The following is a 68,704-nucleotide window of genomic DNA, read 5'->3' as shown; positions in this document are numbered from 1 at the left end:
GGTAGGAGCGGTGAGGATTTCAATGTAGGGTCCTCAACTGGCACGACATCTCTTGGCCCTTCGATGAGCAGATCTAGCGGCAATTGCGTACGAGCCGCGAGATTGGTTGACTGCTCTGAACTGCCGGTGTCCCGTTTCCGCAGCTGGTTTACGTGTCGGCGATGCATACGGCCGTCATCCGTCTTAACCTCATATATCACATTCCCTATCATGCGAACAACCTGCGCGGGAACCCATTTCCAAGAGTTGCGCGAATACCACTTCGCGTAAACGCAATCACCACTCTTGAAGCCCCGATCATGTTCCTCAGGCAGCGTTTGAGTGGTTTTTGTGCATAAACCTTTACCGTGGAAAACAGCTGGAAATTTCTTCTCCCATTTTGCAGAATCGCTCGCTATTCTGTTGCAAAATTGGTTCATCGGCATGGCTGCAAGCGAAAAAATAGCGATTACATCGGCTCCTAATAGCTGCAAATCTGACGGAATGACTCTTATTATCGCCGTTTCAGTCCTTCCGTTAATCGTGATATCCGCTTCAAATTCGCCATCCAGCTGAATATGTGCACCAGTTGCCGTTTTCGCGTGCACTTGCGCTGGAGATAGATTTGGCATGCCGAGCTGTTTCCAGGTCTTTCGTCCTATGATCGTAATGTCCGAGCCAGTGTCGAGCTGTAACCTGGCCGATTTCTGCCCAATGTGGACAGTCACGTATTTCCGGTTTTGTTGTACGCTAAAAATATTAACGGAAACTACCCTTGTCGCTACTGAAGAGCGCTTGTAGAAATTATTTTTTCTTTTCTTCCGCCCTGCAGTGTTACAATGCCCTTCGCGGTGCTCATACTTGCCACAATCCTCGCACTTATGCGACCGGTACGAACAATCTCGTATCCAATGATGATCGCCGCATAACCAGCATGGACCCGGTGGTTTCGCTGCTGGTGCGCTTCGGTCTGCTTGCTGAGGATGCTGCTGGTTGCTGAAGCTGCGTTGTGTCTGCTGCGCGTACCGCTGCTTGTAGTCACCGCGCATAGCGAAAACTCGCTCGTTTCCCTCGGTGGCTATCATCGCGCTGTCCACCTTCAAGCTTGTGATGCGCTGAGCTTCGGCAGAAAGCTGCTCCAGCGTAAGGTCTGCCTTGTCCTCGATGCGAGCAAGAAGCCGTGTGCGGATTTCAGCATCGCCTTCCTCTCTCAACCCACAAATAAGCATTAAGCATTTGAACTGCTCCTCGGTCATAGCGCTGAATTGGAAATCAACACAAGCGCGATTAACCCGACATGCGAATGTCATCAGGTCTTCGTTATGAGCTTTCACAATTTGCAAACACTTGTATCGCTTGCTAAGTAGGGACTCCGCGCTTCCAAATAGGGCCTTCAGTTTGCTAACTGTATCGTCGAACGTGAGGTCGCGGGGAACACGGGGAAGGATGAAGTTGCAGTACCGCGCGTGTTCCGCTGTGCCCAATTTGCGAATGAGCAGCCGCACTTTCGCTGAATCCTCTAGTCGGGAGGCGTCTTGCACGAACAAATCCTCGTAACGTGCATACCATGCAGGGAACGTCACGCCGGATTCTGCCTCGAACCGAAACTCGTTGATGCTTCCTGCCAAAGCATCCATAATCAACTCTGGATTCCTTGGTGCTGCGGGCTGCTGTGCGTACTGTTGAGCCTGCTGGGCTTGTTGTTGGGGTTGCGCTGTCGTGTGTGGTGTTTGTTGCATCATGTGTGCCATCATTTGTTGCTGCTGAGATAGCTGTTGCTGCTGCTGCTGCATTTGCTGCTGCATTTGCTGCTGCATAAGATTCAGCATTTGCAAAAACATTCCCGTTTCAGAACCGTTCATGGCCAGTCCTGCTTGTGCCGATGAAGCAACGGGATTTTGCGATGGCGGTTGTGCTGGTTGCATCGGTGCACTTTGCGTTGGCTGAACAAAGCCCGGGTTCAGAGCCCTTGCACCGTTCAGAGACAAACGTCGCTGCTCATCCATCTCGGCATCGCCTTCGGGATTAAACATTTTAATGCCGCTTCGATGGAATTGCCTCTCTTTTCCGGTAAAGGATGCACTTCACACGCGAACACTTTAACAATGCCTTTCGTACTAATTGCACTGCACTGTGAAAGTCTTATTTGTTTTTTATCCCATCCTCGTCGCCACTGTTATATTTTCGTTTTCTTTCGAAGAACGCTAAGAAACGTTAACGCGTTACTTCCTTCAAAACGATGGGATTAGAAAGTCTTTGTTTATTATTAATAACTCGTAAACAATTTTGCCACCACTTTGTTCCACGACCTTTCTCAAGCGCGCGCCATATCTTTCTCCTCGATCGGCACTCACGCATCGTGCCGAGCGCGCGTTCGCTGACCTCCCGATAGACCGCACACACACTTCGATCTACGCCCGATGAGTGTCCTCGGTAGCGATCTACGGGATCATCAGGTTGGCCCATAACAATCTGAATCTGAAAATATAGCTGGAAAAGGGTTAGTACTATCTAACTCATCGTCACCTTCAAGTAAATCGTTGTTAGTTGGATAGATGTTAGGCAAGTTGAAACCATCACCAGAAGTACTGCTACTATATACATTGTTTTCACCTGAAAAGGCAAGACAAAAACACAACGTAATTAGTTTTGTGTGATGTTTACAGTCCTGGAAATATTTAAGAACAACTATTATAATTCCCCCTTTTTCAGTAGTAAAAGAAAACATCACCAACATACTAAACAAAAACTGACTCTATTGAACCTACAGCTGATTTACCCATCTTTTACCTTTAACGAACTTGATGATTAACACGAAGAACAAATAAAGTATAATAAATGGTATTGCGGGCAATACAGCCTTTTTCAACCGTTCCTACTGAATAAAAAAAGCATACCCTAAGGTATTTGAGATAAACTATGCTCAGCATGTTCTTCTATAAATAATTCTCACCAATACAAAAAAATGTTTATTATCCATCTGATTCCAAATACAGCCCCCAAACAGTGAGTGGCCAAACAGCGGGTATATCAACTAACATAGCAAATAAATGGGCAAACGTAGCCCAAATTCATTTCGCTAGATACGAGGCAGTCTGCTCGTGCCGATCGCTTACTCGACAATGCATATGCTGTACTTGTTTGGCACGTGGCGAAGCCGCCAAGTGCATCACTTCATAACTCCAACGCTGCTGGCATCAAGAACGCGCACCTAAGCCAAGTTGGAGAAATCCGACAATCGGTCCGACCCAGACGCTGTCCGGCAGGCCCGGCATGATGCGAAAAGGGCTCTACACGGAAGTACGGCGTAGCAAACGGCCACCGTCGTTGTCATTATCACCGCGGACAGCGGTGAGACTATACGCGCAAGGATGGCGAGACTTCGGCAACGGCATCGCCAGAACCGTCAGGAAAAGCGGAAGAGATTGACGGAGCAGACACTGACAGCGGGGAGTCTGGGCATCCTTAGTTGGATATCCCTTCCCATATCGTGTACGGCGGTTTGTCCGTAGAAGAGGAAATGGCAGCTACACATGCAAATGCGGCCTCCCGCTAGTCAATTTTTTAAGGAGTCAAAAGGATACGATCCAACGGGCTCGAACAATTTTTCTCTCTAGACCCTTCGAGGGGCTTAGGAAAACGGACAGGAAGAGAATCAGGAAAAAATAAAAATTTGAAGTAACAAACAAGCTTTTTGTAAAACAAAGATACACCTGCCTTGACCTCACCGTTCACTACACCGTAAATCTCACACTTTGCTGGTGCTAGCCAAAAATCGTTAGATTTCCCAGCTCTATCAGATGCAATGGACTTAGCAGTAACAGTCCATCTACAATTTGTAAAATTCAATCCTTTCGGTGCCCCAGGAACGGATGGGATTTGGCTTATTACTACTAAAGCGACCCTTTTTGTTTCTTGTCGCTTTCAATGACATAATACGACCGACGACACGTGCTTCGCGTGCTGTCCAAACGCGAACCTAGAACCCGCAGCCAACTATATACGGTCAACATAGTTACTTCATAGAGTGGGGTTCAACGCACACCTAAAACCAGGCCGACCACCAATGACCGAACTGACAGAACGGCACCGACAGTGGAACGATCGGTCACTTGATGCCTTCCCCGCCGAATGATCCGCCCGAGCTTCGAACCCCCACCAACCCAATTTGCTGACGACGATGTACACCTCATGGCACAACCCGAACCAGAACCCGCCACACCCCCTCGTCCGTGTCACAAATAATTAGCACATAATAAAAGCGCGATCGAGAGTTCGATCGTGGCTATACTTCGCTTGAATTTCAGAGCTCACTTTCCTTCGAAGTTCCTGTGTTCGAAAGAATTCCCGCCCGCTACACTACGCTGAAGTGCTGCGGGATACATTTAGTGCTCGTAATTACCGAGGCATGCTGCGGTTGCGCTAAGGGTTTCGCGCTGCTATTGTATGGGCCACTTCTCATGCGGTCGAAACGTTCAACCACCGCCAGTATCTGGTTGAGTATGTCTGCCTGTGCCACAGGATCAGATCGACGCGGTGTATCAAAGCTGCTTTTAACATCGTTACGTAAGTCTTGCTGCTTAACAAGCTTTACGTGCTCGGACTATCCGGGCAGCTGTTGGCTTAGTTCCATTCCAATCTTGCCATATATGGTCGCGTTTAAATGAGATGCTTCTCTATACGCCGACGATGATAAGCTATTCCTTCCAATCCGCGACCAGACAGATCAACTCCGGCCACAGGTCTCACTAAGCGCTTGCCGTTCCTAATGCTTTTAGAATGGTCTTGAGAAGTGCGTCGAGAAGTGTGTTTTTGTTTCGTTTGCGAGAAAACGGTGCCTCTTAATGTATGACTACGCGTATGACTACATCAATACTCCTTCATGAAAAGTTTATCTTCTACAGCCAGCCACAGAACATTGACGCTAAACCAATTGATCGGCTTACCAAAACAAATAGCACACGAAATCGCGGACTGATTTCCTCCGCTCACACAATTTAATTTCATGTTTCCACAAAAATATTCCTCCCATGCTCCAAATATGAATATTTCATAACACAAGCACGCCAATGACATGCTTGCGCTAGAAGCTTGTACACTAACAACTCTTCCTAACGCCGATTCAAACGGCAGTATGTGGCCTCCAAGTTGTATCGTAGTATTAAGCACAACCTAAAATACATAACAAATACTATATTCGTTTAATTAACTTACCATTTGAGGTAGATGGCAATGGAATAATTTCGATCGATGTATAAGGTTTGGGTTGTGTCCATTCTGCCTCCGTTTGGCGCTCGTACTTCTCCAAATAACGCTTGCTTCTTCGCGAAATATTTGTATCCTGGCTCGAAGACATGATGAAAGTTGGAAGTTATATAAATTGCTCAAATTTAAAGACAGAACGTTAGAGATAATGCTGAAAATGCGAAAAAAGCACTGCACACAAAATCACTACACGACGCTGCACAATTTGACAATTGTTTACACAATTTTTTGTTCACCATCACACATTCACTTGACATGTCAAAAAATTGCAAGCCCCAAAGCGTGGATCAAAAAGGGGGGTCGGAGGGGAGAGAAGGTGATGAGATCGAAGGGGTACGAAATGACCGTTGCAAAACCGCACGTTCGGAACGCTAAGTCCCAGAAGAGGGAGATCGAGCTACGAATGTGACAGAGAGGGCATGAGAAAATGAGAGAATTTGAGTGCCATTGTCGGGAGGGTACTCTTAGGCCGCGGGGCCATGGGGGTTCTCAACGCTCATTTTCTCAAGCACTCATGAGTTCTTTTGAGAAAACCTCGTTCTCAGCGTTTGTCGAATCGGAACAAAATCGGTTTTGAGAATCTTTGAGAATCTTTGAGAAAGTTGACGATGCAGCGATCGGCTAACTGAAATATGGAGAATTGCGCTATTTGTTTATCGGAAATCACTTTGAAAAATGTATTCAATGTTTATAATTGAAAACGTCAAAAAATATGCGATTAAAACTGTTTTTCTATTTAAAACTCTAAATAAAGCTTGAGTGTCTATATCAGTTTCTCAGAGTGAGAAAAACTGACGACGGCCACGGGCTTGAGTCTGAGAACAAGTTTTGAGTGCTTGAGAAACTTAAATGAGTGCTTGAGAACGTTTTCTCAGCTTGAGAAAGCCCCGTGGCCCCGCGGCCTTAGAGGAATGAGTTACACCCTCGCGCGAGCCCTCCCCCTTCCCACCCGGAACGCACGGTGGGCTCTGCAGTTCTCAATGTGTGGCCGCGGGGCCATGGGGATTCTCAACGCTCATTTTCTCAAGCACTCATGAGTGCTTTTGAGAACCCGTCCGGCAAAATGAGTGCATTTTTGAGTGATTTGAGTACCGTCCCCCGTTAGCAGTTACTCTTAGAGGAATGAGTTACACCCTCGTGCGAGCCCTCCCCCTCCCCACCCGTAACGCATGGTGCGCTCTGCAGTTCTCAATGTGTTGTATTCTTTCCAATCATGCTACCAACACATCCAAAGATATTTGTTTCTTTCGTTTCTCGTTTTCTTTCATGCATTGCCACGATCGCAAATACGCACTTATTCTAACAAGAAACACAAACACGGTCATTTTTTATTTCATTAAAAACTTTATTGAAACATAAATTACACTTTCACAACACATTTAGAATCCTTCATACTCACGAATGGCGTCATACTGTAAAGTACCGGGTCGAGCCAGGCTGCGGGAAACTTGTCGACAATCTGCGTTGCCTCTGTTCAGCAAATTCTTACCTGTCGATGCACGCACTGCATGTGCGTCTGTACACACTGTTCACTTCACACTTTATCAAAACACACCGGCGCACGAGACTTATAACGAAATGCGCATCAACGCACAAACACTGCGCGCGGGACTTAGAACGAAACGCGCACAACCATCTCCGACAAAGCGTCGCGCTGTACTGGTGGTTTTGAACGTGTAGGAGGGGGGACATACGGAGCGATGGTTCCAAGGTTATTAGACTCTATACAGGTTGTGACAAAAGCCTGTTTTGGCCGATTTCCAATAAAAAAATGCATGAAAAAATTTTGACAGACAAATTGGAATGGTTTGTTTACAATTGGACTGGTTTGTTTACAATTCGACTGGTTGCAACTGGATTGCAATCGTGCAATAGTACGATGTTTTAGGTTGAATTGTTAAATTATTGTAAATCTAATTTTAATTATGTACTTTCTACTGGAATTGTGTCGAAAGTGGAAATTTGATTCATAGTATAGTGAAATGAAAAAGAAATAATTTTATTTTTTTATTTCTCATAGAGTTTCATCACACGAGTTTCCTTTCCGTCCAAGAACAGTCCTGTGATCTAGTGATGGGCGTTTCGGAGCGCACCAACCTGTTAGTCTGGAGCCGGCTCCGACTTTTTCCCGGAGCCGGCTTCGCACCAACGGCTCCGGAGCCGGCTCCGCTCCGACGGCTCCGGAGCCGGCTCCGCTCCAATGGCTCTACAGCCGGCTCCGGACTAACAGCTCTGCATTCACGGTTCCGTTCCAACGGCTGCAGAGCCGACTTGGGGCCCACTGTTCTGGAGCCGGCGACGAATCAACGGCTCTGGACCAACGCCTCCGGACTAACGGTTCAATAGACACAGCATTGTACGATAGCGTTATAAAAAAACGAATATATCTTCTCGTGGAAGCTAACACACGATGTGATTGCAGTATTGACATGTATGACGTTGTGTAGCATTCGTTGGTCTCGCCTTTCGTAACTATATTCAAAACTCTTCGATTTTTTTTTTTGATAAATTATTTTAAGCATGACCTTCTCCGTTATTTACGGATTTCCTCGATTGAAACTTTATTGAAAAAGTTTGTTTGGTCCCTTGTGTTAAATCCAGCTCCGGAGCCGTTGGAGCTGAACCGGCTCCGGAGCCGTTGGTGCAGAGCCGGCTCCGGAACCGGCTTTGGAGCCGTGGGTGCGAAGCCGGCTCCAGAATTATCTGGAGCCGGTCGGAGCCGGCTCCGACTTCGGAGCAAATTACCGTTCCTTCTTAAAAGCAACTGCTATTCGTGATGGTTGAGGAGCCGTTTTTTCTGGCTGTTACTCTGTGGCTGTTACGCCACCACGCGGAAAAGCATACCACGCGGAAAAGCGTCATATACCACATATACTAGTATCTCTTCCCTCCTAACAGTAAAGCATGATGTACCCAGAATATAAATAACCAGCAACAGCGACTCCCGGGTCCAACAGGTCTGACACGCAGACTGGATGCAAGTGACCACTTCATATTTCATCTCAGCCCACTACAGTATAAACTGTTACAACGAGTTTTTCGTATAACGAGCATATTCAAATGCTCTACAAGTACCCTTCTTCACGAGGAAAATCACGCATTACGATCCGAGGTGTGTCGTATGATAATATTTTTCATTTTTGATAGACGCAGATAAACCCTATCCACATTATTTCATTTTTCCTACAAATTATATGATAAAGAGTAGAAGAAAGAGATGAATATGAGGGTCACCGAGTAAAGCACTTGTGAAGGGAGAGTAGTGGTTGAGCCGGGAAGTAAATGTTGAACGGTCCTGTTGTAACAATTTTAATTAGGAAATAAACCATAAGTATATTTGTGCTTATGCATAGTGGTTATTTAAGTTATTGTCCGCGGTTCCATGTCGGTTCGTTGCAGTCGTCGTGTTCGAGACGATCGTCTATGCTGCCTGCTGCAACGAACCGACATGGAACCGCGGACAATAACTTAAATAACCACTATGCATAAGCACAAATATACTTATGGTTTATTTCCTAATTAAAATTGTTACAACAGGACCGTTCAACATTTACTTCCCGGCTCAACCACTACTCTCCCTTCACAAGTGCTTTACTCGGTGACCCTCATATTCATCTCTTTCTTCTACTCTTTATCATATAATTTGTAGGAAAAATGAAATAATGTGGATAGGGTTTATCTGCCTCTATCAAAAATGAAAAATATTATCATACGACACACCTCGGATCGTAATGCGTGATTTTCCTCATGAAGAAGGGTACTTGTAGAGCATTTGAATATGCTCGTTATACGAAAAACTCGTTGTAACAGTTTATACTGTAGTGGGCTGAGATGAAATATGAAGTGGTCACTTGCATCCAGTCTGCGTGTCAGACCTGTTGGACCCGGGAGCGGCTGTTGCTGGTTATTTATATTCTGGGTACATCATGCTTTACTGTTAGGAGGGAAGAGATACTAGTATATGTGGTATATGACGCTTTTCCGCGTGGTATGCTTTTCCGCGTGGTGGCGTAACAGCCACAGAGTAACAGCCAGAAAAAACGGCTCCTCAACCATCACGAATAGCAGTTGCTTTTAAGAAGGAACGGTAATTTGCTCCGAAGTCGGAGCCGGCTCCGACCGGCTCCAGATAATTCTGGAGCCGGCTTCGCACCCACGGCTCCAAAGCCGGTTCCGGAGCCGGCTCTGCACCAACGGCTCCGGAGCCGGTTCAGCTCCAACGGCTCCGGAGCTGGATTTAACACAAGGGACCAAACAAACTTTTTCAATAAAGTTTCAATCGAGGAAATCCGTAAATAGCGGAGAAGGTCATGCTTAAAATAATTTATCAAAAAAAAAAAAAAATCGAAGAGTTTTGAATATAGTTACGAAAGGCGAGACCAACGAATGCTACACAACGTCATACATGTCAATACTGCAATCACATCGTGTGTTAGCTTCCACGAGAAGATATATTCGTTTTTTTTATAACGCTATCGTACAATGCTGTGTCTATTGAACCGTTAGTCCGGAGGCGTTGGTCCAGAGCCGTTGATTCGTCGCCGGCTCCAGAACAGTGGGCCCCAAGTCGGCTCTGCAGCCGTTGGAACGGAACCGTGAATGCAGAGCTTATGTTGCACGGTTGTAGCAATCTATTTATTAGAGTAGTGTTTTAGACCTTCTTAGAACTGGCGCTCGCGTATTATCAATTTTCGCCGCACAGTTTAAAAATTGGTCTGTTTTCTCTCGCTTGACTTTTGCTACTAACTTCCTCGATGGCGCCTATTCTTCGTCAGCTGATCCGTCTTGACCCCGCTTGACCCTGTTTTGTGACCGCTGCCGAACTTGTTTCTAATTGGCCCTATTTTTGGATCAGCTTGTTGTCTCGCCTTAAGGGTTATCTTTTCATCCTTTTCTCCTTTCCTAGCGCCATCTGGTGTTATTTGCTATAGCTATTCGAGCTGTCAGCTGACAGCTCGTTGTTTTGATATTGTTTGGTGCATCTAATATGCACGAGTATGATATCGTGCCAACACTCCACCCCGTAAATCCTTGTAAAGGAAGGATTTGCTCAAAATCAGTACGATACATCCTACCTCCTACTGTGCATATTAGCCTTAATAACTCGCGATAGTGTTCATTTATATCGGGCTGTTTTGGATCAGCTTGTTGTCTCGCCTTAAGGGTTATCTTTTCATCCTTTTCTCCTTTCCTAGCGCCATCTGGTGTTATTTGCTATAGCTATTCGAGCTGTCAGCTGACAGCTCGTTGTTTTGATATTGTTTGGTGCATCTAATATGCACGAGGATGATATCGTGCCAACACTCCACCCCGTAAATCCTTGTAAAGGAAGGATTTGCTCAAAATCAGTACGATACATCCTACCTCCTACTGTGCATATTAGCCTTAATAACTCGCGATAGTGTTCATTTATATCGGGCCAGCTCGCTATCATGATCATTGCATAGGAACTGTCATGCGTGAATAGCCTACGTCCGCGCTGCAAGGGTTTTTGTGCTTTTCAAATTGCACACAGATACGACTTCGCCTACGTTTCCATACGATCAATCCTTCAATCAAAATTCTCTTATGTCCATACGGTGTTAGTTTTTGCCGTTTTTCTCTCCCGATTGTCTGTTGGATGCGAAACCACAGATACGCCCGGCCTCTATACCTGTCTTGCAACGCGCATGGTGTAAACATAACCCTACTTCTGTTTTTGTCGGTGAGTGTATGTGTGTGTTCACTAACTTGCGCATTTTTTTCTTTTAGCTTCGTTGTGCACATGAATTGTACGCTATTGGTGAAGCTCCATATCAGCTTCCGACGGAATGTGGCCCCAGCAGAGTTGCCAGAACTGTAGACCGACCATTTCGACCGGCTTCTATCGGTTGCCGGAATACCAGATCTGCCTATCTCGGGTGGTGCTGCCAGATCGGTGCGTAGTGTTCCGGTCATCAACTTCGACTCCCCTTTCAGGAACGGTGGAATCGACAGTCCCTGAAAGTGAGCAAAAGTTTTTGTTAATGAGGCGAAGAAAAGTCCTTGAGGCGGCAAACTTAGCATTATGTTGCTACGAGTGTTGGCAAACTCGTATTGCCTGCTGTCGCTTCCCGCCGCCTTCGCCGATCTAGTTTCCCTCATGCTCGAACCATCTCTCGTCACGCCTGCCATCCAGCTCGTCTCTGGTGATACTGGCTTACCGGCTACACTGGCGCTTTGTGCCAGTTCAGATGGCACCAGTGTTGTCGCTGGCCTGTCATCCAGGGTGCGTTGTGTGTCGATGCCTTGGTGTCCTCGTTGATTTGTGATAGACACCATGCGGAATGGTATCCTCAGTACCGTGGATCTCAACGCATACATCGACAACGGTTCTGCTCCTCCAGATTGGAACGCTTCACTAGGGAGCACGTTGTCTCGCGATTCGCAGTCTAGCTGCGCGTGTGCTTTGGCTACAGAACAGTTTTGTAGTTGGAGGGCCGGCTGCGCCGACGCATGTTGTCTGGTACAAACTATCGGTTCCACGGTTGCTAATGCCTCAGGATCTGCTGGTACCGTTCCGATGCACACTTTCTCATCAGCTTCACTAACGTTCACAGCTTCGTTACACTGCTGCTGCTCGCGTTCATCCTGCTCCAGATTCGAGGAGTTGTTTGCGTAAGATCGTTTCGATCTTTTCGCCTTCTCGATTTGAAGCATAATTATTTCCTGTTTATGCTTCAGGTTCGCCATTTTTTCATAGAGAGAAAGAGAGAGAGAGAATACAAGAAATTAGAAACTAGGTCACGGTCGAGAACAGGGGTCACCAAGGGTCATGCTATCTCGGTACGCAAAAAAAGGGCAGTACGCAAACGATCAGCTGAGAGACCGGACTATTTTTAAACCGCGCCTACACCCGAAAACCATTATTCGCTTGTGAAATCGCCGTTACAAAAACCCGGAATAAAATTAATTGTTTAGTGAATTCTAAAGCTTGTTTAGTGAATTCTAAAGCAACAAATTTTAAAAATAGTCAGCATTCAAAGAATATTCGTTCCGTTTGCAAATCTACATTGTGCAAGATGCCGAAAGCCGCGAAAGGACACGATTGCATTGCATGCGATCGCAAGAATAGTGCGTCGAATATGGTGCAGTGCGATAAGTGCAACGGATGGAGCCATTTCGACTGAGCAAATGTTTCGTGGAGCGTAAAAAACGAAAAGTGGTCATGTGAAAAGTGCAAAGCCGCGGAAAAGGTCGACGAGTATCATGCTGAAGGTGAAAGTAAAATGGTGCTCGGCAGTAAGCCTCAAGCTAGCTGCGATTTGGTTCATCAAGAAGAAACCAAAGCAGCCCATGGCGATGGCGATCAGGAGCCGACAAGGAAGCCAATCCACACCGAGCAGCAAGAAGCGACCGTGCGAGAATCCGAGCAACGAGCACCAGAACGTGGATCGCGCCACGCAGTTAGTGAAATGTCGAGAAGTTCATCGAAATGCACGTTGATGAAGCTTCTGACCGAGCAAAATGAAACGGTGAAGCGTCTCCTCGCGGAAAAGGAAAAGATGATGGCCGACCATTTGAAGCTGCAGATGGACTTGCAGCGTAGAATGGACGAACTCGAGAAACGGTCCAATCGGAGCGATGGAAAAAGTGCCTCTGAAATCTCATCGGTCGTTAGAGGTGAGATGAAGACCGCGAATTGGGTGCAAAAGCAAAATGCGTACTTACCACATGCCGCTAGCAGCTGGGAGCCCCAAGCAACTATGCAGGAACACCTTACACCTTCGACGAGTAACCAAGAAAGGTACAGTGATATGGTGAGAGACAAGTTGCACAGAGAGAGGACAGTGAACTGTCTGAGACCAACTGCAGATCAGATTGCAGCCAGACAAGCATGGCCACGAAAATTACCTGCGTTTAGCGGAACGCCCAGGGACTGGCCACGATTTTATAATAGCTACGTGGAGTCAACAGCAGCATGTGGATTTTCAAACGTGGAAAATCTAGCTAGACTGGAAGAGTGTTTGTTTGGCGCAGCACGGGATGTGGTTGAAGGCTGGTTGGATTCACCTTCATCCGTGCCGTTAGTAATTAAAACCCTCCAGCGTCTGTTTGGCAAACCATCCCTCGTGGTTACGGATATGGTGCAGAAAATCCGACAAGTGCATCCACCTAGACCCGAACGCTTGGACGACTTAATTACATTTGGGTTGGCTGTTCAACACTTATGCAGCCAGCTTAGTTCCGATGACCGAAAGCACTACTTAGCTAATCACGAGTTGCTGGAAGAGCTTGTCGATAAGCTACCAGCGTCAAGGCAGTTGGATTGGGCCACATACAAACGAGCAATCCAAGCCAAACGCCAAATAGAGCCTACGCTATATGAATTTGGCCTATTCATGGAAGACCTGGTAGAAAAGGCTAGCGATGTAACTAAGTACATTCCTCCTAAATCCAGCACGTCAAGGCCTGCAAGGAATCATGACCGTTCGCACGTCTTCCTACATGCACCAGCAACCAACAGCATCGAACAAGACAGGAATACCAGTCCTTCAAGCTTCACCTCAAGTGCTAGAAACCAACCACAAGGTCCAGAGAGAGTTTCCTATGGGACAGGTGAATGTCTAGTCTGCCACGATCCAGCACATCGCGTTAAACACTGCGATAGCTTTAAAAGCATGAGCCTTGAAGCACGACAAGCCTCCGTGAGGAAATTCAAACTGTGCTATGTCTGTTTGGGAATGCATGCGTCCAATCTATGCAGATCCAGATACGTCTGCCAAGTTTCGGGTTGTCGAGAACGACACCACACGCTACTTCACGAGGGTCCACCAGATTCCACACCCACGGTAGCTGACTGCAGAGTCTATCAGATGAAGTAGAAGCCGTCTGATACCTTATTCCGGATTGTGCCTGTTTCAGTATACAACGGCACAGTAACCGTCGAAACCTTGGCGTTCCTGGATGAAGGATCGTCTCTCACACTGGTGGAAGCAGCGTTAGCGGAACAACTTGGGCTGAAAGGGGATCCGGATCCGCTAGAGCTTCATTGGACTTCCGACGTCAAAAGGAATGAAGCTACTTCTCGTCGCGTCAGTCTGCAGATCTCGGCAAAAGGGGGTGAGCGGCGCTATTCAATAGCGGCCGCTCACACTATCAACAAGCTAAGTCTTCCACCACAAAACCCAAATTTAAAACATCTGATAAGAAACCTTTACTACTTGCAGGACATTCCACTTCTCACCGTCGACCACCCCGTTCCACAACTGCTCATCGGGTTAGCAGACGTAGAATTGCTAAAACCGCTGGAAACACGTTCGGGGCAGCCTGGAGAGCCGATCGCCGATCGCAGTGCGCTAGGGTGGGCCATTTATGGAACGATAAATGCAAGTAATAAGGAGAGATGTCAAAGCGCTCATTATCACAACACCCATCTGATTGAGGATAGCCACCGATCCTCCAGCAACAAAGAAAACAATGATCAAGAACTGAACGAGACCATGCGGCAGTACTTTGCGTTAGAGGAAAGTGCTGTGTGTTCCTTTAACAAGTTCCTGTCAGAACCTGAAGATGTGCGTAGAGCAAAAATAATATTGGAAACCACTACAACTAAGTGCAATGGCCGTTACACTACGGGCTTGTTGTGGAAAAGCGATGATTTCCGTTTTCCAGACAGTAAACCGATGGCGATGGCAAGGCTTCGATCCCTCGAGAGAAAGTTAGAAAAGGACCCAGACCTGAAAGAAAACGTACATAATCAGATACGATTGTATGTTGAAAGAAAACGTACATAATCAGATACGATTGTATGTTGAAAAGGGTTTCGCACATAGAGCGGAGGAGTCTGAGTTGAACTAGGTCGAACAAAAAAGGGTCTGGTACTTACCGCTCAATGTAGTTGGGCATCCCCGAAAACCAGATAAAAAGCGTTTAGTGTGGGATGCAGCAGCCAAAGTAAGAGGAGTATCGTTGAACTCGGAGCTGTTGAAAGGGCCCGACCTGTTAGTGCAGCTGCCCACCGTTCTTTGCAAATTCCGCCAACGCCTGGTGGCATTTGGGGGAGACATTGAGAAAATGTTCCACCAAATCCGTATAAGAGAAGAGGACAAGCACTCACAAAGATTCCTCTTTCGTTTCGATCCAAACCATGAACCACAAACCTACATCATGGATGTCGCAACATTTGGAGCTTCTTGTTCTCCATGCTCAGCCCAGTATATAATGCACCGAAATGCGGAAGAACATGCCAACATATATCCAGAAGCGGCAGCCGCTATCAAACAAAGCACATACATGGACGACTACTTCGATAGTTGCGACACGTTGGAAGAGGCAATTAATAGGGCAAAACAAGTACGGCACATTCATGCGCAGGCTGGATTCAATATGAGAAACTGGGTGAGCAACAACAATGCTGTCCTCGAAGGTCTGGAAGAATCAACGAGCGATCGTGATCTGTTTATAAACTTCGGTCAAGAGGGTAAGCACCCACGCGTGCTTGGAATAATATGGGACCCCGTATCAGACTCATTCAAATTTTCTGCAAACTGGCATGAAGAGCTGAAACCATACATTGATGGCACCAAGAAGCCTACTAAGCGCATAGTTCTGCGAATCATCATGAGTCTGTTTGACCCATTGGGACTTGTGGCGCCAGTGCTCATCCATGGCAGAATGATGATGCAAGATCTCTGGCGTGATAACCTAAAATGGGATGATGAACTAAATGAAACACAGTATAACAAGTTTAAACGATGGACGGCACTACTTCCCAGTATCCATTCCCTAAGAATCCCGCGATGCTACTTTGGAGTGAACGCGTCAAACACACATGCTCCCCTACAATTGCACATTTTTACCGACGCTAGTGAGTTGGGGTACGGCTGTGCGGCCTACTTCAGAAAAGAGACTCCTAGCGGTATACGTTGTGCGCTGGTTATGGCACGAAGTAAAGTAGCCCCCTTACAACACCTGACGATCCCCAAGCTAGAATTACAGGCAGCGCTACTGGGCGCAAGACTAAAACGCATGGTATGCGATAGCCACGACCTGGAAATTAAAGCCACGTACTTCCACACAGATTCTGAAGTTGTGCTTTCGTGGATCAGAACACCTACCCATGAGCTAAAGCAGTTTGTAGCATGTCGAGTAGGCGAAATATTGTCACTATCAGACTCAAAGGAATGGAGACACGTCCCTACTAAAGAAAACCCTGCCGATTGTTTAACAAAGTGGGGGAAGGATACTATGATCGATCCACAAGGCAGATGGCTGAACGGGCCTGCGTTTCTGTATCTGAATGAGAACAACTGGCCTGCGCAAAAACCGATTGAAGCTACAAACCAGGAACGAAAAACATGCTACATCTCAGTGCATTCAAGCCCAGCGTCACCCCATAGAGAGCTAGTAGTAGATGCATTCAGAATTTCCAGTTGGAAAGTTTTAGTGCGAACTGTCGCAAATCTTTGGCGTTTCGTTTCCAATTGTCGGCGTAAAGCAAAAGGTCTGCCAATACAATCCCTCAAAGCCACCAAAAGGCAAATCGGCAGTATCAAACAAAAAATAGCAGCAGAACATACACCCCTAACCAGCGAAGAATACCAGAAAGCCGAACGATTTCTGCTGCAAAACGCACAGATGGATGCTTTTGAGAAAGAAGTTCAGGTGTTAGCTAAGTCCAACTCGACTCACGCCCCACGTACCACTCAGAATGAAACCGCACCTCAAGTACCACGCAATAGTACGCTTTATGGCTTAACCCCCTTTTTAGATGAGTTTGGGATCCTGCGAATCGATGGGCGCACAGCCAAAGCTCATCACATTCCCTTCGATACAAGATACCCCATCATTCTACCGAAAACACACTACGTTACAACACTTATTTTGAGGGAGTATCATCAACGCTTTGGTCACGCTAACAACGAGACTGTGGTAAACGAAGTACGGTAACGTTTCTACCTAAAACACCTGCGATCCAGCGTGGCCAGAATCGCCAAAAACTGTCAACGATGCAAAATCAAGAAGACGCAACCATTACAGCCACGAATGGCACCGTTGCCAGAAGCAAGGCATACTCCATATGTACGTCCGTTTTGTAAATTGGGAGTAGATTATTTAGGGCCGATCGAGGTGGTTAATTCGAGGCGCAAGGAAAAGCGTTACATTGCAGTATTCACCTGTTTAGTGACGAGAGCGGTGCATTTAGAAGTAGCGCACAGCCTTTCTACTGAAGCCTGCATTATGGCGATAAGACGTTTCGTTAGCAGACGCGGAGCTCCCAGCGAGATATTTTCCGACAACGGGACCAATTTCGTTGGAGCCAATAATGAACTCACGAAACAACTGGCGGACATCAACTACTCTTGTGCCGAAACATTCACCGGTGTTCAGACGAGATGGATATTTAATCCCCCTTCGGCACCCCATATGGGAGGCGCATGGGAACGGATGGTGCGAAGTGTTAAGGAAGCTATGCTAGCACTGGATGACGGTAGGAAACTGAACGACGAGATACTCCTAACCGCATTAGCCGATTCAGAAAGTCTGTTCAACTTCCGACCGCTTACCTATATGCCGCAAAGCTCGTCAAATGCAGAAGCGCTTACACCCAACCACTTTCTGTTAGGGAGTTCGTGCGGAACCAAGGAGCAGCTGCGTCCCAACGTAGATTTAGCAGAAACACTAAGAAGCAGCTACAAACGATCTACAGCTTTAGCCGATGCGATGTGGGACCGTTGGTTGAAGGAGTATTTGCCAGCCCTGAACACTAGGTCCAAATGGCGCGAAGATACGCGTCGGTTGAATGTTGGCGATCTTGTATTCATCGCTGAGGGTCCGCGGAAGAATTGGTTGAGGGCGAAGGTTAAGGAGACGATAGCCGGTAAAGACGGCAGAATAAGGCAGGTGGTAGTGCGGACGGCAAACGGCAAGTCACTAAAAAGACCAGTAGTTAAAATCGCTGTTCTTGATGTTGAGTGCGATTGCGATACAGTATAGGAAAGTTACCACCCTTCAAACACTTCATCTTTATCGTCACTGAGCAAACGCGCTATTTATTTAGTAAATCCTTGAAAGCGTAAAGGATTGACGGGGTGGAGTGTTGGCACTTTTGCCATGCGGTTTGTCAGCACATAAAATGTTTGTTTATAAAGATCGGTTGTCACTTGTCCATTCGCGATAATCCGGGCTGGTTATCAAACCGAGCACCAGGTGGCGTTAGACAGGAGGATAACACCGACAACAGAAGATAAACAGGGGGAGATAGAAACAAGGCGAGAGGGAAATGAAGTTACGTCCGATAGAGAGAGAGAGAGCAGGCTGTTGCCTGAACTGTTGCCGTTCCAGTTCAAAGAAAACAAATGTTCATTCCGTTCTGGCTGCAGCCTTATTCCTGTGGGGGTCGATGATTCATGTCACCTTGGGTGTAGCTTAAGCAGTGTTTTAGTAAGGACGAGACCATGGCACACAAGCTTCTACTTTATCATCATCTCAGCACCGCAATTTCAAAGGAGGGATTCGCATCATCCCCGCTGCCGCAAGTTCGTCAGCGCCGTCGCGGTCCTAGCTCGGGTCATGTGCAATAGTGGAACGAAAGTGATGCCGGTAGCATTTTTTGCACCACATCATCACAGGTTCCCTGACCAACATCGTCAAAAGGGTGTCATCACATCGATACTCTTTCACTGAATTATTCCGTGTCCGTTCCACTCCGAATAAAGGACGAGCTGTTATGCGCGTAGCAACATGGGATCTGGCCACTTCCCACACGAGGGGCAGCATCTGAAATAACCCAGTTTGGACACTGCTGCTGCTGGGCGGCATGAACCCTCGTCCACTGAAGCTGGGACTGCAATACCAAACCTGTAGAACAATTGAAACTGATGAGACAATCCGACGATATCCAGGGCATGTAAGCAAAACTGACTCAGCATTAACCAATCCAACATAGAAGTCATATTCTATAAATGATATAACGAGTTAGCATTAAGAAAAAATGTAGCAGTAATTTCGTCTTCTGTAAACTTATTTATGTTGTTCATGCCCAACAACAGCTGGCCGGCATCTATTTTGACAGACAAATTGTAAACAAGGTATCCATAATGGTGACCCTCTAAACGCTCTGTCGTAACCTGTATAGAGTCTAATAACCTTGGATGGTTCGATGCTGTAGTGTAAGCGAGACAACACGATGTGACGAGCAGCTCCAAGTTGAGCTCGCTGAAAGAAGACACACACACAGATTCACAGACGGCTCGTCAAAGCACGGTATTTTTATTGGTGTTAGTGAAGCGCGCGTGTAACACAGAATGCGAACTCTCATCGCAGCGCGTTTCTTCGTGTTTCCTCAAGCTTCCTCATACCCCTCGGCCTGAATCACTCAAAATTTGGGGTCTCATTGTTTGCGTGGAAAACCTCGTTCTCAGCGTTTGTCGAATCGGAACAAAATCGGTTTTGAGAATCTTTGAGAATCTTTGAGAAAGTTGACGATGCAGCGATCGGCTAACTGAAATATGGAGAATTGCGCTATTTGTTTATTGGAAATCACTTTGGAAAATGTATTCAATGTTTATAATTGAAAACGTTAAAAAAAATGCGATTAAAAACTGTTTTTCTATTTAAAGCTCTAAATAAAGCTTGAGTGTCTATATCCGTTTCTCAGAGTGAGAAAAACTGACGACGGCCACGGGCTTAAGTCTGAGAACAAGTTTTGAGTGCTTAAGAAACTTAAATGAGTGCTTGAGAACGTTTTCTCAGCTTGAGAAAGCCCCGTGGCCCCGCGGCCTGTTGTGTTCTTTCCAATCATGCTACCAACACATCCAAAGATATTTGTTTCTTTCGTTTCTCGTGTTCTTTCATGCATTGCCACGATCGCAAACACGCACTTATTCTAACAACAAAGACAAACGGTCATTTTTGGTTACATTAAACACTTTATTGAAACATAAAGTACACTTTCACAACATATTTAGAATCCTTCATACTCACGAATGGCGTCATACTGTAAAGTACCGCGAGCCAGGCTGCGGGAAACTTGTCGACAATCTGCGTTGCCTCTGTTCAGCAAATTCTTACCTGTCGATGCACGCACTGCATGTGCGTCTGTACAGACTGTTCACTTCACACTTCATCAAAACACACCGGCGGACGAAATGCGCACCAACCCACAAACACCGCGCGCGGGACTTAGAACGAAACACGCACAACCATCTTCGGCAAAGCGTCGCGCTGTACTGGTGGTTTTGTACGCGTAGGAGGGGGGGGGACATACGGAGCGATGGTTCGATGCTGTAGTGTAAGCGAGACAACACGATGTGACGAGAAGATCCAAGTTGGTGAGCTCGCTGAAAGAAGACACACACATTCACAGACGGCTCGTCAAAGCACGGAATTTGTATTGGTATTAGTGAAGCGCACGTGTAAAACAGAATGCGAACTCTCATCGCAGCGCGTTTCTCCTTGCTTCCTCAAGCTTCCTCATACCCCTCGGCCTGAATCACTCAAAATTTGGGGTCTCATTGTTTGCGTGGGGAACATACGCAAACAATGAGACCCCAAATTTTGAGTGATTCAGGCCGAGGAGTATGAGGAAGCTTGAGGAAGCAAGGAGAAACGCGCTGCGGTGAGAGCGCGCTTTGCTTTTTGAGTGCGCTTGTCACTAACACAAAACGAACCCAGCGTATTGGAACAAGCCGTGTGCAGTGGCGCGTTAAACGGTGGGCGGACTGGGCGGCCGCCAGGGGCCCCGGCAATCTAAGGGGCCCCGTCATTGTGGATGTTCGACTTCGTATCGAATCTATCCCCCCCCCCCCCCACCCACCCACCCATGGATGGGACTTTTACCATCTATTTCAAAAAGACTTATTTTTAATTAATTCATTTTTCCCATCGCTTCACTCACTATACATTGTCGAGGGCTCCGAACTGCAGAAAACCGGGGCCCCATACTACTCAAAGCAGCATATTAAATGTTCTAAGAAATCTGCCGATACTTGCACCAAAGTCGGAAGCGAATAACGCTGCGATACGCGCGCACAGCTCAAATCAATACCTCATCATCGTTGGCGCAAAGTATTGGGCAGAGCGAGAAACCGTCAATTTTTGCTGGTGTGGGTGGCCTGTGCACGAGACACCCAAACCCAAAACCACGCGGAGCAACTTGCTGCTAAAATGGAATGCACAGAACGCTGCGCTTAACTACCACCGAAAACCCGTTACACAACACAAGCATACAACACACCCAAACAAAAATTTAAAGGCCCCGAAACACAATATCAATATACCGGCTCGTAGCCGGTAAAATTAGCAGGAAAAATTGACTAACATCAAGCAAGCAACGGTGCTCCAGTGGGTAGAGGTTTCATTCGAGAAACGATTCCATCGATATCGATGTGTGCGCTTGTCAATTTGGCTTGGATGAAACGTGCCTGTGCTTGTCTGGGAGCCCCTTTGCAGATGTGTGCCGAAAACAGACAGCTGTTTTCACGCGAAAAATGGTATTCACATCTCAAGCCTGAGATCGTGGAGCGTGCCTGCTTTTAACCCAAAACCTTAAATTTTCACGCGAGGCCATACTCATCTTTTATGGTCAACTGACAAATAGGGGAAATCGGGAAGGGAAGGTATTCATATGTCCAAAAAGGATCTGGGCCATGTTAATATTAAAATGATGTTTTATCACTACTTACATACAACTTTTTACGTGAAGACAAGATAAAAAACCGTTACAGCTATATTGAAGCCAAAACTCAAAGGTGGTTTAGGGGGCCCCAACGATTATGAGGACTCTTCGATGAAGGGGCCCCGTCGGTAAGGGCCCCCGTCGGTAAGGGCCCCCGTCAATAAGGGGCCCCGTGCATTTGGTGTCTTGGTGTGGATGGTCGGTGCACGAGCTCACCAAAAAAAAAAAAAACGCGGAGACACTTGCTGCTAAAATCCAATACATGGAACACAGAACAGAACGCTGCGTTTAACCACAAGGAAAACCCGTTTCAACAGCCACAAGCACACATCATACACAGACAAAAATTTAAAGGCCCCTAAACAAAATTTCAATACACCGGCTCGTAGCCGGAGAAATTAGCAGGAAAAATTGACACCAAGCTCGCGTCGCTTTAAAAAGCCTAGGAAGGTCGTTTGGTCAACGGTGCTTCAATGGGTTGAGGTTTCATTCGAAAAATGGTTAAATCGATGTCATTGTGTGCGCTCTTGGCTGGGATGAACCGTCCTGTTCTTGTATACGGGGCCCCTGCTACCGCTTTGCGATTGTGTGCTGAAAGCAGACAGCTGTTTCACACGAAAAATAGTATTCACATTCCTGGCCTGGTATAGTGGATTGTGTGTGTCTTTTAATGCAAAAACTAAAATTTTCATTCTTGATCTTAATCGAACACATCAAGTTTGTGGACCGAAGAGAAGGAGAAATGGGAAAGGTTTCAGTTAGAAGGAAGGGGGGAAGGGTATAAAAATACTCAAGGAACCTATGGACCATGTTCATTTATATATGGTTTTTATCGACTATTTCAATTTTTGCGAATACAACAAGACCAAAAACCGTTACAGCCGCATCTACATACAGCCATATACAGCCATAATACGAAGAACAATCTCCATTGCCTCGGCCATTTGGGGGCCCCGTTGATGATCCCGTCGATTGAGGGGCCCTTCCATTTGGTGTTGTCAACCCAATATACCCCCATTTTCTCTCCGGGGGTTATGTTTACAATCAGATGTAGTAGGTTTGATGATAGCTATGGTCGCCATATAGTATGTTCGGTTTTTGATACGGTCGCCATGTAATCTGATGAGCGTACAACGGTACAACTGATCAACGCGTACCATCGCGGTAGGTCAGTGTTTCGCTGACAAGTATCGAGGTTGAATAACAAGGTTTGTTCGAGGTTGAGGTTTGTTCGAAGCGGACTTTTCGACACTTGATCGTCCAGGCGATCATAGAAACCTCCTAAAGGTTTCCCTTACTGGAAACGTTGGAGTTTAGAGGCCTTACCTTGGGTAGGGGGACATAACTAAACTCTTTAAATGAGAAGTCGATAGATGTTGGATGGGCATAGTCCTATCCTGACAGTCCGAACGAATCTGACTTGCCACGGTCGGAATTGGTTTTATTTATACTCAATATGTTTTTTACATTTGGTTTTGGAATGTGTTTTTTGTCCTAATTAAAGGTTATTGATATGAGGTGCAATTCATACATTGTATTGGAGTGAGGTGTCTGTCAATTTGTGCCTATGCTGCGCTTTCAGTGTTTTTACAAAGGTTCTGGAAAGTTTCAACTGTTCTACCCAAGGAACGAGTGCGTTGGTCGATCTTTGCCTACACTGCGCTTTTAGCAATAAGTTGCTATGCGTTCTCTGTTTGTCCACTTTGCTGTAGTAACGCTTGAATTGCTTATGTTGCTCGTTTCGGTTGTTTTCGATAAATGTGTCTCAATTGTTTTTTCTATGAACGGTATGGTCTGGGTGTGTTGCTATGGTGTGGATTGATTTGCTGATGTGTTATAATGAATGTGTTGCAATGGTGTGATTTGGCTTTCCGAAGTGTGGTACGATGTGTCTATAGCTGATAGTGTGTATTTTATAATAAGTTCTGTATAGCAGATATGCTACACAGATTTACTATTACTACCAGACCTATCAGAAGCATATTTATTTTATTTATCAGAAGCATTTTACTATCAAAAGCAGAAAACATTTGCCTTTTTAACATGTGCAATATTTTTACTTTAGTTGGATGCGCAGAACGCTGCGATACATGCCCACCGATCAAAACAATATCATTTCATCATCGTTGGCCCAAAGCGTTGGATCAAATGCATTGAACGCTACGCACGAATTGGGTAAAGCGAAAATCCGTTACAAGAGATGCCTCACGCAAACTACAAGGACATACGACATTAAAAGGCTCCGAAACCGATCTCAACACAACGGTTCGTAGCCGTAGAAATTAGCAAGAAAAATTGGCTGACACCAAGCACGCTCTTTTTATCTGTTGAGGTTTCATTCAAGAATCGATTCCGATGTCGATGTGTGCGCTTTTTAATTTGGCTTGTGTCTATGTTATCTCGCAAAAACTAAGAACTCGTGCCCCGGCTAACCTTTGGGGCCCAGTCAAAATTGTGGACTAGACGAAATGATGGTAGAAAGGCAAGCTGTTGAAGGATTTGGGTCAAAATTGGAAGGGTCGACGGAAAGGAAATATCGATATGAATGATCGCGTAAAATTTGAACTAATTAAGCTGTCGGCAGCGGTCGGCAAAGTCCGGCCCGCCACAATATGCAGTCAGACCCGAGAAAATATTTGCCCGATTTTGAAAGATATGAAGATCCTATTCATTAAAAAGTAGCTGAACGTATTTTAATATGACAATTCATATCGTTGAACTCTTCCAAATTTGATCACCATAACATGGATTGTCGGACCAATCAATATGGTCAAGTTTGAGGAGAAATTAGAAAATAGAAACGAATAATTCCATAAAAACCTGTCTGTTGATTTTACGAGAACAATGGTTGCACACTATTGCTTTTGAAGGATGCAACGATTTTCTAGGAGCTTTATTTTAAAGAAATGCGCTATCAATTTGTCTGACCTAGCCTTACTTGTCCGTAGCCTCATAATAGTACTGAACGATTGTACGTTTGTCTCGATAATTTTTCAGCTGTTAAGGTTTTTGTACCATCTTCAGATATATCCTGAAAACAATTCGCAACATGGAAGGAAGGGTACATTGAGAAGCGATATTGCGATTTTGCTTAATTTTTTATGACTTTTGCACACTATGCGGCTGACTCTTAATTGAAGAATCTTTACAATCAATTTTAGTAATTGTAAGTTAGTAAAACGAATTTGAAACTTGCTTGGATGATATAATAATTTAAGAAAAACAACAATATAACCAATCGCATTATTTAATATCATAAACCAGTTATTTTGTGTATTATCTGTAATAATATAATAATGTATGTGTAGAAGAAAAAAATGCATTCTCCTGGCCCTCAACGATCGATCATTTAGAAAGCAGCTGATCTAAAGCAGTGGTCTCCAATCTGTGGTTCGCGGATCACTTGAGACAAACATACTGCAATACAGGGTATTTCCAGTTACTTTCGAATGAAAATATTGTTTTTCCCGCGTGCAAGAAGTTATCGCTCTGACCGATTGAAAATGAAGTGGCCGTAATTCGAAGCAAGACGGTACTTCAGTATTCATTGTAAAGGTAAACACCAACGTAAAAGCAAACTATTGTTTTCATGTTATGCTCACGATGACGATTTTAAATCAAATCGTCCGTACTATGAAACACGAGCTACTATGAAACTGTAAAGTAGGAAAGAAAATATCGTTTAGAACCATCGTTCTTGTCAATAAAAGACAAACGTAACTAGCTTAGCGAAAACGATAACTTTCCGACACACAACTCGGAACTAAAAATGTGAAACCTTTATCTTCTCTTGAGTATAAATAAAACCAACTCCGATCATGGCAGGTCAGATTTGTTATATGCTATCATCTATCGACTTCTCATTTAAGGAGTTTACTTATGTCCTCCTACCCAAGGTAAGCCTTCTAAACTCCAACGTTCTAAAGGTTTTTATGATCGCCTAGACGATCAAGTGTCGAAAGTCCGCTTCGAAAAAGTATCCACAGGACCCAAAATTTGAACATACCACAAAGCCTTTCTGATATTACTGATTGTTTAGTCATTGATATCGATTAAAAATTGGCGAAAAAAAGTATAGAAATTGGGGTTTTTATTGATGCGCAGGATGGCAGTCCATTCTGCTCATGTTCATTTCTATTTCATAAAGTTTTATACAGATGTGAACTGTATTTTGTCGAAACAAGTTTGTTGATTTGATATGCACCCACGGTTACCAATAAATTTCAGCAAGAACAGCAAAGTGGTGTGAGGATTTTTCTCAACCAAAATTCATTTTCAGTAATTAGTTTTACAGTGAAACGACAAAACCATGTATTACTCAACAGCTTTCAGTAAAAAATGTAACTGCAGCAAACTTAGAAAATTTGCAGTACATGATTCGTACACCATTTCACAACCTCCCCCCCCCCTCCCCCCGCGTCGATGGATTTGGTAAAGGGGCCCCATCTACCATAACGCCTAGGGCCTCGGAGAGGTTTGACCCGCCACTGGCCGTGTGTGATTGTGTGCGTGCGTCGACGGCTATTTCAGCTGGAGAACTCGTTTTTTATTTGCATCCAATTTTGCCGGTCAGTCTGTCTCATTCTTACTACCACATTTGACTTCATACAAAGTGGCAAAGTTTGACGTTTCGAATGTTGATGTTTTTAATCTCCTTGATTCTGCGTGATAATGTGTACAAAAACTTGTTATAGTGAAGTGTATTAATGTGTTTAGTGTTACTTCGACGTGCACAGTTAATTTAAATATGAAAAGTGTTGGAAAACAAAGTGTTGTAGTGATATTTATGCCTGTTTGTACCTCTGCCAAAGAGGTAAACATCATGTTAACAAAGTCAACAAAAAGGTAAATAACAACAACATGCATCGAGGTATATGCTCTTTTTGCAAATGTAAAAGAATTATGCCATATGCAAATATTATGTAAGATTTGTGACAAAAGTGTTTTTACTATTATTTACCCGAGTTATTCCATTTCCCTCCCCGCCTATCCACTTGTGCACCGTTAAAATAATAAAAATCGTGGCATATCGTTGTGCATATAATGTGTTTTATGTTTATATAGTTTAATATGCGGCTAGTTAATTTCGCTGCCGTGGTTAGCATACCGGACATGCAGATTATGGGGTTGCGGACGCCAAACGAAATCCGGGATGCAGCAATAACCGGGATCGCACGTGTACATCTTGGCTTGTACGTCGTGGCTTTGTGATGAGCGGGTCGATCCGAACTTACCGGGTCAGAGTCATCCGTAAGTGACCAGTAGTCGTTCGGGACGACCCGAAAGGTACAAATAGGTAAAGTAGGCCCAAGCACCGGGCCGGAAATGCTTATACTTTTACGTACCTACTGATTATTCGGGTTGGCTCAAACTCGCTGCACCCACAGGTCGAATTTAATTCCTAAAGTGATCTAGCAACTCTTACTGCAACCATGGTTCGGGATCGATTCCGTGAGACACCGGATCGTATCGTAAAATTAATCATATGACCCACCCCAAGTATAGCTGAACCCACGAGAGCAGTAAAGGACAGTTAACACTTTTGTTAGAAACCCGGTTATGAATGCCCGCCTGGCTGGAGGAATTCAAGCGAGACCACCATACAATGCATGCAAAAATTATATTATGACATAACATAAACGATCAAATTTTATTATGAGCGTGATTATTACAACCTAAATTAAAATTAATAATTTAATGAATTAATTAATTAATTAAGCCTGTCTCGTGGTACAGTCGTCAACTCGTACGACTTAACAACATGCTCGTCATGGGTTCAAGCCCCAAATAGACCGTGCCGCCATACGTAGGACTGACTATTCTGCTATTGGGGGTTATCCAAAAGTCACTGAAAGCCAACACGACAAGTGGTACAGCCAGGCCTTGATCGACACCGGTTGTTGAGTCAAAAGAAAAAAAAATAAAATAGTTCGATCTGGACCAGTCATGCCAACGAATAAGCGTTCAACTACAGTCAGAATTCAATAGTTTGTATCAGAATACCGTTTTTTTTTTAATTTCACAAAAATATCATGGCGTGCCGAGAAAAATTTCATTTTTTTGTATGGAAAAACGTGCCAACTAAAAAACACACACTCAATAGTTGGCATGGAATCGAAGTTCAACCAATGAGTTCAGATTGTTCTGTTAATTTGTTCTTTTGATCAAATAGCCATTGCCCAAGAGAAATGTAAGGCCGAAAATACACGGAGATTTCGCGGCCGCGGGATTCCGCTTGCTGAAAAATGTATGGATATGATAGTTCGGGAAAGTTTATATATATAAAAGTAAGGCTCAGCCCTCTACGTTACGCTAGCGTTACGCGTAACGCCTGTTAATCACAAACCCAAGCAGCATTTTTGAACGTTTGTTTTAACCGCCGTGGATGAGCAAATTAATAGATAATCATGTCTTATTATTGTTTACTTTTATATGATAATTAGAAAAGCTTTTTTGATAATGAGAAAAGTTGTCACAACTTCAAGAATTATAATTTTAACAATCTTATAAATAAAAGATGTAAATAATAAAAAAATGATCATTTATTTATTTACCCAGTTATTGATAAAGTAGTATAATGAAATACTTACAAGTATTTATTAACTTCATTAACCTCATTTTAAAAAGAGCCCTTGCATCTAAAGTAATTTTTATTCAAAATGGCCAGAAACATAGATTGAAAAGGTAATAGTTATATTTCATATATATAATTAAATTAAAAATATTTTAATATTTTATGTTTTCTAATCATAGAAAATGTTACTCCAATTGAAAGCTTTTGGGGTGTTCATGAGCTTCCTTCTTTCAGACTTTTTTTCATTAATCATAATGCAACAATGAAAAATATTAAACCTGTTATTTAATTGTTATTTAAAAATTTAATCTCCTTGAAATCGGTTCATCTTACACCAATTAACTTTTTTTCATCTCAATTTAAAATATTTTTTATTCAAATAATGTACACTGGTCGGTCGCCTGGATGACAAAACTGTAGTAAAAATGTTGCTTGGGAATATTTTAAGGGATGTAACGCTTCTCCAATGTAACGTAGAGGGCTGAGCCTTACTTTTACCGGTGTGTGCAAAGTTTCGTTGAAATTGATCCAGCCGTTTCGGAGTTTGCTCGCAACAAACACCGTGACACGAGATTTTTATATATAAAGATATCATATATATATATATATATATATATATATATATATATATATATATATATATATATATATATATATATATATATATATATATATATATATATATATATATATATATATATATATATATATATATATAGTTATGTTACACACATAGGGTGTAGTTCCAGCGAAACGGAAGCAAAGCAGACACCTTCACGTCAGAAGAAACAACAACAATAATCTCTTAATTTTACAGATGTTAGTATCATGTTATGAAGCATTTAAGTAGTACTTTGATTGCACATTTAAAGTTAATATAAATTTGTGTATGTTAAGGCAAGAATTCATAATATTTATCATAATAGTTCATATTAGCTATGTCGTAAAAAAACATTACTTATAATAATATGTACATGTAGTGCAGTAGTGCAGTGCATAATTTTTCGACTAGAATTCAAATAAACTTTGGTATCAATATGAACATCTTATAATAACGCTACTTAAGCTCATAATGATAAGACTAAAGTTTGAATTATACGTTAATTTAAAAATATTCATATGTACATATGTGACAGCTTATAGACGTTTAGGAATACATAACATATGTATACAGGTTAACTATCTTAATTAACTAAATTAACTAACTTAAAAATTTTCTATTGTGACAAGTCGATTTCCTAGAACCCTCCAAATTCAAGCGATGAGTAGCATGCTCCAACTTTGATTTCATAAACTTTTCTACAAAAAGGTCATCGACTTCTATCCCTAAGTGGTTTTTCCGACAGCCCTAAGCAAACGTAATACATGCCGGTAATTACAAAACGGTATGTTTAATCTCACTGTTTCGGATAATTTATTTTCCGCGTTTCGGTGTAACTTTCAAACCTTTAATATTTACCAGCAGTTATTCGTTGTGCAGCAAAATTGAAAGAGAGATTTTATTTGCGACATTCACGGTTATTTATAAACTACTCGATCGAGCCGAACACTCGAAATTGAACGAAGAATGTTCGTGTTTCGTTAAGCACGATATGAAGTGACAGGGCTGTGCCTGAACATCCTCCCCCCCCCCCTTGACGAAAGTCAACAAACAAAACAAAAACAATCAAAATAAACGGAAATTAGGTGCATGTGCTCTCGTTGGCCTCTGCCACAGGTAAGATACAAATTTTTGTTATCGGACGAGTTACGATACCTTTTGATGTTTTCAGTGTTACTACCCGTGTCAGCTTGTCGTCTCCGGTGTGCACATGTACGATACGTGCGAGTGGCCAACGGGTTGGGGGGAGGAAATCATCCTTCAGGATGACCAGTCTGCCAGGTAAGATGCTGTCGTTCCTCTTCGCCATGGTGTTATCACGTTGCATCTCTTGCAGGTATTCCGTCGTCCAGTGTTTCCAGAAGCGCTGCACCATTACTTGCCACTTCTGCAAGTCGCTGAGGGTGCAGGAACGAAGATGGGTGTAGTCCGGCTCGGGGACAGCATGCATCGATGTGCCCACGAGGAAATGCGCTGGGGTAAGTGCCGATAGATCGTTAGGGTCGTCTGACATAGGTAGAAGAGGACGCGAGTTCATCGCCGCCTCAATCTGATGTAGGACAGTTGTGTAGCCTTCATAGGATAGTCGCGTGCTGCCTAACTGCCGAAAAAGGTGTCGCTTGGCGGTCTTCACAGCTGCTTCCCACAATCCGCCGAAATGTGTTGCCTTGGGAGGGGTGAAGTGCCAATTGATGCCGCGGTTAGTGCAATCTGTCACAATTAGATGTAGCTGCTGTTCATCGTGAAACATTTCGAACAGCTCGTGAAGCTCCCTCGCCGCCCCTTCGAAGCTGCTCGTTTATGGGCTGGCTTCAGGTATAATGGACCGGCGTAATCCACTCCGGTAACACTAAAAGGCCGGCTGGGAGTGATGCGCTGCGTTGGAAGCTGTCCAAGTTGTTGCTGTTCAAATGTCGGTCGCTGTCGCACCGAAAACAATTCTGCACAATGTGCTTAACAAGATGCCTTCCATCTAACGGCCAAAACTCTTCGCGAATTCGAGATAAGAGCAGCCTTCCTCCTCCATGACGAAGCTCCTCGTGTTGATACTTTGCGATCAATTGCGCGAACGGATGTTTCTTGGGAAGTAAAACAAAATGCATCGCTTGGTAGGGAAGTTGAGATAGCCGTAAACGTCCCCCTACACGGATAATCCCTTGTTCGTCAAGGAATGGACTTAGTGCACGTAAAGGTGATTGCCTCATGACTTCGTTTCCCTTTTTGAGCTGCCCGAGTTCAGCTGAAAATGCATCCTGCTGTGCTAGGCGGCTTAACACAGTGTTTGCTGTTTCCATGTACTCGGGTGTGACGAATAAAGGTGCGGGGTGCTGTGCTGCTGTTCGCTGAGTGCGTGCCTTTTCCTTAGCGTTACGTGTGAAGCGAATGCAGTATGATACGATACGCAGCAATCGCTTGTAGCAAGAACACAACGCAAACCAAGGGTGATTAGTGGTTGTGTTTACAACGGCAGCACTCACCTGGAGAATCTCTAGATTCGTTTCGTTGGCTGGTTCCGGGTTAGAGTTGGGCCAGATGGAACCGGGCAAAGATAGCCAATCCGGACCGAAGCTTCACAGTTTGCTTTTCAGGAAATCAGCGGCTGACATGCCTCGTGAAACCAGGTCAGCAGGATTAGACGCAACGGGTACATGTCTCCACTGCCGCGGGTGTAAGTAATGCTGCACTTCAGGTACCCGGTTAGCCACGAACGTTGCCCATGTGTTGGGTGTGGCGCTGATCCAGGTTAAGGTGATGGTGGAATCCGACCAAAAGAAAGATTCTGCAACGTTGATCCCCATCGCCTTCTTTACTCGGTGATGCAGGTGTGCTCCTAATACAGCAGCGTATAGTTCAAGGCGAGGTAGTGTGACGCGCTTGAGCGGTGCCACACGCAATTTGGAAGAAAGCAACGTTATGCGAATCTGCCCGCCTTCGCCTTCACAACGCGCATAAATGCAGGCTCCATATGCTGCCTCCGATGCATCACAGAAGGTATGTAGCTGAATACGCGCACCTGGTAGAAGCGCATAACGACTAACCTTGAATTCAGAGATGAGTTGCCAATCCTCTTGTATTATTTTCCATTTCTTACAGATAGTATCTGGAACATACTCGTCCCAACCAGCTTTCTGCAACCATAATTCCTGCATCATCATCTTGGCCCGAATGACAATCGGGGAGATCAGGCCCAGCGGATCGAACATGCGAGCTATGTTGGATAGAATGGATCGCTTTGTCGGAATGGACACATCACTGGATATTGCGGATTCGAAGGATAAAACGTCATGCTCTGGCTCCCATGAAACACCAAGAGCCTTTACCGTCTCGTGTGGTAAGAATTGCCGCGCTGATTGTGTGCCGATTTGATCCGCATTTAAACCGGCGAGCACCTCGAGCTGATTGGATGTCCACTTTCGCAACTAGAAGCCGCCTTTGGCGAGCAATTGAGAAAGCTCGATTCGCAACTGGCGAGCATTTCCGATGGAATCAGCACCACCGATGAAATCGTCAATGTAGAAGTTATTTTTCAAAACAGCTGCAGCATCGGGACAAGAGGCGCCCTCATCGTTTGCAAGCTGCAGCAATGTTCTGGTTGCCAAGAATGATGAGGGGGCTAAGCCATAAGTAACCGTATTCAGCTCAAAATATTCGATTGGCGAGTGAGGCGAAAATCGAAAGCAAATGCGTACAAATTTCCGGTCATTAGGATGGAGCAATACTTGTCGATACATTTTCGCAATATCTCCAATAACGGCTACCTTATATGTGCGGAAGCGCAAAATTATGTCGAGCAGATCGTCCTGCACGACAGGGCCGACGCATAACGCCTCGTTTAGCGAAAAGCCGGTGGACGTCTTAGCTGAACCATCAAATACCACGCGGACCTTTGTTGTGGAGCTAGCGGCTTTGAACACGGGATGGTGAGGCAGATAACACGCGCATTCGTCGTCGGAGGGATTTTTTATGCGTGACATGTGCCCAAGCTCCAGATACTCACGCATGAAATCATGGTACACCGCTTTTACGTTTTGATCTCGTTCTAACCTCCTTTCTAGCAAACTAAACCGCCTTAATGCTGCTGCCTTCGAAAGGCCAAGCTTATCATCGAAGTCTGCTTGTTTAGGTAAGCATACCATATAACGACCAGCTTCATCTCGCTGTGTTGTATCTTTGTAAAATTGCTCACATTTGCGATCCTCAGGAGAATAGCCATAGCCACTCACGACCCAGCTAAATACGCTATCCATCAGGACTGGTAGATTCGATGACATTTTATATTGCGCCCCGCTTACAAAAAACGTGTGATAGTGCCGGGCACCGAGAATAATGGCGATCGGTGCCGACTTCTCGAAATGGGGGTCGGCGAATATAATATGTGGCGGTAATTTCCAGCCGCTGGTGGGCACATCATGTGCGGGCAGGTCAGCAATAAGCTTCTCGACTATCAAAAACTCAACGTTAATCGCATAAGGGCTCGCTCTGGATGATACCGTGGTGCGCATCGATTTCCGCACCGGGGTGGACGATTGACCAGCACCAATCAGCGTGATGTCGACCGTGCCCGATTTGATACCTAGCCGGTTAGCAAAACGGCTACTCATCAAATCTGGCTGGGAGGCACTATCTAAAAGTGCGCGCGCAGGATGCATTATGCCATGTGCATCAACAATGTTTACAAGTGCAGTTTGAAGCAGAACTTGTTCCGTAGTTTGCCTCAATGCTGCTGCATAAGTGCGTTGCGTGTTTGCCGTGTGATCGTCTGTGTTGTGTGTGTTGCGTACGGAAGCATTTTGCGCAGCTGACGTGTTCGCAGTGGAAAATGTGCCGTAATTTTGTGAAGAGTGTAAAAGCGAGTGGTGTGTTGAATTGCAGTGTCTGCACTTGTATTGCGATGAGCAATCACGCACACGGTGATTGTCGCGCAAGCAATTCAAGCACAATTTCAGTGTGATTGTGTTTCGGTACCGTTCCTCCGGTGACATTTGCAAGAAACGGGGGCATTTCGTTAAATTGTGATCGGAGTGGCATAAAGGGCATGTGCGTGTGTCGTGTGATGTTGACGGAAAGCTTGCTGTTGGAACCTTACAAATGTTCCAACATCTGTCAGACTAGGCGATGTTTTGACCCGGTTCAAAACATATAAAAAGGGAGAAAAACCGCGGAATCGGCCCTTAACGACAAAAGCGAACGAGTGTACAAACGATTTTAAGAGAGAGAATAAAAAACACTAATTTTTTGGCACTGCATTGAAGTAGCCTAAAGAATTTAATTCTCTCACTTTTTTACACGGGAAACAAACGTTTTCCAACATTCCAAAAAATTACTTGTTTAACAGTTTACAAGCTAATTCGTCGCGGGTCGTATAACCGAATCGATAAAGTACCGCGTAAGTGAGTTACACCCGCGTCCGCGTAGTGAAAACAATAAAACTTAGTGGGAAGTTAACGAAGGTTGAGAACCGAACAATGGATCAAGCACGGAATTTGCATTACGATGTACAGGAGGCTTATTCCACTCCTGTGACGAGTCATGGGACAGGGCACAACGGCGTTCCAACTCCAAGAGCGTCGTCAAGCTCGGTTCCGGAACGCGATGCTGTGAAGAATATTCCGCTGGAAGCAGGCACAAGCCGGTGCGCTACGGGCGGTAACGCAATACCGGAAAGGCAGGAGCGGGACGAGACAGCGTTGGATGCAAGATCCAGGACATCGACCGTCAGTATCGGTGAGTCAGTGAAGGGCAACGGCGTTTCGAGCCAAAGTGTGGTCAAGGAGGTGCGTGAAAAGCCGCGAATGTCGACGAGAACGCGAGAACGACGGCAACGAGCTGCCGACATTAGGCACGAGCTTCAAGAGCTGCTAGAAATGCATGAGCTCGAAAAGGCGGAAGAATGGTGCCGGGAAACTGACCGTTTGGGGGCACCAAGATCAGCACCGCTAGTACACGAGCATGGTAGGGTACGCAAACTTGATTTCGACGAATGGGTTCGCGGAATGGAAAATTCGTTGCAAATCAGTGATAGGAGAGAAATCGGACCGGCTCGGGTTCAAAACCCTCCGATACAGGTTCACGACCCAAACAATGATGGCGTGCGGATGACGTACGGCAATGGCGACTACGCTGCACAGACGGCGTCATATGGCAGGCGTGGCGAACACGCAATATACAGAGAACCAGCAATGTACGAAGAATTCGGTGCTTACAACGAAGGCGCGGTATTGACCGAACGTTCGATGCTAGGAAAACGCACAATGCACGATGAACGCGTGATGTATAATGAACGCACAGGGTTTGATGAGCTGGGAATGTACGACCGAAGGGGAAGCGCACACTATGCCACAGGACGCTCTTCGTATGCGCCACACACCACTGCACACACTTACACACAACGAACACCAGCGAACACATTTCTTAACCAAAGCCAAGTAACAGCTCGAAACGGTTTCCCACGGGATCTGCCGAGTTTCTACGGATCCGTAGATGAGTGGCCACGATTCATATCGACATATAATCGAACCACTATTTCCTGCAACTACACTGATGGCGAAAACCTTGAGAGGCTGCAGCACTGCCTCAAAGGTACTGCGTTGGATATAGTCGGTCACTTGTTACTGTTTCCGGAAGTTGTGAAAGCGGCTATTAACACTTTGAAAGCTCGTTTCGGAAGGCCGGATTTGATTGTGGATCGGACGGTGGAGAAAAAAAAAATGATGGCAGCACCCAAAATGGAACGACTAGATACACTGGTGGACATACAAATAGGAACTTTTTTCTGTGACCGAAAGACATAGTTCTTGTCAGAAATATTTGGTAGCCCTGAAAAGGACTGTTTAAGTGGTTGTTGGGAGGAGGTGTTGCGGTGTTCCACTGAGCGAAAACACATTCTAACGGTCAATCTGGTGACCGTTATTCGCTATCACTTCCTGACAGCGTTTGGCCATATCGCCGATGAGATTATGGCATTCGCTTCTGTCTATGCGTTCCCACATAAACTTGCAGCGTGTCCATAGATCATCGGCTGAACGTGCAGGCTGGTTCTTAAGCTGACGCTTGAGAGTTGACCACAGATTTTCAATCGGGTTGAGGTCTGGACTCAACGCAGGCCACGGTAGAACTTGCACATCCTGGTTTGCCAAATAACATTTAACTGTTCGCGATGTGTGCTTAGAGTCGTTATCATGCTGAAAGATGTAATGCTCTTCGTCTCCGAATTGTTGTCGGGCGTATGACAACATCTTACGACTAAGTATTTTTCTATATCCTTCCGAGTTCAGTGTCCCGTTGATACGGAACAAAGGACCCGTGCCGTGCCAGGAGAAGCAACCCCACACCATTACGTGGCCGCCTCCGTGACTAAGGGTTTTTATCGTATTTTTCGGATGATACGCCTGATTAGGAAAGCGCCAGACGTATTTAACGCCGTCCGAACCATCCAGATTGATTATGGACTCATCCGAAAAAATGATTTTGCTCCACCAAAAGATGGATGCAGCTAAATGTTCTTCGGCAAACCGAATGCGCGCTTCTACGTGGTGCGGCTGCAGCTTACGAACCTTCCTCGGTCTCCGGGCACAGAACCCAGCGGCGTGTAAACGGCGAGACACAGTTTTCGCCGAAACTTGCAAACCAAGCTCCTGCTTGATACGAGTGCAAGTTTTGTAAGGATCCGCCCTGATCATCTCAACAATCCGCGCGTCAACGTCGGCCGTTGTTTTTCGCGGACGACCTGTCGATTTACCCGTAGCCTCGCTACGAATGGCGTTGTCCACAAACGTCCGCGAACGGCCGAACGCCTTGCAGATTGTCTTGATTGGCACGTTCTCACGATACAGCCCCTGAATGTGTTTTCGCTCCTCTGGTGTGCAGTGCTTTCCGCGACCCATGATGATTTTGTGGAATTTTTAAATAGCAACCTTTCACCTTGACCACTGATGGAAGAATGAAGCACAACACGGTTTGGCTCTCCTTTTATACTGCCGCAAAACGCTGCCGTTACTCAAAACTCAGATAAGTAGCGCACCAAAAATGAGAGTATAAAAGGCAAAATTCGGCTATTACAAATTCAGTACGCCTCGAACTGTTGGCGATGACACACCTAGTGTATGCAAAAAAAACACACAAAATTTTTTTTCCTATTTTAATGTCCACCAGTGTACCGTTGTTGAGTTCGGTTTTGCGGTGAAAAGGTTGATAGCGACGGTGCAGGCTTCTGGATTGGTGGATTACATCCACGACGTTATGCTGCTGAAGGAGCTGGTAAAAAAGTTACCACCTGTACTGTGTATGGAATGGGCACGACTCCGAAAGCGATTGCGATCGGTGAACATGTACCAGTTCGGAATGTGGATCGGCGAGCTTGCGGATGATCTGTGCGCGGTTATCGATATGCCCGAAGCCAGCACGGAGCAAGCTGAGAGGAGCGCACCACCCGTGCGTCATAATGTGCAACGGCACGCGCCACATCGACCCACGGCAATGCAGCCTCACCGTACCGTTCCATATGTACGTACTACTCCTGCTTACTGTAACGCCGTGGTACTCCAGGATGAGTCCAGCAGCGGTGTACCTTCATCGAGTAGCCACCCGGAGTCATCGTGTATCCTCTGTGGGGGGACGTGCGTGTCGTTGCGCGCCTGTGAGAAGTTTCTCAGGACTACGGTAGCTGCCAGGAGGGCGTTCATCAACGAACGCAAACTGTGTCGCAGATGTCTCGAATACCACAACGGAAGATGCAACATCACAACTCCTTGTGGCGTAAATGGGTGCAGTATCTTGCATAATTCACTGCTGCACCAGGAAGGCACCCATGGTAACTCCGGTATGTCTAATGAAGCAAATAATAATTATTTTAATACACATTCAGGAGTGAACGAGAGCGTGCTGTTGAAGTACGTACCAGTGACGCTGTACGGACCACGAGGAAAGGTGGAAACATTCGCTTTCATCGACGATGGCTCAACGTCAACGTTTATGGACCATGGGTTGATGGACGAACTTGGTCTTGAAGGCACGCCCCACCCTATCCAGCTTCATTGGACTGGTGACGTTACGAGAGAGGAAAGGGACTCGGTACAGCTCTCGGTTAAAATATCGGGTAGACAGGGTTCGGCCACGCCGTATCTGCTAACTGATGTTCATACCGTGAAGGAATTGGCTCTTCCGAGACAATCGGTCAACACTTCCCAGCTTGCGGCAAAATATCAGCACCTACGGGGACTTCAGCTGCCGTCGTATGCGGATGCAGCACCACGCATCCTCATAAGGATAGACAATTGCATCCTTGGGCGTTCGTTGAAATGCGTTGAAGGGAAATGGGGGCAGCCGATCGTCTCAAAAACTCGCCTAGGATGGGTAGCGTATGGGCCATGTCCGATAGCGACCAATACACCAGGAGTTTCCTTGCAAGCTTTCCACACACGGGTACGCAAGAGTTCCGTCGATCTCGTGGCTGTTGAGTTGAATGCACGATCTTCGCCGCGAATCATTGACGTCAAAAGTGCAGAGCGTAGAAAGGTCGAAATTAGGGAACCAATTCGAGTGACAGCGGTACCGTGTATAGAAATGCGTTTCATAGGAAACACGGTATTTGGTACTTCGCCGCGTTGTACATATCTGAGGAAAGGTAGGATTGTTGTCTTAGACGGTTCATTAGGATGTAGTAGAAAACACTATACTCACTTGCCAATAGAGACGGCCAAAGAAGACGGTAAACAGGATAAACACCGGAGCGCCGATAACAATGCGGATTTGATGAATGTGGTGTGGTTGATTGAAGATAATTAAACGCATCGAAATCTTCCTCGAATAGGCAGAATAGATTCGGAAAGGTCGAAGCGAATTACGAAACCACCAGCTGAAAAGAATTAGCGAGATAATTAACTGAACCGCGTATGAACTTATCTTTAGAAGCGTCGGCCGGGTAGAACCGCGTGTATGCACATTTCATTGTAGCGCGGAAGTAAACAAAGCAACGGAACAAGAGTCTGACAGATATGCGGGAGTGCGACAGCGATAGCTTCACACTCGGGGGGACAATGTTGGAACCTTACAAATGTTCCAACATCTGTCAGACCAGGCGATGTTTTGATCCGGTTCAAAACATATAAAAAGGGAGAAAAACCGCGGAATCGGCCCTTAACGACAAAAGCGAACGAGTGTACACACGATTTTAAGAGAGAGAATAAAAAACACTAATTTTTTGGCACTGCATTGAAGTAGCCTAAAGAATTTAATTCTCTCACTTTTTTACACGGGAAACAAACGTTTTCCAACACTTGCTAAGCGCATAGGCGGAACATGTTTATGTGCGTAGTGCGTTTGGTTCACGGTAGGGGGAGCTTCGGTAATGTTTACCTGTAGGGTTTCCAACACTCGCATACGGCGCTGTAAAAATGCGATTAATCCTTCGTAACTAGGATTTTGGCTAGTTGAGGCATTTTCCTCCCATCTCTTAATGTGGAGGTAGGCAATATTGTGCACATTAAGTGTTCTAACAAGCAGCTCCATGTCTCCGTTTTTTCGCCTAGATGATTGAGCGTTTTCTTGTGACGTTCGAACTCGTCCACAAGAGGGTGAAGGGTTGATGCACTCTCCTTCTTAACGGTGGCCATACCAAAAAGTGCTTGAAGATGCCGTTTCTTTAACAAATACTCATTCGAGTATCGTTCGGTGAGCATTTACCATGCTAGCTCGTAATTGGCTGCGCTGATCGTGATTGCTTCGATCACCTTTGCGGCCTCGCCTTTCACGGAAGCTCGTAAATAATGAAACTTTTGTATCGGTGGTAGTTCCATGTTTTCGTGAATTAATCCCTCAAAAGTGTCCCTATACGTGAGCCATTGCATGTAATCACCATCGAACTCAGGAAGTGAGATGGTGGGAAGCTTTATACCTGCCAACGGGTTAGTGTTTGGTGTTGTGCTTGCGGATCGCGGAGCGTGCACCCGTTTAGCCTTCAAATGGGCTTCAAGGCGTATCAAACGCGAGCCAAAATCGTCTCGTAACGCGGCATTGTGACTTACAGGGTTTTCCAAGCCACTTCAATGTTGAAACTGAAAATTTCAATCACGTTAAATGTATGCTGAAGGCTGCACGGGTGAATTCAAGTCAGAAAAGCCAGTTCAATACAAAAAGTTTTGTTTTCAAAATCGTTAAACTATTTTTCAATATCGGTATAAGCCATTTCGATTGTTAGAGATTTGCAGTGCCGTAGGGAAATTAGGAATAGGCAGAAGCAAGTGTGGTTCAGTTGAAGAAATGATGAAGAAGGAAGTTTATTTGACACAAAATGGTCTGAGTTCATATAGCAGAGGTGTGTAGTTCGGACAAGGGTAATTCAGATTTTGAGGTGTGACAGCTAACTGTCCTGCGTTGCACACAGGGTGGTCCTGTGTCCAACACTCCTCCTCAACGTGGACACGTTTGCGTTCACTCAACGCCAATTGCCATCCCATGGCGCTCCAGCTTGCTTCGTCCGAGCGGCTTCGTCATCAGGTCAGCTTCCATGTTTTCGGTCGGCAGGTACCGCAACTCGATGACGCCCCTTTCCCGCAGGTCCTTAGTGAAGGCATGTTTTGTGTCGATGTGTTTGGAGCGGCTGTCGATTCGATCCGATTCGACCATCTTATTGAACGATTGGTTATCCTCCCACACGACGGTTGGTTCGTGGTTTTCCTCACCGAGGTCGCCTAGCAGCCTTTTGATAGCAGTTCCTGACAGCATACAGACAATGCCACGAATTCGGCTTCTGTAGAAGAAAGTGAAACGCACGTTTGCTTCCTGGTTCCCCAGCTTACCAACCCTCCACCGTACTTGATTAGAAATCCTGAGTTGGATTTTCTGTCTTGCTCGTTGCCAGCCCAATTGGCGTCGGCAAAGCACTCTAGGTGTCCCTGTCCATTGCCCAAGTGAAGGCGCAGATTCTTTGTGCCCTTAAGGTAGCGTAGGACACGTTTTGCTTCAGTCCAGTCCCGATCAGTCGGGTTTGAAACTTTCCTGCACAATAGAGATGTGCTAATGCATATGTCAGGCCGAGTATTCACCGCTACATATAGCAATCTTCCAACCAACGATCTGTACGAGGTATTGGTTTCCATAAGATTCTCCTCCTTTTGCTTTATGTACCCGGGATCTATTGGTACCTTTGACGGTTTAGCGTTCTCGTGTCCGAAGCGATCAACAATCTTTTCGATGTAGTTTTTCTGATTTAGGGTATAAATGCCGTTTACCTTTTCTACATGTATCCCGAGGAATTGTCGTATGTCTCCTATGTTCGAGACTTTGAACTCCTTTTGAAGCGTGGTGCAAATGCTGCGATACTCCTCGTCCGTGTCGCAAATTACTAACATGTCGTCGACATAGATAAGTATGAAGCATCGCTTACCTGCGCTGTTGCGGGTGTACAGGCATGAATCTGCTTCACCGGGTTTAAACCCCATTCTTCTGAACGTTCCGTCGATTTTCTTGTTCCATGCTCGTGCTGACTGTTTTAAACCGTACAGGCTTCTTTTCAATTTACAGACCAGATGGTCGTTTTCATGAAACCCTGGGGGTTGTTTCATGTACACTTCCTCTTTCAGGTCAGCATAAAGATATGCACATCTAATATCGAGGTGTTTGACGATCATGTTTGTGCGGTTTGCTACTGACAAAACTGTTCTTAGTGTTGTCTGTTTTGCCACGGGAGCGAACACCTCGTCGTAGTCTGTACCGTACTGTTGTGAGAAGCCTTGTGCTACTAGTCTCGCTTTGTATCGTACGACTTGGCCATTCTCATCGAGCTTCTTCTTGTACGTCCATTTACAGCCGACTATTTTCCTCCCAGGTGGTGGCTTTACCAACAATGTTTCGTTTTCGTGAAGAGAATTGATCTCCTCCTCCATTGCTGATTGCCAAGCGCTCTTTTCTGGGCTTTGGATGGCCTCTGTGTAACTTCGAGGTTCTCCCATTTCGTCACTTGCGCAACCGGTGACTTCTATGTAGCGCTGCGGAGGTACACCGGTGGACAAAAAGATAGGAAAAAAATTTGTTGTGTGTTTTTTTGCGTGCAATAGGTGTGTCATCGCCAACAGTTGTTGTTGTTGTTAGTATGGTTTAGAGAGGCTTTGGCTCCTGCGGAGTTCGTTGGCCTCTTATCGCCAACAGATCGAGGCGTATGTTGTTGTTAGTATGGTTTAGAGAGGCTTTGGCTCCTGCGGAGTTCTTTCGCCTAACGTTCGAGGTGTACTGAATTTGCAATCGCTGTTTGTTTGCCTTTTATACTCGCATTTGTGGTGCGCTACTTATCTGAGTTTTCAGTAACGGCAGCGTTTTTCGGTAGTATAAAAAGAGATCCAAACCGTGTTGCGCTTCATTCTTCATTCAGTGGTAAAGGTGAAAGTTTGCGATTTGAAAATTCCACAAGTTCATCATGGGTCGCGGAAAGCACTGCACTCCAGAGGAACGAAAAAACATTCAGGGGCTGTATCGTGAGAACGTGCCTATCAAAACCATCTGCAAGGCGTTCGGCCGTTCGCGGACGTTTGTGGACAACGCCATTCGTAGCGAGGCTACGGGTAAATCCACAGGTCGTCCGAGAAAAACAACGGCTGACGTTGACGCGCAGATGGTTGAGATAATCAGGGCGGACCCTTTCAAAACTTGCAATCGTATTAAGCAGGAGCTTAGATTGCAAGTTTCGGCGAAAACGGTGTCGCGCTGTTTACACGCCGGTGGGTTCTGTGCCCGGAAACCACGAAAGGTTCGTAAGCTGCAGCCGCACCACGTAGAAGCGCGCATTCGGTATGCCGAAGAGCATTTAGCTGCATCCATCTTTTGGTGGAGCAAAATAATTCTTTCGGATGAGTCCATAATCAATCTGGATGGTTCGGACGGCACTAAATACGTCTGGCGCCTTCCTAAACAGGCGTATCATCCAAAAAATACTATAAAAACCCTTAGTCACGGAGGCGGCCACGTAATGGTGTGGGGTTGCTTCTCCTGGCACGGCCCGGGTCCTTTGTTCCGTATCAAAGGGACACTGAACTCGGAAGGGTATAGAAAAATACTTAGTCGTAAGATGTTGCCACACGCCCGACAAAAATTCGGAGACGAAGAGCATAACATCTTTCAGCACGATAACGACTCAAAGCATACATCGCGATTAGTTAAATGTTTTTTGGCAAACGAGGATGTGCAAGTTCTACCGTGGCCTGCGTTGAGTCCAGACCTCAACCCGATTGAGAATCTGTGGTCAACTCTCAAGCGTCAGCTTAAGAACAAGCATGCACGTTCTGCCGATTCGCTATGGAGACGCTGGAAGGCTATGTGGAAACGCATAGACAGAAGCGAATGCCGTAATCTCATCGGCGATATGGCCCTACGCTGTGAGGAAGTGATAGCGAATAACGGTCAACACATTGACCGTTAGAATATGTTTCCGCTCTGTGGAACACCGCAACACCACCTCCCAACAACCACTTAAACAGTCCTTTTCAGGGCTACCAAATATTTCCAACAAGAACTATGTTTTTCGGTCACAGAAAAAAGTTCCTATTTTTAAGTCCACCAGTGTATCCCTCTGGTTGTACAAGTTGACCTTCATGACTGTCTTCTTCATTGGTTGCTTTATTGTTCGTTTGTTCGGAGTAACTTTCAATAAATCTCGCGTCTCTACTGGTGATGATGCGTTGGGTCCCTTGGTCTAGGAATCTGTAAGCTTTGTGTTCGCCAGAGTATCCGACGAACGTTAGTTGTCTTGCAGTGACACTAAGCTTCTTTCGTTTTTCCTTTGGTATGTGGACCCACGCCTTGCACCCGAAAATCTTTAGATGCCCAACCTCCGGTTTCACTCCATGCCAAATTTCATGTGGTGTCAGCTTTGGGGATCTAGTAGGCAAAATATTTTGTAAGTAGACGGCAGTATTCAACGCCTCGGCCCAAAAACGCTCGTGAAGGTTAGCATCGAAAAGCATACACCTGGTCATTTCCACGAGATAGCGGTTTTTACGCTCCGCGACGCCATTCTGTTGTGGACTGTACCCCGCTGTAAATTGGGCTTGAATGCCGTTTCTTTTGTAAAACGCCCTAAGCTTTTGCCCAGAATACTCTCCTCCTTGATCCGAACGTATAATCTTCGGTTTCCGTCCAAACAGATTCTCTGCTAATGCCACGTAGTCTTCCAGCTTGTGTGGTACTTCGGATTTCTGTTTTAGGAAGTATAGCACGCAATACCTCGAATAATCGTCTATAACCGTCATGAAAAACCGGAAGCCGCTAGCTGAAGGAACTTCTACTGGACCGCAAATGTCCGTGTGAACTAGATCCATTGGAGCTTTTGTCGAAGATAACGATTCTTTAGGAAAAGGTTTGCGCGTTGTTTTGCTTTTCATTAAACATTCACATGGTTCATTTATGCCGCACTCGTTAACCCTTATTCCATTTACGATTTTTTCTTTAATTAATTGGTTAATCACGTACTTATCTCGGTGACCAAACCGTCTATGCCAAACGTGGCTACAATCGTTGTTATGCCGGCTCTCATTGATCATGACTACCTCATTAGGCTGTTTTAGTCGATACAATCCGTCGATCAAAGTGGTGAAAGCAATTGTATCCTTTCCGTTCGATATTCGACACCCATTTGCATCAAATGTGACAACGGCACGTTTCTTAACAAGCTGTGGCACCGACAACAAATTCATGGATAAACTGGGAGTATACAGCGCTACGCATAAGCTAACCTCTCTGGACTGATCGTTTTCATCGTAACATGTTACCGTTCCGCATCCCTGTCCCTCTACTGGTGCTCGTTTACCGTCGGCTAGTTTCACCCATTTAATATCGCTTTTATGGATCTCGCTGAAAAAACTACGGTCAGCAACAGCATGGCTTGATGCACCGGAATCAATCACCCATGGTTTAGAATTATCCGAAACCTGCCGCAAGCTGCAGCCAAGAGCAAACGATACGTTTTCACTTAACCTACTTTGTGGCTTACCTCGTGGCTTTGAGCTGCCTTCCGTTGACCCTTTCAGCTGCGGGCAGTTCGTCTTCTTGTGACCTGCTACGTTGCAATGGTAACAAACGAGAGGCTTCTTCTTCCCCCGTTTTTCGCTGTCGACTTTTAGAACAGCGTTCTGGCTCGAATCCTGATGGTAAGAGTGTCGAACGAGCTCGGCAAGCTCTTCAGGATCATCGCGACCCGGAGGTTTTCGGCCAATTCCTGTCCTGCATTCACCAGCTGCTCGAACAGCTCCTCCATCGTAAAAAGGTGCTCCCCCAAATCATCGCCTTCCTCGAACCGCTTGTCACATATGCGCTTCAACAGCGACACTTTTGAGGTTAGTGTTGACTTTCTGTGATGATTCTGCAGCGACAGCCACGCTTCTCGTGCTGTAGTGGAGTTCCGGATCAGCCCGTGTTAATTATCATCAATCAGCAGCCCGATCGTCGCACGGGTCTTGGCCACACCAGCATCCCATGTCGCTTGGTCTACGTCTGCGGGTTTTACTCCCGACTCGACGTGGTGCCAAAGTTCATCCCGTACAAGCAGCAACTCAACCTTGAAACGCCAACTGCTGTAGTTGTTGTTGTTGAGCTTCGCCATGCTGAACCGATTACCGTCCATCTTTCGCTCGCACGATTGATCAAAACCTTTTCTCTATTCCGATGTTGCCTCTTATGACCCTGGGCCCATAACCTGTTAGAGATTTGCAGTGCCGTAGGGAAATTAGGAATAGGCAGAAGCACGTGTAGTTCAGTTGAAGTAATGATGAAGAAGGAAGTTTATTTGATACAAAATGGTCGGAGTTCATATAGCAGAGGTGTGTAGTTCGGACAAGGGTAATTAAGATTTTGAGGTGTGACAGCTAACTGTCCTGCGTTGCACACAGGGTGGTCCTGTGTCCAACATCGATCTGTCAGTTTGGCGGGCTCTCGCCACTATGGGATAGAAGGAAATGCAATACGTCAAAATGTTCAATGATTGATGGTTTGTTTTCTTTTAGCATTGAAGGCGCGTTTTAAAGTGCAAACAACAATTATTAAATTCATTAAAACAGATTAAAACTATTTATAGTTTTGTTCATTTGATGGTTTCTATACTGTATTCGTTGGGATGATGCAGAAAACCTCACTCACTGAACATTATGACGTATTTAATTTCTTTCTATCCCATAGTGGCGAGAGCCCGCCAAACTGACAGATCGAAATGGCTTATACCGATATCAAGGTGGATTAAAAATATCAGGTGGTGGATTAGGGCCTTTGGGGGGTCGCCATAGTTGAGGGACTTTACGTCATTTTAGAACCGTTGACCATTGGTTTCCGCACACAAAGCTTAGCAAATATAACAGATTTCTTTGTTATTATGTGCATTTTAGTGTGTCTATTGATTTTATCGAAAAAACGTAATATATTAACAAAAGATTTGATGATTTGTTTATGCACGAAATTTAAAATCATGCTAGCATGAGTTCTAATCTCAAGTAAATTGTCCATTCGGCTCGTAGATAATGAGGAATTATTGTAAAAATTGAAAAAAAAAATGATTTCTTAATTTTTATCATCACAAATGTCGAAAACACAAAGAATTCTAGAATAAATTCACAGAATAACACAAAATAACACACTTTAATGTATGTTTCAATGTTAAATAAGAACTCACAAAGTCCAAAATATATTTTGAAAGAATATTTATTCGAAAAAATGGGGTAGATAAATTATATGAACAAATTTAATTAATGTAAACAAAGTTTGAATCCTGGGGACCTTATGTCAAGTGACGAATTGTCAAAATGCACTAGAGTCCACCACCTGATATTTTTAAATCCACCTTGTACCGATATTGAAAAATAGTTTAACGATTTTGAAAACAAAACTTTTTGTATTGAACTGGCTTTTCAGACTTGAATTCACCCGTGCAGCCTTCAGCATACATTTAACGTGATTAAAATTTCCAGTTTCAACATTGAAGTGGCTTGGAAAACCCTGTATCACTTCCTCGGTGGCCGCCGCATCTTCCAATTTGGCCTGAATTGCTTCTAAATCAACGGAAAGCTTCTGGACCTTTGCAATGCGAATGTTGATTTCGATTGCATCCCGTTCCGGGTCTAATTCTGCCAAAAACTTTTCATGCTTAGCCAATACTGCTAGTAAAACTGTCCTTCTGGACGACAAAACTTTTATCGGAGCAGTCATAGTGCGGTTTGGAAAAACGCTGAATTTCGCGGACACAACAGTGATTATCGCGAGAATAATTAAGATTCAGAAAACCAGATTCGTCTTAATCCTGGTCACGGCACCAATGTTTAATCTCACTGTTTCGGATAATTTATTTTCCGCGTTTCGGTGTAACTTTCAAACCTTTAATATTTACCAGCAGTTATTCGTTGTGCAGCAAAATTGGAAGAGAGATTTTATTTGCGACATTCACGGTTATTTATAAACTACTCGATCGAGCCGAACACTCGAAATTGAACGAAGAATGTTCGTGTTTCGTTAAGCACGATATGAAGTGACAGGGCTGTGCCTGAACACGGTATTTTTTTCCAGATGACCCTTGCCAACTGCAAGAAGCAAAAAATGCTCTATCAAAAAAGATATCCAAAGCCTCATGTAACCTATTGAATGCATCCTGACTTGTAATATCAGTATCGATTCTTTGTACATAACAAAAAAAAAGAATTCATTATTTTCCAATTTAGCTTCCAGCTCATCTAGCTGCTGCACGGTGGACACTACAGTAATATTAAATGTATTTACATTCCTTCAAAGTCCTTCCATAGGATTCATTGTTAAGGAAAGTCCATCTAACAGAGCAAGTATCTGTGCATTTCGAGCATCCTGTCTAATAAGCAGCTTTCGGCAAAGCGGACAGCAGCAAGACGGGTGGCTTTCTTCTTGCGGCTGTGTTGCAGCAGAAGCATCATCGCTGGAAACTTCCATCATTGATACAGCTGATGTTGGCTTGAGAACATCTGCGCTGACAATCCTTGCTTGCGGGCGTGTCGCAGCAGAAAAACCACCTCCGGATGCTGCAATAACAGTTGCAGACGACGATAACCGTTGTCCTGCGGAGCATTTAGCCATTCCTGGCGGTTTTGCTGCAGCAGCGACAACACCTCCAGATGCTGTCACCACCGCTGAAGACGACGTCAACTGTTGCAATCCAGCATCAACAGCATTTCCTGACAGGCGTTCCGTAGCAACAACAACGCCACTGGAAGTTGCTTTTGGTGATGTAGACGGCAACACTTGTCCTCCGGCGGCAGCGGCAACACTCTCGGCTGTCTCCACCGTTGCAGCCGACGGAAGCCGTTGTCCTTCAGTATGAACAGCAGCAACAACACCACAAGATGCTGTCCCCACTGTTGCAGCCGACGGCAATCGTTGTCCTCTGGCGTGTACAACACTTCCTGGCGGACGTGCAGTAACAGGAACAACACCGCAGAAAGTTGCGTTTGTTGATTCAGACGGCAACCGTTGACCTCCAGCGGCAGCGACAACACTCCTAGATGCTGTCACCACCGTTGCAGCCGACGGCAGCCGTTGTCCTCCAACATGGACAGCATTTCCTGGTGGGTGTGTTGCAGCAGCAACAACGCCTTTGGATGTTGTGTTCGCCAACGCAGATGACGGCAAACGTTGTTCTACGGCATGGACAGAATATCCTTGCGGGCGTGTCGCAGCAGCAAAACCACCTCCAGATGCTGCAATCACTGTTGCAGACGACGACAACCGTTGTCCTCCGGTGCGTTTAACCCTTCCGGGCGGGTTTGCTGCAGCAGCGACACCTCCGGATGCTGTCACTATCGTTGAAGCCAACGGCAACCGTTGTCCTCCGGCGGCAGCAACAACACTCCTGGATGCTGTCTCCACCGTTGCAGCCGACGGAAGCCATTGTCCTCCAGCATGAACAGCAGCTACAGCACCTCCAGATGCTGTCCCCATTGTTGCAGCCGACGGCAACCGTTGCCCTCCGGCGGCAGCGACAACACCTCTAGATGCGGTCACCATCGTTGCAGCCGACGGCAACCGTTGTCCTCTGGCGTGTACCACACTTCTTGGCGGACGTGCTGCAACAGCATCAACACCACTGGAAGTTGCGTTTGGTGATCCAGGCGGCAACCGTTGTCCTCCGGCGGCAGCGACAACACTCCTGGATGCTGGGACCACCGCTGCAGTCGACGGAAGCCGTTGTCCTCCAGCATGGACAGCAGCGACATCACCACTGGATGCTGTACCCACCGTTGCAGCCGACGGCAACCGTTGTTCTCTGGCGTGTACAACCCTTCCTGGCGGACGTGCAGCAACAACAATTCCGCTGGAAGTTGCGTTTGTTGATCGAAACAGCAACCGTTGTCCTCCGGCGGCAGCGACAACACTCCTGGATGCTGGGACCAACGCTGCAGCCGATGGAAGCCGTTGTCCTTCAGCATGAACAGCAGCGACAACACCACTGGATGCTGTCCCCACCGTTGCAGCCGACGGCAACCGTTGTGCTCCGGCATGCACAACACATCCTGGCGGGCGTGACACAACAACACTATCCGGACTAGAGGATGCCATCACCAATGAAGATGATGGAATTTGATGTCCACCGGCGCAAACAACTGTACCAGCTGGCATCATCGTCGAAGATGTATTTGGCTGCTGCATTGCAACACAAGTAACGTTTCTTGACAAACGTGCAAGTGCAGCAGCAACATCACCGGAAACGTTCAACGCCGACGACGGAACAGATGATATTGGTGGCTGTTCATTGGGGACAGTATGAAACGTAACTGCCGAAACATTACCGTCGGAAGATGTCAACGTATATGATGCAGCAGAAGATGTTGTTAGCTGATTCTCCACGGTACTAACTACTGGAAGCACTTTTACGCACGTAGGGTTTCGCACAACTTCTTCACTGCAAAATACACCAACATCATCTGGATCTTCCGGACGCGCTTGCTTTGTCGGTATAGACATGATGTTGCTAGAGCAAAATAGGTACGTTTTTATTTACTTTTCACATTAACTTCCCTCTAAATATGTTTAACTTACTTTTACTCTTTTAATTGTAGAGATTTCAAAAAAGCGACGTAGAGAAAACTTTGAATAAAACGCTGACAAAATTGCTTGTTGTTCACGACATGAAAATTGAACTGTGAATGTTTACCGCTGTCAATAAAAATAAACAACTTTGGCACCGCGTTGAAATCTCACGCACACTGCTTAGCATACCACGCATGATCGAAAGAACACAAACACAACGACAGCTTCTGAACGCACCATAAAAATCCGTAGGGGGGGGGGGGGGGGGGGGGCTACCAAGCGGGTGTAACTCATTCCTCCGAGAGTAACTGCTAACGGAGGACGGTACTCAAATCACTCAAAAAATACACTCATTTTGCCGGACGGGTAGAGGCGAGAGATGCGCTCTCGTCCTTTTTTCCTGCTACCGCGAATAAAGACACGTTCTTTATAGTTCGTTAAAACAAAGTTTTATAAAACGTGTCTAGTTTATTCCATGCGATTAGGAAAGAAGTTGCATTTGCAACATTCTATAAAGAACGTGTAATACTGCGTATTAGGTGAACTTCTACCGCGTTCGAACTCTAATTGTCCTTAACAATAAAAACTATCACACGTGAAAAACATTCTACTAGGTCGCCGGTGTGTATTGTTGTGTAAGTCTCGGGAGTGAACCGCGAGTTCGCTAGTAAAACGCGAAGTGTTCATCCGGAGCGTAACGTAAATCGGTGCGAGAAGTGACGCGAATTTAGAATTGATAAGTGAAAATGTTAAGCAACAGCCCTGAAACAGAAGCCTCCTGCGAACAGCTCGCTGAACACGAGCAGCAAGCTGGACCCACGATGAGATCGAGCGCACGGAGTGGCGGGGCGAAGGACGCAACGTCTGGGATGGTCGTTCAGCAGCACGAGCAACAAGCGGCGCCGTCGACGAGCTCGATTGTGCGAAACACCGAGGCGAAGGACGCAACGCCAGGAAAGGTGAGAGTATCGGCGACCCCGGATGCGTTAGCAGCTCGTGAGCATGTGGTACGTAGGAGAAGACTTGAGCTTGATTGGCTTGAGTTCGAAGCGGAGAAGGCTCGTAAGGAGATTGAATTCGAGGAACGTGAACTAGAAATTTTGCGGCAATTTGGTCAGGTAGGCTCGTCGGGTCAAGTGGAGAAAACTGTAGCGTGGCTTACCGACACGGACCGTATCGGTATGGCTACCGGAATGCAACGCGATGGCGGCAGCGCTGGGCACCATCGCCTGAGTCATCACCCGTTAACACCTACGGGAAGCCGTGCTAGCTTTCCCCCACATTACGATCCGACATGGTTCTATGATCAACGAGCGGCTGAAGAGCAAGAGTATGCGGCGTGGCGTTGCGCAGTGGATAATTCCTTTACGAAAGGTCCTGAAAGCCATCACGTTAGGCAGTACAATTTGAACTCGACAAATGTACAAAATGGTGGTACAAACCATGTGTCATCATCGCCATACGCCGGCCTCGGAAGCAAGGAGCTTAATCAAAGCCATGGGAATGCGTGGCATGCAATCGGAAGTAAACTGCCTTCCTTTAGCGGTGCAATTTCAGAATGGCCAATATTTTATGCGCATTTTAAACGTTCATCTGCCGCTTGTGGCTACACCGAGGAGGAGAACCTTCTGCGTCTGCAAAAGGCTCTTCTTGGACCTGCTTTGGAGGCTGTTGAGGATCTGCTGCTACTTCCTAACAGCTTGAACGAGACGCTAGGTGTCCTGGAAGCGGAATTCGGAAGGCCAGAACTGGTCGTAGACACCTTGATCGAGAAAGTGAGGACGATGCCTCCTCCCAAAATTGAAAAACTGGAAACGATGGCAGCGTTTGGATCAGCTGTACGGAAAATGTGCGCTGCGATTCGAATCTCCGGTCTACGCGACTACCAATGCAACGTCGCGCTTCTGAAGGAACTATCGGCGAAGCTTCCCCCGACTACGCGCTTGGAATGGGGGCGGTACAAACTGCGCCTACCTGAGGTAACGCTTATGGATTTCGGTAAGTGGATTGCGGAGATAGGAGCGGGCGCAAAGCTAGAGGTGAGTCCCAACACTAACACCGACCAATATAACCGTGGGAATACCGATCGATCACAACCACCTAGAAGGGCCCGGGCGTATTTACAGGGTTTTTCAATTGAGTTTAGACTAGCAGCATACTTTTTTTGAATAGTCGCAATAGATTCTTGACTAGCATCCTCTATTTTTGATTACGAGCAATGGATTATTCACTAGGAGCAATTGATTTCAGCAGATCCCTGCATGCCAGCCTAAGAGCGACGCGTTTATTACATCCGGTGTGACAGATCGACTTGAATAATAATCTGTGGATAATATTTGATTTCATCCGCCCATTAGTTTAAAGCATTTGTTTTATTGCTATATATCATCCACAAAGTCAGATATATTTTATCTGATAGGTTTTCGGTGCTATTGTTTTGATTTTATTAATGCACAATACAAGACAAAAGCACATAACGGCTGAATTGAAATATGCAGTAGTGGACCCATAGCCATAACCTAACCAAAAACTAGATTGGGCAAATTTTTCAGAGTGACCATATGTAGTACTATCGATTTTCGATCGAATATCGGTTTACAATTGAGCGCACTATAACTCAATTTTTCTAACCAAAAATCAAATGTTTTTCTAAGTATTCACCGTTCAACGTAAAATTAGAATTTAATAAGTTTTGTGAGTGAATAAAAAGTTGTTTTTACCGAAAATTACCGAAATTGCTTTAGATTTCCTACCGATAACCTCTAAAAACAATCTGGTCACTCCGCGCCAGCAATCGGCCTGCTGAAATCAATTGCTCCTAGTGAATAATCCATTGCTCGTAATCAAAAATAGAGGATGCTAGTCAAGAATCTATTGCGACTATTCAAAAAAAGTATGCAGCTAGTCTAAACTCAATTGGAAAACCCTGTAAATGTTCATGAAACTACCTCTACTAACGAAGCACCCCGTCAACACTCATGCCTAATGTGTCGCGGTACTTGTAGAAGTCTAGGCGAGTGTTTTAGATTCCTTGATTTGACTCCTACCGATAGGCGAGCATTTGTGAGGAGACAAGAATTGTGCCGGAAGTGTTTGAAGTTCCATAACAATGGCTGTTATGTGAAGTCTGAGTGTGGGAGAGATGGGTGTGACGGAATGCATCATCCTTTGCTGCACGAAGAAGCTGAAACTGCCCGGCAAGCGGTGGTATCTCAGGAGCATTGTTTTACCCACTGTGGTTCAAGTGACGGCATCCTCTTTCAATATGTACCAGTGGTCCTCTACGGCTCAAATAAAACCATTCGTACCGTTGCATTCATTGATAATGGATCGTCCTCTACGTTTGTTGATCATTCCCTGGTAGAGGAGCTTAAAGTATAGGGAACTCCCAGTCCCATTTGCCTAAAATGGACTGGAAACACAACAAGAAACGAAGCGGGTTCGCTAAAGGTTTCACTTCGCATATCAGGGATACATGACGGAGCATCCATTCATGAAATATCAGGGGCTTACATCATGCACAATTTATCTTTGCCCGTGCAATCGGTTTCTTCCAAGCAGCTCATGGAAAGATATAAGCACCTCCGTGGGGTTTAGTTTAGTTGAACGAAGCTTGCGAAAGTACCCTCGCCGCTTTTGGAGCTTTGCCGACAACATGCGCAAGTCAACTGGCCTCCCCGGGACTATTCGGTATAAGGATAATTGTGCACACTCGCCATTAGATATTTGTGAACTGTTCGCCACGCGTTTCGAGGATAGCTTCATCTCTAACATCACACCTCCGGAGGCTGTTGCTTCCGCGCTCGTGAACACTCCGGCAGATGCAATTCATGTCACGCTACCTATCGTCACCGAGACCCTGGTTACCCAAAAAATCGAGCGTCTAAAGTCGTCATACTCCGAGGGGCCAGATGGTATCCCAGCGACAATTCTCAAGCGTTGTGCCGTATCGGTAGCTCCTGTTTTAACTAAGATTTTTAACGAATCTCTGCGCACAGGAACCTTTCCATCACTGTGGAAGGTCTCTTGGCTAACACCCATCCACAAAAAGGGCAGCAAAAACGAAGCAGTGAACTATCGAGGTATTACCTCTTTAGCTGCCTGCGCCAAAGTGTTCGAGCTAATCATCTATGAACCATGGCATCTGCCGGCAAATACATCAGCACTAACCAACATGGATTCATGCCTAAGAGATCAACTACGACAAATCTGATGCAATTCGTTAGCGGCTGTTATAAGTCCATTTATGATGGTATGCAGGTTGATGCCATTTACACGGACATTAAGGCGGCTTTTGACAGTGTGTCTCACAACATTCTTCTGGCAAAACTTGATAGACTTGGATTATCACCACCCCTGGTAAAGTGGATGAAATCGTATTTATGTGGTCGTTCATATGCAGTTAGAATGGGCTCCCACCAATCTAGATCTATCGGTGCCTCTTCCGGCGTACCCCAGGGCAGCAACCTGGGGCCTCTGTTGTTTCTGCTCTACATAAGCGACTTGTGCACGGCACTCCCGAATAACAGTTGCCTACTCTACGCAGATGATGCTAAAATCTATCGTGAAATCCGTGAGCCCGAGGACCATCTTCAACTTCAAGCCACTTTGACTGAATTTGTCTCCTGGTGCAAGCGTAATGCACTAAGCGTCTGTATCGATAAATGCGCCATAATCTCATTCAGCCGTTCAAGAGCTCCAGCGCTGTTTAATTATACGCTTGATGGTCAGAACCTCGAAAGAGTGAACTGTGTAAAGGATCTAGGAGTCCTTCTAGATGCTAAACTCTCCTTCGAAGAACAGATAGACCAAGTAGTCGCTAGTGGCAATCGTCTACTTGGCTTGGTCATAAACATGACGCGCGAGCTTCGTGATCCTATGTGTTTCAAGACACTGTACTGCGCACTTATCAGACCACTGCTGGAATATGCTAGCATTGTTTGGTGGCCAGCATCTACTCGGGCACTTGCGCGGCTAGAGTCCATTCAACGGAAGGCAACGCGCTTCGCCCTCCGTGATTGGCCGCGTCGTCTCGACTACAGAACTAGGTGTCTGCTGCTTGGAATCCCGCCTCTCGCCGAACGTGTTGAGCACACCAGACTAGCATTTATCACGGGAATCTTAAACGGAACCATCGACTGTCCCGAGCTGCTTTCAAGGATTCACCTCTATGTTCCTGCCAGAATACTCCGTCGCCGACCAATGCTGGCAGTCGCTGAAACCCGAACAACATTTGGCTCTCGCAACCCCCTTCTTTATATGTGCCGTCTATTAAATTCAGCTAACGATATTTATGAGCCTGGAATGACGATAACGGAACTGACTTCACTTTTAAGTGTTCGGAATGCGTTCAACAATAACAATATATAAATGTTCTGTTCGTTATCTGATGTAATGTATTGTAAACAAATTTTGACTCGAGAGGGCTTCATAGTCCATCGATTAATAAACTAAACTAAACTAAACTAAACTAAACTAAACACCACACACACGCACGCGACGACTCACTCACGCTTACGTTCTTGTTCTACGCCCCTCCCCCTTCTCACTCGCCCCACAGATCTATTTTTAGAACATCACTCACTTCTTCCATCGACGGCGGTCGATGTGACGATGTGTTTCGTCGCGTGTGTGTTGTCGATTTGGTCAGAAAAACTTTTTTCTTCAGACCAAATCTCTGACTTGGAGCGTCGGCGTTCCGATTGAACCATCGCGACATTGATCAATGCGCGCGGTTAAAACGACCTTTTGTATTGTGTTGTATGTAGCGTGCGCGCCAAAATTGTAAGAGTGCGCGGAGAGTGAATGTGGTTTTTTGGAGGTGGGGGAATGAGATACAGAGACAAATTTCGCTGTACATTAACACATACATTTTCACTGCACGGGTTGAACTGCGAATACTCAGTTCTGAGAGAATATACTCGAGCGCTCGCGCAGGAGTGCAAGCAAGCGCGGTATAGAGGATAGAGCGAGACAAACGATTATTTTGCTCCAAGCTTTCTACTTTTGTCCCATTGGGTCTGTCCTTGTGGACGGCCTAAAAAGACGTTAGGGGCTGGGTCGTCCGTTTCCATGCGTACAACATGCCCGCTGCGCAAAGCGACGGAAGGCGTTATGGCGTTCTGAGAATTTTATCATGCCTTCCTTTTCTCTCCAACGGCAAATTTGTCGAGCAGCTCGTCGAGCTACCCGTCCCTGGCTCCGCCTCATTCCCCTCGCCTGAGCGCGCTGTCGAAGGTTTGGATGTGTTGGTGCGTCAGACGGCCAATCGCTTTCAGCCGTCGTCCGTGCTTTTTCCCTCCATAGCGCTATCTCTTTCTCGCGTGTGGACAATGCTCATGAGTTGCTGTGGCGCTTAAAAAACCGTTTATACACATTGCGGCGATGAAGTTGCATTTTCACAAATCAAACCAAAAAAGCGCAATGAGTCCAAACGCTGCCACGTAAAAATGACTACGGAATCGCTAGCGCACGATGGAGGGTTTGCTGTGCAACGCGCAGAACCCTAATTCGCTCTAACACGTTTCTAACACTAAGCTTTTGCTTTTGTCTGTTGTGGATTACATAGATATGCTAAGCATCCTGCGCATGGTTGTGAGTGTGCGTGTGTATGCAAAACTGTCGCCAAATGTAATTTCTTCCGGAATGTTATGATCCATCGGTCAAAGAAAGGAAGGTGTTCATGAAAGGCGGAAAGACGAATTGAGGCCCCTGAGGAGGGGGTATTGACACACAGCGGTTGGAAGATTGAACAGTATACTTAAATTGCCAGCGGATGGGGGGGGGGGGGGGTGCTGGCCATGGGACTCCTACGATCATCGGTCACAGGCCCTAAAATTGTTGTTGCCATGGGGAGGGGAGGTGCAAATGGTTCTCCAGCCACGGAGCCCTAACGACCATCTTTCCCGGGGCCCTTGTCGCTAATAATCTGTCCACTTGTAGACATACGGCATACTATAGACTATCGATCTTCGGTGACCGCCTAGTCCGCTACCGTTAGATCCGCCGCTGGTTCATGACGGTGTTTTTTTTATTGTGGAGGTGCATCCTTCCCCCTGCATGCAGCGTATGCATCGGGCAGGAGACAGTGTGGCAATATGCAAGTTGTCCGCTGGATAGGAGCGGTCCCGCGGCAACGCCATCATTCCGCACATCTGCATGCCCGTCGTGGGTTCTAACCGCGTATGAACCGTCCGCCGTAGCAAGGGCTGACTATCCGGCTACGTGGTACTCAAGTCCTGAAAAGACCGGCATGATCGCGTAGGCCATTACGCCAATAATAATAATAATAATAATAATAAAAAGAACTTAGCATAGCAGTCCACACTCGGGGAAGGTTTTTGTTTTGACTTTGGTGCTGCCGGGTCTACCGCTGTGGCGCGACAAATGCACGGAATGCACTCGACCAAAACATGAACCTACCGATCCGACCCCATTCCAAGGCATTGCCGGTCAATCGGCGTCATGATAACTACTCCAAACCAACAAGCCACCAGATTCTGGACGGACAGGTGCAGCACCATACGCGCACCGTAAAAAACAAATCCAGAATCCTCTTTTGTATGGATTCAATTCAAAATGTTGTTTCCACTTGCGTCCGCTAGCTGAATTAGAAATAAATGTGCAACATATCACACGCACGTTTGCTTAGACCGTGTGTCTTTTTAATACCCCCAACAGCAGAGCCGATCGCAAAGTTGCCAATGCCAATGGTTGTGTTGTCTTTCAGGTAGCGAGATCGAAAATGCATGGACTTTGTAGCCGCAGCGGATGAAAATGTACGCATCAGAATCAAATAGTTTTGGGGTTTCCACACGCACACACACACACACACACACACACACACACACACACACACACACACACACACAAACACGCGCGCGCAAACTCTCTCTCTCTCACACACACACACACACACACACACACACACACACACACACACACACACACACACGCACGCACGCACGCACGCACGCACGCACGCACGCACGCACGCACGCACGCACGCGAGCACGCCCGCACACATGCACGTACGCGTGCACGCGGGCACGCACCCGCGAAAGCGCGAACGCAAGCACGCACCCACGAAAGCGCGAACGCAAGCACGTACTCCCCCCCCCCCCCCTCCCGCACGAGCGAGTGCGGCTACCTTATCGGTAGAACGGCTGGTTCAGCTATCTTGTAGCGCATCCTCATTCAAAGCGCCGGGCGGGGTGGAGGATCGCGACATGATAGAAAGAACGGTCACTTTCCCCGCGCTGTGTGCGTGTGTGTGTCGAGACCCGAAAACTCGAGACAAATTTCGGCACATTAAAAAAAAAAATTATTGCCACTATACATCGTGCTACATGATGCTAGAAGGTCGTTGAAGCATCAAACATGTCCAAATCAAAAAAATATAAGATTAGTGTTAGACGTTCTCCTACGCTTGTTTTAAATAGGCTTCTTCACCCTCAACTGGCAGGGGCATCGAATGGTCTCATCAGCAGCGGCACGAAATAAAATAAACCATCAATACACCGATAACACTTTGAATCCCAATCCAGCTTCTCCCACAGCGTCTCAAGGTCACACACAAATTAATAAATGCTAACACCCACCAATAACAATACAAAACCGCAATGCACATATGAGTATCAACGCATACACCACAACAGCCAATCAGCTGGCGGCGGAAGGCACGGGCAGAAGCGCAAGTAAGGCAGGGGCAGGGTGAGGGAGGGAGAAGAAGCGGACGAGAAAATGGGCGCCAATATTTTTAAATTTTTTTTTGACCGTTTTTTTGCTCCGCCGCCATAAGTAGTTCGTCCATTTCGCCCACAGATGGCGCTAACCCTGCGCAGTGAGGTACGACAGTGAGGTCGCCGTACATCTCGTATAGCTCGTCATTATATCGGCTCCTCCATTGTCCTTCCACACATACGGGGCCAAGTATCCTTCTGAGCATCTTCCTCTCGAACGCGGCTAAGAGGGCTTCGTCAGATTTGGACAGTGTCCATGTCTCAGAGGCGTATGTGAGTACTGGTACTATATAGGTACTATATAGTCCCAGCTTCGTCCGTCGCGACAGGTTCTTTGAGGTGAACTGCTTTTAGCCAAAGCTATCATAGAAAAAATGAGAGATTACGAGGGGAAGAGATACATTCAACGCGTAGAAAAGGAAGAGTTGGTTGAACGAAAATCACGCGATTGGTATCTGCCTATATTTCCGGTAATAAATCAAAACAAGCCGGGAAAGCTTCGAATGGTTTTTGACGCGGCCGCAAAAGTTCACACCTTTCTTCTCTCAGGACCGGATCAACTACCAGAACTAATGAGCGTTCTTCATAAATTTCGAGAGTTTCGCGTAACTGTGGCTGGTGACATCCACGAAATGTTTTTTTCAAATCAACATGAAGAAGGAAGATCAGCGCAGCCAGCTGATCTTCTGGGATGAAAAAGAGACACATGCTGAGCCGACAATGTACGCCGTGACTGTTATGACATTTGGTGCAACGTGCTCACCAGGTACAGCTCACTTCGTCAAGAATAATAACGCCGAAAGGTTTGCTGAACAGTTCCCGCGTGCCGTCCATTGTATCAAATACGAGCACTATGTGGACGATATGCTCGCCAGCGCAGAAACGAGCGAAGAAGCGGCGCAGCTTGCTGAGACAGTGCGGCACATTCATGCGGAAGGAGGATTTGAAATACGCAACTGGGTGTCAAATTCTAATGAAGTGTTGGAGCGGCTACGATGGGTAGTCAGCCAGGAGGATGGTCGAGGTGTGGTCATGGACTCGTCGGCGGAAAAAGTATTAGGTATGTGGTGGGAGACTACAACGGATTCCTTTATTTTTCGCCTGAATTTAAAACACGATATAAGTCTTCTATCTGGTACGCGAATGCCAACGAAGCGGGAAGTACTGCGCACATTGATGCTTGTATACGATCCATTGGGTCTTGTTGGAAATTTTCTAATGTTTATGAAGATTCTGCTTCAGGAAATCTGGCGTGCAGGCTACAGCTGGGACCAACAGATCGAACAGGACTGTGCGGAGATATGGCTTAAATGGATTAGCGCTATACCATCACTTCAGTCCGTCCGGATTCCACGTTGCTACCGTGTAAAAACATCCGCCGCGGTGCGAAATGTACAGTTGCACATCTTTTGTGATGCTAGTGAAAATGGGATGGCAGCTGTAGCATACTTTCGTTTCGAAGAGGACAACACAATCGAATGCTCGCTAATAGGGTCGAAAACGCGCGTGAGCCCATTGAAGTTCTTGTCGATACCGCGACTAGAGCTACAAGCAACAGTGATCAGGGTTCGACTAGCGACGAGCATTGAAACATATCATCGAATGAAGATCACGCGGGGGATTTGCTGGACAGATTCTAGAAACGTAATGAGCTGGCTGAAATCTGATCGTCGCAGATATAGTCCGTTTGTCGCGTTCCGGGTCAGCGAGCTCCTAGAGTCGACAGAGGTAAAGGAGTGGAGGTGGCTTCCTACTAAGGCAAACGTCGCAGACGAAGGAACCAAGTGGCAGAGGATCCCTGATATGAATCCGTCGAGCAGATGGTTTCGAGGGCCCAGTTTTTTATGGAGTCCCGAGGATTAATGGCCCGTTGACAACCATATCTCTAGCGATAGACCGGAGGAACTACGCCGTAACGTACTCCATTATTCCGTGACTGATCCACTAATCACGTTTGATAGATTTTCCAGATGGACGAGGCTTGAAAGATCGATAGGCTACGTGGTCCGGTTCGTTAAAAATGCTCGACATCGGCTGACCGAAACGCCAGTAACCCGAGGACCGCTGACACAGGAGGAACTCTTGGCATCCGAACGCATTATATTTGCTCAAGTTCAGCTGGAAGCGTTCCCAGAAGAAGTAAAGTTGCTGAAGCAGCAAGCAAGGGAAGAAAAAGAAGTGAACAGAGCACTACAGAAAAGCAGCGCCCTATACAAATTGTCGCCGGAGCTGGACGATTGTGGGTTAATAAGGATGCGAGGACGTCTGGATATTTGCTCAATAGCTAGTGAACCGTTGAGAAAGCTGGTGATCCTGCCACGCCGACATCACGTTACCGGGCTGATCCTTCTGGCATATCACGTGAAATATCGTCACTGCAACCATCGTACCGCTGTAAACGAGCTTCGAGCGAGGTACTACATACCACGAGTCTTGGCCGAGTATAACCGCATACGGTATTCTTGTCAGTACTGTAAAAATGCGAATGCAGCACCGAAACCACCAATGATGGGTAGTATACCGAGATGCCGAACAGCGGTTGGACAACGTGCATTTACTTATACTGGGCTGGACTATTTGGGACCGATGTTAGTGATCGTGGGACGTAGAACAGAAAAACGATGGGGAGTTATCTTTACGTGCCTCACAACCCGGGCAATCCACTTGGAACTGGCGCATTCTCTCAATACGACATCGTGCATCTTGGCCATACGTCGCTTCGTGGCACGGCGCGGGCCTCCGAGAGAAATCATAAGCGACCGTGGGACAAACTTCATCAGAGCGTCAAGGGAACTGAAGGAGGCAGTATTAGAGGTAAACGAAGATGAATTAATTTGTGAGTTCTCTACTTCAACTTTTAGATGGATGTTGCAACTGCAACTCCGTCGGCTCCTCGACGGCGGCGAACAAGATATAACGACCGTTTTATTAACGTACAAAACTTTACTTTATTTAAAAAAGGATCGACCGACTATAAACTCACAAGCTTGGATTTTAGTAGTTTTAAAAAACGCGGTCTATCGTTCGCTAACTTTTAAAGAGACCGTTTGTTCTGCGCACGGTGTATTTATCCCTTTTTTCCCGCGATGGCCGTTGCGCCATCGCGTTACGCAGCGAACGTTGCCCTTTCTGAAATGTTCGAAATTCGAAGATCGATCTTGTCGCCCTATCTAAACGTCTAAACCTATCTCCCGTCATTTAGCTTGTTTACATTCCGCATGCCATAATAAGGGACACGCGGTTTGTCGGCACGGTTACTCGTAACAATGGACGTTTAACCCCCCTGCAGCACCCCACTTTGGTGGATGCTGGGAGCGCCTGGTACGATCTGTGAAGCAAATCTTGTGCAAGTTCAACCTGCCACGACTCCCATCGGATGAAGTGCTGCAGTCTACCTTAGCCGAAGTGAAGATGATTATAAACTCGCGGCCGCTAACATATGTACCACTAAACGATGAGATGGACATGCCTATAACGCCTAATCACCTTCTATTAGGCAGCTCCGACGGTACCAAGCGCTTCACCAGCGGCGGTATCATCAACGTGGAGAACAACGCAGCGGAACGCTGACATCTTCTGGAAGAGGTGGGTTGCGGATTACCTGCCCACACTCACCCGCCGCTCGAAATGGTTCCAGTCGGTACGGCCCATCAAAGAAGGAGATGTCGTGATCATCGTGGACGCAAACCTGCCCCGCAATACCTGGCCAAAGGGGCGCGTGCTAGCAGTAGTGCGATCTGAAGATGGACAGGTCAGACGAGCCACGGTGCAAACAGCGAACGGAATTTTAGAGCGACCAGCTACAAAACTCGCAGTTCTGGACGTGAAACCCATGGAAGACGAAGAAAGTGGCAAGGTTTCCGATGTTACTAAGGATTGTGAGGGATAGGAGCCCTGGGGCACCAAACAGCGATACGGGTTTTAAAGTGATAACGAGCGGTTTTCACTGATGGGGAGAATATTACAAAAGTGTAATGGCCCTTTAGCGCTGTCTGCTGCAGGGGCCTATGTCGACTCCAATTGACGTTTACGAAGTCAACCACGAGGCGCGCGAAAGAGAACGATCGAAGACGACGGCGGCCATCGTGAATTGTATATTATAAATAGAGGCGAGAGATGCGCTCTCGTCCTTTTTTCCTGCTACCGCGAATAAAGACACGTTCTTTATAGTTCGTTAAAACAAAGTTTTATAAAACGTGTCTAGTTTATTCCATGCGATTAGGAAAGAAGTTGCATTTGCAACACACATATTTGAAATGTTCAGCAATAAGCGGGTATATTTTCATTGCGCGGATGCTACTGCCTGTGATACTAGACAAAAATCAAACGATGGAAAAGATCCATTCTTATTTCATTAATAATCTCGTCAAGCGCGATGTAATAAATGGTTAAATTGTTTCACCGGCTGGTTTCAAACATTTCTCCCATCACAAACGCTGGATCAAGACCCGGCGGTAAGTACCCTTTAATCCATATACAAAAATAACTCTCCATCAGTTCACAGGCAAACAGACAGCAAAGAGGATTCCACAAAGCACAAGCGGCTCCAGGCTTAACCCGCTGTCCACCCCACCTTGCCCTTGCCCCCCCCCCCCCCCAAGGCGAACGCGAAAAAAAGAAACGCCCCAAAATCAAACTGCACAGTTTGTGTGCGTGTGTTGTTTTGCTTCTTTCCCATTCGAAACCCGAACTAATTTCGGCTTTTTGCACGAAGAAAGGTTCGAGCCATCGCTTCCGCTCGAAGTCGAGCAAGGGTTCGAGCGATAAGCTCCCTCGAACCCATCTCGAACCTTATTTGCTTCGAGCGACTCCGGCTTTGTCTGTTGGGTTGATTCAGAATGCATGCTTTATCGCTCTGGCACAGAGTAGACCCAAGTAGCAACCGAAGCTTTTTTCTCCCAGTTTCAACCCCCTCATGTCCACAAATTGCCTTCGCTTACTATTCCTATCCTGTTTCTACATTCCACAACGTTTGTTGCGTTCTCGCTCATCAGGGTGTTAGTCAATTCTCTCTTGCCACACGAAGAGAATTCTCCTGCACACTTTGTGTATTTAATTCTACCCATCCCTGTTAAACACAAGTCATTTTCTTCCATCGCACTCATCTGGGTGTTTGCTCTTTTCCATGCAAGCAAAAGAGCGACTTCAGTGTGCTTTGAACCGTGGACGTGAGAGTGTGTGTTTATGTGCTGCGTGAACTATTTTTCCTGCGTAAAACACTTACGCGGTGTTCTTTCTGCTTTATCAGAGGACGAATTGTTATCATCTAATTGTTTCGGTAAGTGTCCTTTTCTAAGTGTCTAGTGTTATGTGACATTTATTCTAATTAAAACATTGCACATTACAAGTTTCAGATGTGTGCTGCTACCGCTAGCTGTTCCTCAAACTACTTAAAAAGTGTGACACTGTGTGCACAGGCGTTCAAGTTTCAATTGATCCTCAAGCACAAAGGTAAGTTTGTCACATCTTTCAATCAAGTGTAATTTTTTTAACAAAGTATGTCTATTAATTGTGTACTTTCATCAACAGCCTTCATACAACACCGCGGTTGAGGCGCGCCAAATCTGATGACATCTTTCCTGAACCAAGCAGGCTGAACACGCGCACCACCACGGGCACCAGCGCGGTGTGAAGAGGGAAGAAGAAAAGACAGAATTGGAAACAGCCGCACCACCCGTCCGGCAAAATGAGTGTATTTTTTGAGTGATTTGAGTACCGTCCCCCGTTAGCAGTTACTCTTGGAGGAATGAGTTACACCCTCGCGCGACCCGTCCGGCAAAATGAGTGTATTTTTTGAGTGATTTGAGTACCGCCCTCCCTTAGCAGTTACTCTTGGAGGAATGAGTTACACCCTCGCGCGAGCCCTCTCCCTTCCCACCCGGAACGCACGGTGGGCTCTGTAGTTCTCAATGTGTTGTGTTCTTTCCAATCATGCTACCAACACATCCAAAGATATTTGTTTCTTTCGTTTCTCGTTTTCTTTCATGCATTGCCACGATCGCAAATACGCACTTATTCTAACAACAAACACAAACACGGTCATTTTTGGTTACATTATACACTTTATTGAAACATAAATTACACTTTCACAACACATTTAGAATCCTTCATACTCACGAATGGCGTCATACTACAAAGTACCGGGTCAAGCCAGGCTGCGGGAAACTTGTCGACAATCTGTGTTGCCTCTGTTCAGCAAATTCTTACCTGTCGATGCACGCACTGCATGTGCGTCTGTGCACACTGTTTATTCACTTCACACTTCACCAAAACACACCGGCGCACGAGACTTATAACGAAATGCGCATCAACGCACAAACACTACGCGCGGGACTTAGAACAAATCGCGCACAACCATCTCCGGCAAAGCGTCGCGCTGTACTGGTGGTTTTGTACGCGTTGGAGGGGGGACATACAGAGCGCGATGGTTCGATGCTGTAGTGTAAGCGAGACAACACGATGTGACGAGCAGCTCCAAATTGTTGAGCTCGCGGAAAGAAGACACACACATGCACAGACGGCTCGTCAAAGCACGGTATTTGTATTGGTGTTAGTGAAGCGCGCGTGTAAAACAGAATGCGAACTCTCATCGCCGCGCGTTTCTCCTTGCCTCCTCAAGCTTCCTCAAACCCGTCGGCCTGAATCACTCAAAATTTGGGGTCTCATTGTTTGCGTGGGAGCCCTCCCCCCCCCCCCCCCCCCCCTACGGATTTTTATGGTGCGTTCAGAAGCTGTCGTTGTGTTTGTGTTCTTTCGATCATGCGTGGTATGCTAAGCAGTGTGCGTGAGATTTCAACGCGGTGCCATAGTTGTTTATTTTTATTGACAGCGGTAAACATTCACAGTTCAATTTTCATGTCGTGAACAACAAGCAATTTTGTCAGCGTTTTATTCACAGTTTTCTCTACGTCGCTTTTTCGAAATCTCTACAATTAAAAGAGTAAAAGTAAGTTAAACATATTTAGAGGAAAGTTAATGTGAAAAGTAAATAAAAACGTACCTATTTTGCTCTAGCAACATCATGTCTATGCCGACAAAGCAAGCGCGTCCGGAAGATCCAGACGATGTTGGTATGTTTTGCAGTGAAGAAGTTGTGCGAAACCCTACGTGCGTACAAGTGCTTCCAGTAGTTAGTACCGTGGAGAATCAGCTAACAACATCTTCTGCTGCATCATATACGTTGACATCTTCCGGCGGTAATGTTTCGGCAGTTACGGTTCATACTGCCCCCAATGAACAGCCACCAATATCATCTGTTCCGTCGTCGGCGTTGAACGTTTCCGATGATGTTGCTGCTGCACTTGCACCCCGCTGCGCAAATTCGAGCAGTTTCCAGCGCAGAAAATGCACCAAAATCTGCGCTGGCCGGCGCAGATTTGGCCTGGTCTCCCGCGCTGTTCTTCAGCGATTTCTGCGCTGGGTCGAGCAAGTTTAGCGCCATCTTCAGGCGAAATGGACGAACTATTTATGGCGGCGGAGCAAAAAAAAAACGGTCAAAAAAATTTAAAAAAATTGGCGCCCATTTTTTCGTCCGCTTCTTCTCCCTCCCTCGCCCTGCCTTGCCTTACTTGCGCTTCAGCCCCCCTGCCTTCCGCCGCCAGCTGATTGGCTTGTTGCGGTGTATGCGTTGATACTCATATGTGCATTGCGGTTGTGTATTGTTATTGGTGGGTGTTAGCATTTATTAATTTTTGTGTGACCTTGAGACGCTGTGGGAGAAGCTGGATTGGGATTCAAAGTGTTATCGGTGTATTGATGGTTTATTTTATTTCGTGCCGCTGCTGATGAGACCATTCGATGCCCCTGCCAGTTGAGGGTGAAGAAGCCTATTTAAAACAAGCGTAGGAGAACGTCTAACACTAATCTAATATTTTTTTATTTGAACATATTTGATGCTTCAACGACCTTCTAAGCATCATGTAGCACAATGTATAGTGGCAATAAAATATTTTTTTTTTAATGTGCAGAATTCTTTCTCGAGTTTTTGTGTCTCGACACACACACACACGCACACAGCGCGGGGAAAGTGACCATTCACTCTATCATGCCGCGATCCCCCACCCCGCCCGGCGCTTTGGATGATGATGCGCTATATGATAGCTGATGATAGCGGAAGGGGAGGGGGGGTTTGATGGGGGGTGCGTGCTTGCATGCGCGCTTTCGTAGGTGCGTTCTCGCGTGCGCGCGTTCGTAGGTGCGTTCTCGCGTGCACGCGTTCGTAGGTGCCTTATCGCGTGCGCGCGCGCGCGCGTGTGTGTGCGCGCGTGTGTGTGCGCGCGTGTGTGCGCGCGTGTGTGTGTGTGTGTGTGTGTGTGTGTGTCTGTGTGTGTGTGTGTGCGTGTGAGAGTTTGCGCATGTGTTTGTGTGTGTGTGTGTTTTTAAACCCCAAAACTATTTGATTCTGATGCGTACATTTTCATCCGCTGCGGCTACAAAGTCCATGCATTTTCGATCTCGCTACCTGGGAGACAACACAACCATTGGCATTGGCATCTTTGCGATCGGCTCTGCTGTTGTGGGTATTAAAAAGACACACGATCTAAGCAAACGTGCGTGTGATATATTGCACATTTATTTCTAAATCAGCTAGCTGACGCAAGTGGAAACAACATATCGAATTGAATTCATACAAAAGAGGATTCTGGATTTGTTTATTACGGTGCGCGTATGGTGCTGCACATGTCCGTCCAGAATCTGATGGCTTGTTGGTTTGTAGTCGTTATCATGACGCCGATTGCCGGCAATGCCTTGGAATGAGTTCGGATCGGTAGGTTCATGTTTTGGTCGATTGCATTCCGTTGATTTGTCGCGCCACCGCGGGACACCCGGCAGCAACAAAGTCAAAACAAAAACCTTCCCCGCGTGTGGACTGCTATGCTAAGTTCTTCTTCTTATTATTATTATTCTTATTATTGGCGTAATGGCCTACGCGATCATACCGGCCTTTTCAGGACTTGAGTACCACGTAGCCGGATAGTCACCTCTTGCTACGGCGGACGGTTCATACGCGGTTAGAACCCACGACGGGCATGCAGATGTGCGGAATGATGGCGGTGCCGCGGGCCCGCTCCTATCCAGCGTGCAACTTGCATACTGCCACACTGTCTCCTGCCCGGTGCATACGCAGCAGGCAGGGGGAATGATGCACCTCCATAGTAAAAAAAAAAAAACACCGTCATGAACCAGCGGTGGACCTAACGGTAGGCGGACTAGGCGGTCGCCGAAGATTTCTAGTCTGTAGTATGCCGTATGTCTACAAGTGGACAGATTATTAGCGACAAGGGCCCCCGGAAAGATGGTCTTTAGGGCTCCGTGGCTGGAGAACCATTTGCACCTCCCCTCCCCCCATGGCGACTACAATTTTAGGGCCTGTGACCGATGATCGTAAGGGTCCCATGGTCATCCCCCCCCCCCCCCATCCGCTGGCAAATTGAGTATACTGTTCAATCTTCCAACAGCTGTGTGTCAGTACCCCCTCCTTAGGGGCCTCAATTCGTCTTTCCGCCTTTCATGAACACCTTCCTTTCTTTGACCGATGGATCATAACATTCCGGAAGAAATTACATTTGGCGACAGTTTTGCATACACACGCACACTCACAATCATGCGCAGGATGCTCTGCATATCTATGTAATCCACAACATACGAAGGCAAAAGCTTAGTGTTAGAAACGTGTTAGAGCGAATTAGGGTTCTGCGCGTTGCACAGCAAACCCTCCATCGTGCGCTAGCGATTCCGTAGTCATTTTTACATTGCATCGATTAAACTCATTGCGCTTTTTTGGTTTGATTTGTAAAAATGCAACTTCATCGCCGCAATGTGTATAAACGGTTTTTTAAGCGCCACAGCAACTTATGAGCATTGTCCACACGCGAGAAAGAGATAGC

At 46.1% G+C, this 68,704-nt stretch overlaps 1 protein-coding gene and 1 long non-coding RNA gene across 3 annotated transcripts; one reads left to right on the top strand and one right to left on the bottom strand.

Annotated features, from left to right (window-relative positions):
* Nucleotides 1–32,477: 32,477 nt before the first annotated feature.
* Nucleotides 32,478–33,707, bottom strand: LOC125908309 (uncharacterized). The gene has a single exon (XM_049611000.1). It carries the CDS (start codon nt 33,705–33,707, stop codon nt 32,478–32,480), a length of 1,230 nt encoding a protein of 409 aa, XP_049466957.1.
* Nucleotides 33,708–63,870: 30,163 nt separating this feature from the next.
* On the top strand, nt 63,871–65,018 carry LOC125906455 (uncharacterized). Of its 2 annotated transcripts, none has more exons than XR_007451816.1 (3): nt 63,871–64,095; nt 64,172–64,268; nt 64,347–65,018. It is a non-coding gene; the product is annotated as an uncharacterized LOC125906455 (long non-coding RNA). The 2 variants fall into 2 exon arrangements; XR_007451815.1 differs by having other exon boundaries at nt 64,166–64,268.
* Nucleotides 65,019–68,704: the final 3,686 nt, after the last annotated feature.

The sequence above is a fragment of the Anopheles coluzzii genome, chromosome 2 (assembly GCF_943734685.1).
Source record: "Anopheles coluzzii chromosome 2, AcolN3, whole genome shotgun sequence".
NCBI classification, from domain to species: Eukaryota; Metazoa; Arthropoda; class Insecta; order Diptera; family Culicidae; genus Anopheles; species Anopheles coluzzii.
Note: the sequence above shows the minus strand (reverse complement) of the source record. Positions and strands in the feature narration are given on the sequence as shown.

Bases quoted from the DNA above. Each gene is read 5' to 3' on its own strand.
- LOC125908309 (XM_049611000.1), bottom strand. From the start codon at position 33,707: ATGCATCCTGCGCGCGCACTTTTAGATAGTGCCTCCCAGCCAGATTTG.